This window comes from Amphiura filiformis, chromosome 14 (assembly GCF_039555335.1).
Source record: "Amphiura filiformis chromosome 14, Afil_fr2py, whole genome shotgun sequence".
Lineage (NCBI taxonomy): Eukaryota > Metazoa > Echinodermata > Ophiuroidea > Amphilepidida > Amphiuridae > Amphiura > Amphiura filiformis.
Genome location: NC_092641.1, coordinates 19522675 through 19594763, shown reverse-complemented (window position 1 = coordinate 19594763; position 72089 = coordinate 19522675). Strand labels below are relative to the sequence as shown.

General features: G+C 37.6%; 3 protein-coding genes across 3 annotated transcripts; 1 reads left to right on the top strand and 2 right to left on the bottom strand.

Moving 5' to 3' along the window:
- Window positions 1-27861: 27861 nt before the first annotated feature.
- On the bottom strand, window positions 27862-35222 carry LOC140168963 (uncharacterized). Its single transcript, XM_072192271.1, has 3 exons — window positions 35061-35222; window positions 34748-34854; window positions 27862-28105 (listed from the first exon to the last, which is right to left on the bottom strand). The coding sequence occupies exons 1-3, from the start codon at window positions 35129-35131 to the stop codon at window positions 27876-27878; spliced, it is 408 nt and encodes a 135-aa protein (XP_072048372.1). The 5' UTR covers window positions 35132-35222; the 3' UTR covers window positions 27862-27875.
- Window positions 35223-37966: 2744 nt separating this feature from the next.
- On the top strand, window positions 37967-39112 carry LOC140169258 (uncharacterized). Its single transcript, XM_072192515.1, has one exon. The coding sequence runs from the start codon at window positions 37967-37969 to the stop codon at window positions 39110-39112; it is 1146 nt and encodes a 381-aa protein (XP_072048616.1).
- Window positions 39113-41525: 2413 nt separating this feature from the next.
- Window positions 41526-48897, bottom strand: LOC140168962 (uncharacterized). The gene is made up of 3 exons (XM_072192269.1): window positions 48217-48897; window positions 42974-43172; window positions 41526-42050 (listed from the first exon to the last, which is right to left on the bottom strand). Exons 1-3 carry the CDS (start codon window positions 48795-48797, stop codon window positions 41790-41792), a joined length of 1041 nt encoding a protein of 346 aa, XP_072048370.1. The 5' UTR covers window positions 48798-48897; the 3' UTR covers window positions 41526-41789.
- Window positions 48898-72089: the final 23192 nt, after the last annotated feature.

Here is a 72089-nt window from a genome sequence, read left to right as displayed (position 1 = left end):
TCATGTCATATGTAAAGGCTGGGGTAGTTGAGCTTCTGCGCAAGTTTGGTCATAATCGGTCAAATAATGAAGGAGCTATAGCAAATTATATCAAATGTTGACAGAAAGAAGAAGAAGAAGAAGAAGAAGAAAGAAACTAGACTAAGCTGTGGTCTAACCCACGAACACAGCCGTGTTGTTACCCCTAATGACCTTTGACCACAAAATATATGAAAACGGCCAAAGACATTGGCTAATGTCAATGCATGGGTGCATGTGGCACCACTTTGCTATGTTACTTGTGGCAGAAGGGGCATTTTGAAGGTTTTTCGTCTCAGACCGGAAGTGACCCCTTAATGACATTTGACCCCAAATAAAAAAATACCACATATGAATTGGGTACCCATAATTCATGTGTGAACATACCGTTACTGTCCTATGTTTTTCTTAGCAAAAAAAAAAAATTGAAGGTTTTTCGTTTTATACCGGAAGTGACCCCTTAATGACCTTTGACCCCAAATCTGTGAGGACCCCATAGACACTGGGTAATAACAATGCATGTATGCAAGTCGTGTTACTGTCCTACGTAATTTGTGGGAGAAGAAGCATTTAAAAGGTATTTCGTTTTGTACCGGAAGTGGCCCCTTAATGACCTTTGACACTTAATAAAAAATACACATATACACAGGGTAACTACAATGTATGTGTGAACATACCGTTACTGTCCTATGTTTTTCTTAGCAAATAAAAAATTTTGAAGGTTTTTCGTTTTATACCGGAAGTGACCCTTAATGACCTTTGACCCCAAATCTGTGAGGACCCCATAGACACTGGGTAATAACAATGCATGTGTGCAAGTGCTGTCACTGTCCTACGTAATTTGTCGGAGAAGAAGCATTTTAAAGGTTTTTCGTTTTATACCGGAAGTGGCCCCTTAATGACCTTTGACCCTAAATAAAAAATACCACATATACACAGGGTAACTACAATTTATGTGTGAACATACCGTTACTGTCCTATGTTTTTCTTAGCAAATAAAAAATTTTGAAGATTTTTCGTTTTATACCGGAAGTGACCCTTTAATGACCTTTGACCCCAAATCTGTGAGGACCCCATAGACACGGGATAATAACAATTCATGTGTGCAAGTGGTGTCACCGTCCTATGTAATCTGTGAGAGAAGAAGCATTTTGAGTTGAAATCACGTTTTTGACCCCTATGACCCCTGCGTGACCTTTGACCCCACGAGTTTCATATGACATGTAGGGGCATGGTCAATGATGGTTATGACCAAGTTAGGTCAAAATCGGTGTAAGCATGTAAGTGCTAGAGCAAATGAAGTGGTCGGCAGAAAGAAGAAGAAAGAAGAAAGAAAGAAGAAAGAACCTGTAAGAAAAAAGACACAGCCGTGACTAACGTCACGGCTGTGTAAAGAAGAAGAACGCGGTAAAAAGAATGCACAGCGCCGATGGCGGCTGTGCAACAAGATCTGGCTGCGGTCGCCTGCGACCGCGAGCATGCACAACCGCCAGGTATTTTAGAAGGTATTTTGTTTAACACCGGAAGTGACCCTCATAACCTTTGACCCTAAATAAAATCAATAATGTAAACGAGATCTGATTGCGTTCGCCTGCGACCGCGAGGATGCACAGCCAGCAGTGACAAATGAGTTATGACTCCGAATCTGTGAGAACCGGAAGTGATCCTTAATTACCTTTGACCCCGCAAAAATATTACATAGTGCTTAGGATGTCATAAGGAATATTCCTGGTGAATTTTCAGCTTTATCGGAACTTATACATGGATTATGATTTTTTTAAATTTATGATTGACCTTTTGACCCCTTTAATGACCTTTGACCTCAATGAAAATAAAACCTTATATACAACGACAAAATGAATTGTTCCACTTTTAATTAAAAAATTCTACTATGTTTAGTTGTTGAGATAAAAATTCTTGAAGTTATTTAGCTAAAACAGGAAGTTACCCCTTAATGACCTTTGACCCCCAAAATAAAAAATACCATGCATACACCATGTAACACTAATTCATGTATGATGGGTATATTACTCTGGTTTGTTTACATTTTGAGATAAAAAATGTAAACTTTTTGATAATTTTGGTTTTTGACCGGAAGTAACCCTTAATGACCTTTGACCCCAAAACTGTAGGCATCCTAAAGACCCTAGATAATAGCGATGCATGTGTGCTAATGGCGACTCTCTGCTATGTAATTTGTAAAGACAGTGATTTTTTGAATATTTTTTACAAATTTTTCAGACTTTTACCGGAAGTGACCCTTAATGACCTTTGATTCCAATTTTGTGGTATAACTTTTAGACACTGGCTATAGATGATGCATGTGTGTAAGTGACGTCACGGTGCTATGTAATATGTGGGAGGAGTAGCATTTTTAGTGAAAATCCAAGTTTTGGCCATTGACCGGAAGTGGATGACATTTGACCGGAAGTTGATCATGTGACATCTGTGGCACCACCAAACGGTTATACTGACCAAGTATGGTCAACATGCCTGAAAGCATGTGGCTACGATGGCTGATCATAGTGTTGACAGAAGAAGAACTAGATATGGTTGCGGTCGCCTGCGACCGCGAGCATGCACAACCGCCAGGTATTTTAGGGGGGGGGGGCTGATGCAAAATAAAAAATGACACCTTAATCTGTGAGAACCGGAAGTGATCCTTTAATTACCTTTGACCCCGCAAAAATATAACATAGTGCTTAGGATGTCATAAGGAATATTCCTGGTGAATTTCAGCTTAATCGGAACTTATACGTGGATTTTGATTTAAAAAAAATTTATGATTGACCTTTTGACCCCCTTAATGACTTTTGACTTCAATGAAAAAAAAACCTTATGTACACCGACAAAATGCATTGTTCCAATTTTAATTTAAAAATTCTACTATGTTTAGTTGTTGAGATAAAAATTCTTAAAGTTATTTAGCTAAAAACAGGAAGTGACCCCTTAATGACCTTTGACCCCCAAAATAAAAATACCATGCATACATCAAGTAACACTGATTCATGTATGATGATTATATTACTCTGGTTTGTTTACATTTTGAGATAAAAGTTTTTAAACATTTTTGATAATTTTGGTTTTTGACCGGAAGTAACCCCTTAATGACCTTTGACCCCAAAACTGTAGACATCCTAAAGACCCTGGCTAGTAGCGATGCATGTGTGCTAATGGCGACTCTCTGCTATGTAATTTGTAAAGACAGTGATTTTTTGAATATTTTTTACAAAATTTTCAGACTTTTACCGGAAGTGACCCCTTAATGACCTTTGATTCCAATTTTGTGGTATAACTTTTAGACAGTGGCTATAGATGATGCATGTGTGTAAGTGACGTCACGGTGCTATGTAATATGTGGGAGGAGTAGCATTTTAGTGAAAATCCAAGTTTTGGCCATTGACCGGAAGTGGATGACATTTGACCGGAAGTTGATCATGTGACATCTGTGGCACCACCAAACGGTTATACTGACCAAGTATGGTCAACATGCCTGAAAGCATGTGGCTACGATGGCTGATCATAGTGTTGACAGAAGAAGAAGAAGAAGAAGAAGAAAGAAAGAAGAACGCGGTAAAAAGAATGCACATCGCCGATGGCGGATGTGCAAGAAGAAGAAGAAAGAAGAAGAACGCGGTAAAAAGAATGCACATCGCCGATGGCGGATGTGCAAGAAGAACGCCGTAAAAACAATGCACAGCGCCGATGGCGGCTGTGCAACTAGAGCAACTGTGCCCTTTGCAAGGGCACGAGGTAAGTTAGGCGGTTGATTGTGACGATCTGATCAAGCAGCAATACTGTGCTGGGTGCTGGATAGTATTGATTTTAATAAGACTGTTTCATTAATTGCCGTTTTAATATACCTTGATCGTGGAAAGCTGGCATTTTGAAAACTTGACTTTTGACCTCTGTATGACCCCCTTAATGACTTTAAATGAATTATGAAATATTTAAAACATGTAAAGAATGTCATAAGGATCATTGCATTTAAATTTCAGCTCAATTGAAGCATTTTGAAAACTTGACCTTTGACCCTTTTTTGCCCCTTAATGAACTGAAATGAATTTTACAATATTTTTAACATGTTTAGAATGTCATAAGGATTATTGCATTTAAATTTCAGCTCAATTGGAGCATTTTGAAAAACCTTGACCTTTGACCCCTTTATGGCCCCTTAATGACCTTAAATAAATTTGAAAATATTTTAAACATCTTTAGAATGTCATTAGGATCATTGCATTTCAATTTCAGCTTCATCGGAGCATTTTCGGTTAAAATGACCTTTTTTGACCCCTGTGACCCCTTGGATGACCTCTGATGTTAAACAACCCATACCTTTTGTAGCCAGCTACCCAATACTGCTTGTGACTGAGTTTGGTCGAAATCCGATCAAGGATGTGGAAGTAGTAGCAAATTGTGAGAAGAAAGAAGAAAGAAGAAAGAAGAAACTAGAGCAACTGTGCCCTTTGCAAGGGCACGAGGTAAGTTAGGCGGATGATTGTGACGATCTGATCAAGCAGCAATACTGTGCTGGATAGTATTAATTTTAATAACACTGTTTCATTAATTGCCGTTTTAATATACCTTGATCGTGGAAAGCTGGCATTTTGAAAACTTGACCTTTGACCCCCTTAATGACCTTAAATGAATTTCAAAATATTTAAAACATGTTAAGAATGTCATAATGATCATTGCATTTAAATTTCAGCTCAATTGAAGCATTTTGAAAACTTGACCTTTGACCCCTTTATTGCCCCTTAATGATCTGAAATGAATTTTAAAATATTTTCAACATGTTTAGAATGTCATAAGGCTAATTGCATATAAATTTCAGCTCAATCGGAGCATTTTGGAAAACTTGACCTTTGACCCCTTTATGACCCCTTAATGACCTTAAATAAATCTTTAAATGTTTTTAAAATGTATAGAATGTCATAAGGATCATTGCATATAAATATCAGCTCAATTGAAGCATTTTGAAAAACTTGACCTTTGACCCCTTTATGACCCCTTAATGACCTTAAATGAATTTTAAAATATTTTTTATATCTTGGGAATGTCATAAGGATCATTGTATTTAAATTTCAGCTCAATTGGAGCATTTTGAAAAACTTGACCTTTGACCCCTTTTTGGCCCCTTAATGACCTTAAATAAATTTTAAAATGTTTTAAACATGGTTAGAATGTCATAAGGATCATTGCATTTAAGTTTCAGCTCAATCGGAGCATTTTCGGTTAAAATGACCTTTTTTGACCCCTGTGACCCCTGGATGACCTCGGACGTTAAACAAATCCATAACTGTTGTAGCCAGCCACCCAATACTGCTTGTGACTGAGTTTGGTCGAAATCCGATCAAGGATGTGGGAGTAGTAGTAGCAAATTGTGAGAAAGAAGAAGAAGAAGAAGAAACAAACTAGAGCAACTGTGCCCTTTGCAAGGGCACGATGTAAGTTAGGCGGATGATTGTGATGAAGCAGCAATACTGTGCTGGATAAGATAAGGATCATTGCCTTTAAAAGCTCAATTGAAGCATTTTGAAAACTTGACCTTTGACCCCTTTGATGCCCCCTAATGACCTTACATGAATCTTAAAATGGTTTTAAAATGTTCAGAACATCATAAGGATCATTGCATATAAATTTCAGCTCAATTGAAGCATTTTGAAAAACTTGACCTTTGACCCCTTTATTACCTCTTAATGACCTTAATTGAATTTTAAAATATTTTTTAAATGTTTAGAATGTCATAAGGATCATTGCATTTACATTTCAGCTCATTTGGAGCATTTTGAAAAACTTGACCTTTGACCCCTTAATGACCTTAAATGAACATCAAAATATTTTAAACATGTTTAGAAAGTCATAAGCATCATTGTATTTAAATTTCAGCTCAATTGGAGCATTTTTCGGTTAAATGACCTTTTTGACCTCTGTTACCCCTGGATGACCTTGGACGTTGAAAAACCCCATAACTTTTGTAGCCATCCACCCAATACTGCTTGTGACTGAGTTTGGTCGAAATCCGATCAAGGATGTGGCAGAAGAAGCAAATTGTGAGAAAGAAGAAAGAAAGAAAGAAAGAAAGAAATGCAAAGAAAGAAATAAGTTAGGCTGCACGCCTAACTTAAGAAATGGCAAGAAAGAAATAAGTTAGGCTGCACGCCTAACTTAAGAAATGCAAAGAAAGAAATAAGTTAGGCTACCCGCCTAACTTAAAGAACTTGACAGAAACAGACCTTAGCAATTTTGCAAATTGCTAAGGAACAATTTTGCAAATTGCTAAGGAATAAACGGAATGGACCACGTAGGGGCTCGAACACGTACCAAATTTTCCAGCTCAAAAGTATAGTATTATATAGTAGAACGTGAGTCCGGTGAGCCACTGAAGGGACATATGAAATTGATTGATCTCAAACTGACCATTATGGAATAGTGCATAACAGGCTCTTATGATAAACAAGCTCATTACCGCTGTAAATGTCGGAGGTATCGATAGCGAAAAACCTCGTTTTTTGCAAAAGTAGCTTAAATTTGGAGTGAAATTCAAATGGTAAAGTAAGCGACAGAAATCTGAGAAATAATGTAGGCAGTTAGAAATCAAAATTAACGTTCCACAATCCAAAAATTTCAGGCTATTTCATATTTTTTTGCTTCAGGACTAATGTTGCTAAAGTTTTTACACCCCCTCTACGTGCCCCAAAACCTTTTTACCCCCCCTTTTCTTCCCCCCAAAATGTTTTTACCCCCCCCCCCCCCCTTATTCAGAACTCCTAAAATTTTATGACCCCCTACATATTTTCCAGCCCCCTACCAAAGTATTTATGAACACTCCCTAGGGTATCTGTGGTTATTTCTACAATTTGTACAAATTGCTTACGTACTTGGCTATTTGTACAAATCGTGCACTTTCTTGCAATTGCTATTGTGCAATAACCAATCCTGCGCCTTTAGGCCGTATAAAATTAATGTTTTGGTTCTCGTGCAGAGGATTTTTACGAAATGATTTTTCCAGTGTAAAATTAGCATTGTTAGTAGTTTTCGGTCCTTTCCAACAGTAGGGCCTACTTTCGTAGTCTTGGAAGTGATCCATGTTCTCTAATAAACTTGATTTTTGTAATGGGAAGTTCATTGCCTGTTCGTTAAATTCATCACAATTAATCATAATATATACAAATTAGGCCAACAAAATGCAAGTGATATCATATAGATTATGTATTTCTCCCGGAAATAGATGTCCACAACTCTGCCCCTTTTTGATTAAAACACCTAACAATAGGTACATATTTTCTACCAGAACTTCCATGTTCCATAATAATGGAGCAACAAAGGCTATTGTTACAGTAATCCGATTTGGGATAATTCAAACGGATAAGCCATGTTAATGTATGTTAAGATTACGAATTATGATTATGGTTTATGCAGTAATATTAGATAATAATAATAATATCAGGAATCGGTCTATTCATGAATTTATATAACTTGTTGTGAAGGACGAATATTCACGATTTGGTAAACAAGTTTCCCCTGGCACTAACTGACACGTTAATGTTAAATATGAAAATGTATTGTTATGAATGTACTGAATTTATAAGCTCATCCACGTCATCAAATTTCAGTTTGCCCCCCCCCCCCGCACTATTGAGGCAAAACCCCCAAATCACGTCAATTTCCACTTTTTGCGGCAATTTTGAGCACAAATTGTCCATAACAGCCACCTTCAGTTTTACAATGGCAGAGGTAGGCTAGTTAACAAGGGGAAATCTTGTAGTTTCTGGTGTGCAAAAAAAAATCCAAACCATGCTTTATGGGCGCACACCACTAAATAATTATTTAATTATTTTGATGTGACAATTTTTATGGTATGGGTATGACAGTGAATATGAGTGTATTGAGTGACTTGGTGTGTATGCATAATTATTTAGGGTGACTGTGTTTGGAAGTTCATGTAAGAGGTGCGCTCAAGAGTGAGTGGGGTGTGTTTGTGAGGATAAGTGTGGATATAAGATTAGTTAAGGGGTTTGCTTTCATAATTATGTGCAATATAATTTTTGTGTTTCTTTTATGCTTTTTTGATGCTTATTTGATTTGGTGTGTGGCGAGTATTATGTGTGGTCACTGTGTCTGGGAGTAAGAGGTGTGCTTAGGGGTGGGTGTGTGTGAGTGTGGTGTGATGTGGTGAGTGTGGAGATAAGCTTTTATAATTATGTGCAATATAATTCTGAATATTATATGTTTTTCTTATGTTTATTTCTTGTAATATGTATTTTAATAACTTTTATGTATAATAATAGTAAATAATTTTTGATGTTTTAATATATTGTAAAAAGTGACGCAATTTGGCTATTTGCCACGATGTTATTTTCAATAAATATGAAATGAAATGAAATGAAATGAAATAATCGTCCCATTAAAATACATGTGAAAATACAAAAAAGTAAGTTTGTTTTTCTACCTCATGTAACAATATTTTTAATACTTTGATCGAACCAATGTCTTAAATAAAGATTATTTTTTTATTTAAATTTGATTTTTTCGTGACAAGTCGCGTCGCCATCCCTAATTTAAGCTGGTACATGTGCCTCCTTACCAGTTCCAGCATGATATTGTTCCGAGAGCCTATCACCCATGCACATTCGATTAGGAACATTTTCTGAACAGATTTGTAATGTTGAGCTCCTATCCCGGCTCCTATTCTATCGTTTTTATCAAAACAACCAAGAGTCACTCAAATTCGGTTCCCTCGGGACGCCGATACATTTTTCTAGGCGCTATTTTGTTACCGGGACTATCAAGGGTTACACCAAATGCGGAAAGATTTACCGTCGTTTTATCTTTTCAGTTTCTGTTTCCGTATCCGTAATAGTTTTTGTAAGTCATTGTTATTCTGAAGTGGTAGTCTCCCAGGTATGACCAATCTTTTATTCTAGCCTGTTGTTAGTTACTGAAAATTTGAAGCTCGTGAATTTCAGTTTTTGTTTTGGTAAGTTATATTGATGTTTTACATAAAACCTTGAGAAGTGCGGTTGGGTGCCAATCTAGACAAAAGAAGAGTCTAAATTTTACGGTCCTAAATTCGCGGTAAATTGTACGGCTTCAATTGACTTGTGTTTGGTGTATATGCACTTACGCCTAGACGTAAGTGGCTCGTAAAAAAAGTCTTGCGTTGAAATATATACTAACCATGTTGCCAAGTTGTAAGCAAAAGTCTTTCATATTGGCGATGAAACGAGCGTCTAAAATCTCCCAATGAGGCGCGTACAAGTGGTGATTTGGTAATCATGTTTTATATTGAAATGCAATACAAAAGAATTTGCATTGGAGCAAAGATAATGTATTCTATTCATGGCAAGCTAATCTGATAATTGGTTGGGCCTATATGCAAGACTCGGGTTTATTTTAAATGTTTATTTTTGCAGAGCTTATTTTCAGTCATGGATCATACTGATAAATTTCGCGAGGGGAGGGAGGGAGGAGGAGGGAGATACTTAAGTTGAGACTGAACAAGCGAGAGTGGGAGGGGGTGAGGAAGAAAGAGAGGAGAGGGAGAGACGGAAAGACTAGAAAGAGAAGAACTCGAGAGGAGAGAGTAGGGACCGGGGGACGGGGAGGGAGTGGGGAGACTGATCAGGGGGGGGCAGGAGGAAGCAAAATAGGGAGATAGACATTGATACGAGGGAAGGGCGACACTGTGGCCCTGCACAAGTGCATTGGGGTGCGATATGCTCATAAGCGGGCCTTTTGTGATTTTAGAGCTTATTTTCAACGTTTTTACAGAAAAAAGTGGACTTTGTCATTCGGATTGGCATGCATCAAAGACGAGAGGGCGCTAGGCCATTAAAAACAGCGGTGTTGTCTCTCCCGCTTTTATTGACATAAGCAACTGCCTCTTTTGAAATAAGCTGATTGGTACTTCAAAGTTAACAATGAAGTCATGTTACAGTAAACTTACTAAATCCCTTGCGTTTTCGTATCTGAACAATAGACTTACGGAAACTGAAAAGATAAAACGAGCCTTAGTGTAGTGCACTATTCTCGCCGATCGGAGACACACGTTCAGAACGGTAAACTGCATATCCGTCTTTACACGCTTTTCAATGGGAAATGAACTTTGCTGCTTGGATGATGTCACGAGAGGTTAGCATTTATTCCGTATTGAAAAGCGTGTAAAGACGGATATGCTGTCGACCGGCCTCCGTTCTCTCTCAATGAATGAAAACAGTGAAATACCGCAATTGCCAGCCTGCATCCGGTCCCATCGTCAATCTCTTTATATGAGGGCAGTAGATCATTTTGACGGTGCCATCGCACAAATCCAATTTTGCTGCAGGAGTATAATAGTGCATCACCTTATCTGCAAAATCGTGTTTTCTTCATCAATGAATTTTAGCCATCAAATCAAACATTCGTCTACCTGTCTGTAATCTTGCGTAAAAAGTTTACTATTTTGGGACTGGCAGCGACTGGTGTTTATGCATACAAATTAGTCATGGCCAATTCCTTCTAACTTTATTTTGAATAGTGAGATATAGTTTCTATTCTACACGTTTTTACGATTTGCGCATGCTCAGTACCCCATACATGTATGATGTTGCCATTACAAGAAAATTCGATTTGTTGTCAGGTAAAACCCAGGTTTTGTTTTCAATACACTAACTGGAAATTCAATACACTAATCAGCGGCGATTGCTGATTGCTGTGGATATATTGTACTGCATTTTATACATAACGATTTTTAAATCGTACATTAAAAATGTGATATATTCAACTGTTTGAGAATTGAAATCAGATCCACGTGCTGTATAGAATATTAAATCACAAGTCTATAATACAATGTACATGCAACTTTCTTTATCCACGTCAATAATAGAATATTGATTTAAAGAATTGAACATTTTAAGTTTGTACTTCACCACTGAGCGATCTAGCGATCGCTTTCTAGCCAATCAGATAGGACTCCTTTTCTTGCGTTCGGTGAAATACCAATCGCCCGTCGCTCACCAGGGAAAAATATTTATAATATGGGTGTCGACACTGTGTAGCATCCAAAGAGTATAGCCAAACAGGTAGTACGGGAGTACAAAGACATTCGCATTGTAAAGTTACACTACAATAGAGGTTATCCGTGTTCTATAAGTTGCATATCTTATCAGCGACTGCTATACCTTGTTTAGGACTTTCAAAAGAAGTACCTGCATGTGCAACCATGACTGCTTCAAAATAGCCCGCCAAAGTCATGCAGGTAACTCCGAGGTCGTGTATTGAATTGGTTTGAATGAAGAATACTACGGGAACCAGCGCCTTTTGTTAGAAGTCACGCATGAGTAAAGTGGATAACCTCTATATCCCTATCGACGAGGATTTGGCTGCATAATCAGTATCTGACACGCTACAATTTCCTCGCCGAAGTTGAAGAAGTCCTTGTCAGCTTTACTTTACTGATAGGCAACATCGTTGCAAGTCCTCTGCAAAAGCAAGCAACGGATCTTCAAGTGGCATTGGGTGTCTTACTCAGAGATTCAAAGATGATTATAAACCATATGTTCGACTACCGGGTTACACATGTTGCTATAATGATCGGTACTACACTTAATGAATTTCGGCTGCAGTAGCAGGCGCTGTTTATATTAGTCGTCAAGGAATTGAAGACGCTCAATTCAAAGAAGGATTGGTGCAAGTTGTGCTGATAATTTCGATACAGATATCAGTTCAGATATCACCAAATGGAAAGCTGTTAACTCCGAGGTGTCATTCAATACACTCCCTGCAAAAAGTTGTCCAAAATGTGTTATATTTCTACCTTTCATTTCGGTGGTGGCCATCTTGGAAATTGTATGCGATTGTAAAGAAGTAAAATGTCAATCTGGATCTGCTTAATTCTATGGTGTACATTAATTATTGTAAGAAACAAAATCTGGCAAAAGAACTTTACCTTGAAACTAATGGATTTTGCTTATGACATTTCACAGCGGTCATTTTGAATTTCTAGAATTGTGAGAGTGTCATATTAATGCTGCTGTTGATAAATGTGTTCCTAAGAAATGTGTTAAGAAGGGTAAGTCTGTCCCTTGGATGACAAAGGATATTAGGAAGTTCTGTACAAGAAAGAAGCTTATGTATAAAAGGTTTAAGAAATCTGGTAGTCATGTTGCTGAGCAACAATTTAAAGAGTGTAGTAGGAATTTGAAAAAAGCTATTCGGACTAGCATTTGTAATTATTCTCTTGGTATTTCCAAACTAGCTAGGAGTAATCCTAAGAAATTTTGGAATTATGTAAGATCTAGTTCTAAGGACTCTTCCCAGCTTTCATTTACTACTGATAGTGGTGATTTGACTGACCCCGATGATATTACTTGCGCTTTTAATAAGCATTTCTCAAGTAACTTTGGGACCTCCTCTATTGCTGTGTATTGATCCTAACTCTCCCCTGGCGGTGCTCGTCTCTCCTTTGACATGTTTTTTGTTGATGAAGTTGTTGACATTCTTTTAAGAATCAAGCTCATTAAAATGAGCTTGATACCAACAAGTCTCCCGGTCCTGATAGTATTCATCCTGTTTTCTTAAAATCATGTGCAAGTGAATTAGCTCCTGTTTTGTGTACCTTCTTTAATGAATGTATTTCAAAGGGTGAAATTCCATCTGCTTGGAAGTGTGCAAATGTTACAAAGGTTCTGGTCCCTGGGGTTCTGGTAAGCATAAGAATGCTATTTCGAGTTACAGTTAAAACTGTATAGGCCCTATAGTTTATATTTAATGCATCCAAAAGGAAAACAATTTATTTTGCTAGCACTAGTGAATAACCGAGCTTAATTTTATTATCCATAGCGGCCATCCTGAATATTTCTAATTGCCCAAGGGCTGAGGGTTACCATTTAACACCCCCCCCAAATCTTATTTCGTACCACGCAAAGAGTAATAATCAGCAAAAAACTACTTTAACTGGCAAAACCATCTAACCTTGCTCTGCCGGGTACAGGGCGTTAGTCCGACACGCCGCTAGTCCGACACGTCGCTAGTCCGACACGCCGCTAGTCCGACACGCCGCTAGTCCGACAACACAAATTCCCTATACTTAGAGGTGCGTCAGTCCGAAAATGAAAAGCACGGCGCTAGTCCGAAAAAAAGCATGCGCTAGTCCGAAAATGAAAACCACTGCAACAGTCCGACACGCCGCTAATCCGAAATTTAATTATGAAAACCACGCCGCTAGTCCGACAAAAATTCGGACTAGCGGCGTGGTTTACATAATTTTTAAAAAACACGCCGCTAGTCCGAATCTGAAAAGCACTTTTTCAGTCAGTCCGACACGCCGCTAGTCCGAATCTGAAATACACTGCGCTAGTCCGAATCTGAAAAACACGGCTTCAGTCCGACACTGCGCTAGTCCGAATCTGAAAAGCACACCCCGCTCTGCCACCGGACTAGTTTCCATCTCTCATGAAATAGCTTTAAATTGTAAACAAAGTTAAATAATCAAATTAAATTACTCGGGGCACATCACAACACAGAAAGTACCTCACGTGTTTGTGATCGAACAGACTGCAAGTTCCCTCTGTTTTCACCAGTGAATATCAACCACTAATACAAACAACTTTCCATTATCTGTAATCTAGAGAAACTGGTAGCGACTGGTGTAATTTTCAACCAATTATGTATGCACAGTTGCTTTTAACTTGATTTAAAATGGTAGCGCACCCTTTATTAGCCTAAGGAGTATAGTGCATCATATTATCTGCAAAATCGTGTTTTCTTCACCAACGAATTTTTCCCATTAAATCAAACAAATCGTTTACAGTTAGTTACCTATCTGTAATCTTGCGTAAAGAGTATACTATTTCGGGACTGGTATTCATTCCGACCAATTTGTTATGGCCGATTCCTTCTAACTTGATTTTGAAAAGTAATTAAGTACAAATAAAACAAACACAAGGCGTTAGGGAGTGGCATTATATATCGGACTACTGACAGGGATGATGCAATAAACAGGAAGCCCCGCTTGCCCAGTTCTCCACAGAAGAACTGATAATACACTTGTTACTTTGATGACAGACATAACAGAATTTACATGGATAAATTTTAACCTTGACTAATTCCCCAATGAACTTGAACCAAAAGTGGGGCTTTCACTTTAAGTGAAAAACTCGGATTGACAGTGCTAGTGCAGCTTTGATGATATCTTATGTCATGTTTGTCGTGAATATAAAAACACCGAGGGAAACAAGTCTTTGTAAACTGATGCAGATAGTAATTGTGTACTTGTGTAAGTATTTATTTACTTCTTGACACTAATTAAACATTCATTAATTCAATTATTGATTTGCCAAGATTTATATGTGCTGTACAGTTCAGAGCTTATAAGAAATGTTATTTGCTATCAGTATGTATAACGGCAAAATCCAAATTAATTCACTAACATTTGTGACCAACTCCAACAAAACCCGGAACAAGTCGCCGTTTTGAGTTATAGAACTTTAAGGGGATACTACACCCTGCCCAATTTTGTGCCTATTTTTGCATTTTTCTCAAAAATTATAGCGCATTGGTGACAATTAAGATGGTACCCTAAGCTGTTTGCAACTACACCATTATATAGCCTATCACTAATCATATTATAGCTTTGGATAATCTCCATAAAAATGTTTTTAAAATGAGATAGATGTCGCGCCAGCTAGAGGTACCGATGAATACGACCTTCATGCACATTTTACACTGTAACTTAGAATACAATTTAGGGAATTTAGGGCTCATTCGTGCTGTACAGTCACATATCTAAACAACCAAAATTTTAATTTTGTAGCCTAGATTTAAGAGTATAATCATTATCCTAACAGAGATAACAGAGAAAAAGAGATAAGATAACAGAGGTGTGATGATGGAGGTAGAACTTTTTGAATGACCCTCGTATCAAAAAATATTTGTAAAATGTGAAAAAACTGTTATAAATATAATATCTCGTTCTGATCTTTGCCACTGTCGTGTCTTTGTGCAACTAATCAATGCCAAAAGTGACTGAATGGAACTGAACCGTTTACGTTTACGCATGGATATACCATAATTTATTTTGCATTTATAAAAATTATATTTTGTTAAACATAGAGAAACATTTACACCTTTGTGTTGCTTGCCCCCGAGACAGAATTAGAAATACCATTTTGCGTCTGACGTCAGGCTGTAAATCAAACACAGAAACGATTGGTTAACTAGATGTCCGTGATGATTGAGTTTAGTTAAAAGTTAGGTCTTAGTAATAGGAAATTTTCATTCTTGAAGGCACCATGCACAGCGTCATCATCCCTATATCTTCGTGTCAGAATTTGCCATGATAGTAGGGCGAATCCACTAGTTCTTCAACAGCCACGCATAGTGGTTTTGTTCCCGCCATGTTTAATAGTTTCGAGCTAAAGACCGAGCACTCAGGCTAAGTATAACCCACCACCTGTACCTGTACGAACACCACCTGCACGATACGTTTCTTTCCCACTACGCATAACACTACGCAATACCAATCGCTCACCGCGCGCGGAGTATAAATTTAGCTTATTTTGAGTCTAGCAGCTACTCTCAGCATCTGGCGGGGCATTTATCAGTCCAAGAGAACGCCAAATATGGATCAGGAGTATTACATAATAATACCCTGCTATGACAATAGCTGCACTAGGTTAATCGTATAATCTCCTTATGTGGTTAGCATGGCTGGGCCAGGAAATCCACAAGGTCAGCCAATGTATGTACATGTATTCGGTACATGTGCCATATCTTTTACAATGGGTGATAAATTTCTGGTTTGTTTTATTTCAAAACGCAACATTCGATATTCTAAAGCTTGGTCCAAATCCAAGAGAAGAACCAACTCTAGTAATTTATGTGGTTTCAAATTATATCAGACGTTGCCTTTTTGATAGAAATGGTGTTTGTTGATGTGCACAGTTTCCCATTAGATCATAACATGCTGTTGTACATCCAAGGTCAAAGGTCTTTTAATCCATATTTGGCGTTGTTCTGGGACTGTTTATAGACCGGTTCGTTTATTGCCTATACAAAATAATTATTTACCTGGTGTGGATGATGTGCCATGTCAACCATGCCTAGAAAAGTTGCAATTTGCTTTGTAAAAGCACCAAAAGTACCAATTAAGGGGTACTACACCTTGCCCAATTTTGTGCCTGTGTTTTTTGCATTTTTCTCAAAATTATAGCGCATTGGTGACAAGTAAGATATGTATAATATAGGGGCAAGGACTACAATTACTACACTGAAAATTCAGCAACTCAAGGCAAGTAGTTATTGATTTATTGATCAAATATTGGTTTTCCTCATTTTTGACTGTAACTCCACAACTGTTGTCTGTGCTGAAATAAAATTTCCAGTGCAGTAGTTGTAGTACTTGCCCCTATAATATACAAATCTTACTTGTCACCAATGCGCTATAATTTTTGAAAAAAATGCAAAAATAGGCACAAAATTGGCCAGGGGTGTAGTACCCCCTTAAGGCACCGGATTAATGAATCTTCCTTTTACTCGCTTCTACCCAATCAAGGGTCGTGAGGAGTTAGATTGACAGTGACGTCATACGTCAAATTACTCTGTTTAATAGTTCAGACTCAGATTATATAATCAGTATTCAGTAATGTAATCAGTATTGCAATCACCCTTGAATGCGTGGAACCGGGAACATAGTATGTGTAGTGGGCTGCAAAGTAATGCTTAACGCTCCCAGAATCCCCGGTTATTCGGTCGATGTGCTTTAACATAAATGAGGACACACTTGCAATGAGACACATTACTGGTTGACACACAATAATACGCCCAATAAATTGCTTATCCATAGCAAATCATGTCTAACTCTTTGAGCTGTGTGAAGGATCAAGAATATTTTCTAAGTTATTTGTTGGGCCAACTATCGAGTGACCACCGAGTAATGTGTATCTTTTTGAATATCAAATTCGAGAATCGTTTCTGATATAGTCTTTTCTGTTCTTTTGTTTAGGTTTAGCATCCCTGGTTAGAACTTGGAAACGATTTCCTCAAATTCAAATGTTTGTTCTGCATGGGATAGCACAGTTGATCCACTTTTGCCAGCAACAATAAATATTTTTCTGAAATATTCAGAAATACGTGCAACATTTTTTAGATTTCTAGACCACTTCTTTAAGGGAATGAGCGTTTTGAGCGTTTAGACAGTATTTATTGTGGGACATTAGAGCACATCAGACATATCGAATTGCATTCTGAATACGAAGAATGTCTTTCTGATATCAAATAATTTTCATTTTTTTAAATTCTCGATATAATACAAATTTTATGACAAATTATTAAGATTTGATATTTTTCACATTTTTGATATATAACAGTACTCGAAGTATATTTTATAAATCTAATGATATGTTCTTAAAGTGTATGTAGCTGGGAGGAAAAGCCGATGATCAATTGAAAATTTTGACCTTTCATATTAAAGATATGGATTTTTTCCCCAAAAGACCTAATTTTTTTGGTGTTTTGAAAAAAAATCCATATCTTCAATACGGAAGGTCAAAATTTTCAATTGATCGTCGGCTTTTCATCCCACCTAAATCATCAGATTTATAAAGTTTACTTCGAGTACTGTTAAATATCAAAAATATTTATTTTTAATCATTTGCCATAAAATGTGTATTATATTGCGAATTTCAAAAAAATCAAAATTATTTGATATCAGAAGGACATTCTTCGTATTCAGAATGCAATTCGATATTTCTGTGGTGCTCTAATGTCCCACAATAAATACTGTCCAAACGTTCATATTAAGACGCTTTTGCTGTTGTATGTAACAACAGCAAAAAGCTCATATAAAACTATAGACAGCAAAAAAGAGACTCGATTGATTAAATACAATGCAATTGACAGGAACATGTGAAGAATTTGGTTGACTACAGTTTGAGGATCAACCTATAGCTAACGAAATTCTCTCTACGTTCCTACCAACGTTATCTTGTTTTATTGATCAAATTAAAAAACTAGGAAAGTGTGTATTTTTGTTTTGTGCGGTGTTGATATGTAATGGATTTTAGAGCTTTAAGGGCTGGGGGTATGAACGTTTGGACAGTATTTATTTTGGGACATCAGAGCACATCAGACATATCGAATTGCATTCTGAATACGAAGAATGTCATTCTGATATCAAATAATTTTGATTTTTGAAATTCGCAATTTAATACACATTTTATGGCAAATCATTAAAATTTATATTTTTGATATTTAACAGTACTTGAAGTAAACTTTATAAATCTGATGATTTATACTTAAAGTGTATGTAGGTGGGATGAAAAGCCGACGATCAATTGAAAATTTTGACCTTTCGTATTGAAGATATGGATTTTGTTTCCCAAAACACCCAAAAAAAATAGGTCTTTTTGGGAAAAAAATCATATCTTCAATATGAAAGGTCAAAATTTTCAATTGACCGTCGGCTTTTCCTCCCTGCTACATACACTTTAAGAATATATCATTAGATTTATATAATTTACTTCGAGGACTGTTATATATCAAAATTTGAAAAATATCAAATTTTTTAATTTGTCATAAAATTTGTATTATATTGTGATTTTCAAAAATGAAAATTATTTGATATCAGAAAGACAAGCTTCGTATTCAGAATGCAATTCGATAGGTCTGAGGTGCTCTCATGTCCTACAAAAAATACTGCCGAAACGCAATAAACGCTCATTTTAGATCCCTTAAAGGATTTCATCTTTTTAAAATTTTCTTCTCAGAACTACTTGGGCGTAACTTGAAAGCACTTGACAGAATCATTGAAGCTAACAAGGGTGTATAACTAGACTAATTCCAATCAGCCGTCTACACTTCGCATGTACTGTGTATGCTTCGTAGTGACGACTGATTATCTTACAGCCAATATCAGGGCTGTGACACTCGTATTCAATCCCTGTATAAAAAGTGAAGTCACTTTACGGTAGTTTAATGGACACATCGGCAGTTTGAGTGACGGTTGCTAGGCTTTTTCAGTACACCTAGTAACGTCCTGGTAACGCTCAGGCACCTTAGCCTAAAATTTACGCACGGTTCGCACAACAACGTTGTGCGTACTTCTGCCACGGTGGAACAGACTTACCCTATATTCAATTGACAAGTTCGTATTTGATTGACAGTTGCTGGGCATTTTCAGTACACCAAATTTATCCAAGATGGCGCCCATCGACTGCCAATTTTTCGGACCCTTTCCAGCAAAAATACAGCTTATTTAGCCAGTCTCGTCATGGGGTATTCGGTTATAATATTTTCCTAGCATATTGAGCTAACTCCTCAGCTATTTGGTTTTTCACGATATGATAGTAATAGAAAAATTCGACCAAATGTTCGCCGTTTTTTGCCATTTAATTTTTTTTGGAAACGATGACGTAAACATTGCATCATCTCTTCCACAGGTAATACACTCATACACGTACAGGGGTACTATGCCATCACATGCATTATAGCGCATAGGCTGAATGACTGACTTCATTTGCGCAAACGAGTGGCTTATGGGTTCATACCACTAAATCCGCCAGTGAAGCGGTTTCCGGTAAAAGTTTATCACGACTATAGTCCCAACTTTGCATAAAAATTGTGCAAAATCGGTACAATATTAACAATTTTAATGTTGCAAATCGTGTTTTACTAGAACTTGTGAATGTGATCTCTACTAATTTGAACAGAAAACGCGAAAATTTGAGTGATGTTTACGATGATGAGCGCATGAACACACGAGGTCAAAACGCGGTTAGCAGTCGGACGTAAACACGGGAAAATCGGGCCTTTTTATATAGCGCTATTTTTCTCAAAAAGTAGACCTAAAATATGGTGTCATTTTCAGATATGTTATGCAGAATTTTGTTCTGATTAAGATGATATCAAATATATATTTCAAAGTAAGACGTAACTCGACTTATAGCCTAAAACGTGACCCCTATTTTGCACGTAAAGTCTATGGAAAGCTATTTGGTGGCATGTACCCTTTAAGGAGCAATTCCATGCGTTTTTCGCGCGTCTTTATGTATTTAAAATGCACGCGAAGAAATGAGGAAGGACATCAACAAGCGCGTGCATGGACGCCGCCATGTTTTTCGCTGTACGTGCGTTTTCCGCGAATAGGCTTACTTTTATTTCCAATTTAATAAAAGTTCCGATTTTGGTAGAAGTTTGAAACCTTTTGATATGAATAATGAAGAGTTTCAAAATATTAAAAACATTGTTTATTGGTGTTTAAATTACAAAGAAGTTTTTCAAATTCATTGTTCTTTTTAGCTAAATTTTTGTCATTTAAACTCAAGTTTTGGCCTTCATATTTAATAAAATTGCATAAAAATTCGATTTTAAGATATTTAAGTTTCTAGTTTGCTTTATTTATACCACTGTTCAGTATTGTAAATTGTTATAACACTCAAAGTTAAATTCATATTCATATTTAATTTGAAATAGCCATTCATTACATATGGTTTTTGGACAAAACGGGTTAAAACGGACGCTGGAGGGGGGGGGTAGGCCTATTTGATTGTCATTGTTTGACTTGTTAAATAGTCTGCACGTACTTATAATGTTTTAATTTTGAAGTTATGTACTTGTAGAAGATGTTCAAGTGACTTTTATTCTTAACATCAATTGATATCTTCATGAAAATTACAAATCTGCAACTATAGTGCGTTCATGTGCGTCAAAATGACGAAAAATGGCAATTGTCGGTTATCATGCTTGTGTTTGAAATCGCCAGTGTGTCTAAAGTATAAAAGAAAATAACCTAAAATTTCTTTAAATTAATTCAAAACTTCGTGAAAAAGATAACAAAATCATTTTCAAGGCCTAAAAACGATGTTTTAGCCTCTTCAAGGGTTCATACCACTAAATCCGCCAGTGAAGCGGTTTCCGGTAAAAGTTTATCACGACTATAGTCCCAACTTTGCATAAAAATTGTGCAAAATCGGTACAATATTAACAATTTTAATGTTGCAAATCGTGTTTTACTAGAACTTGTGAATGTGATCTCTACTAATTTGAACAGAAAACGCGAAAATTTGAGTGATGTTTACGATGATGAGCGCATGAACACACGAGGTCAAAACGCGGTTAGCAGTCGGACGTAAACACGGGAAAATCGGGCCTTTTTATATAGCGCTATTTTTCTCAAAAAGTAGACCTAAAATATGGTGTCATTTTCAGATATGTTATGCAGAATTTTGTTCTGATTAAGATGATATCAAATATATATTTCAAAGTAAGACGTAACTCGACTTATAGCCTAAAACGTGACCCCTATTTTGCACGTAAAGTCTATGGAAAGCTATTTGGTGGCATGTACCCTTATCCTATAGTATATTAGTACTCGAGAATCCTTGCCAATATCATGACGGATTTCTGAAAACTATTAAATGCGACTTTGGTTGTGCGCCGTAGCGCGACTGACTAACGGCGCCCGTGTACCGCGTCGCTGTACCGCGCCGCTGTGACAAGATCGCGCTCGGAACTTCTAAAAACAACAAACTCGGTCAAAAGGTCAATTTGGACAAAACTGCGCATGCTCTATGCCACAGGAATCCTGTTGCAAAATCCGTCACTTTTTTCCACGTAGTTTTCTCAGTCGTCAATCCAGACGGTTGACGACTGAGGGCAGCAGTCTAGTGTATAACCAAGAAAGGACATGATCAAACAAGGTAGTATATGCAATAGTTCATGATGTACTTACCAGCAGGTGTGTTAAGGCTGTTTACTTTCTGTTCAGTATGTACCCTTTGTTTCTCTTGTGCACCTGAATGCCCTACATCTGATGTTCTTGATTCAAATGCTGTTTTCGCTATTAACACGATTTTAGGTGACACTCAGTTAAGTAGCCGTTATAGCTGGTTCGATAATGGTACTTACTCATCTCAAAGACAATTTGCTTTGTACTCTTCTTCTATGTGTAAATCGTACAGTGATAAATTCACGACTAACGTAAAGAGAAAATCGCTGTGGGGCTTTAATTATAGGCCTATAGGGTACTACAGCATTTACAATGAGAGTGAATATTTTTTTGATATAAATCCTTCCTATTACTTTTATACACCTGATAAAAGTTCTGCCCTTTACGGAGCTAAAAATTCTTGTGGCAAAGATATGTACGTCTCAAACTCGACGGAACTAGTAACTGCTATAGCTTACAAGGGGTGCAAAGTTACCTTTCGTGGTCAAACTGGTTCGCAGTTTTTAATTGAGATTTTAAAGGTCAAAGGAAAGCAGAGCTATTCTTCTTTCTTTGTTGAGCAAATTCACGATGACAACATTATTTCTACCATTGTTTTCCCGTTCGATAGATGTAAGGGGACGATTAGTGCCGACTCGATAGTTTTCAATCTCATAATGGTTTACCTAGAGGTGCAAGTAAGTGCAATACAAACACAGAATGGCACAGATAATGATTTTAATTGTACGACATTTACTTACATAAATGTTGAGAGTTCTTATTACAAATATGACGCTTCTTTGCCTGGTTATGATGCCAACATATTTATGTATACGTATCACAGTGTTTGCCCATACAAATGTATGTGTACATTGAAACATAAGGAGTGGGTAGTAGTATGTCCGGATGTAACTAGCGGGTCATCCTACTTGGTTAGCAATAGACACATACCCGGTTTAGCTTTAACACAAAAGGGTATCAACGCTCTTTCACCCGATGCATTTTTTTTGCTTTTCAAACTTACAGATTTTAATTTTAAGTAATAACAGACTTGAGTATTTACCACATGATGTGTTCACTCAATTGAATGAGCTCGTAGTTTTGGATTTGGAATCCAATTTTCTAACAATGCTGCCAAACACAACTTTTGACTCTCTTGCTAAGTTACAAAAACTTTACCTGGCTGATAATCAACTTGATGAAATTTCTAGCGATGTTTTTTCTGAAGTTGATCATTTAGTAACATTAGATTTGAGCAGAAACAAGGTGTCTGCAAAAATCATATATGAAAGCATCAATGAACTAGATAGCTTGGAACAACTGTCCATTGGAAGCACTTCTTTAGGTATGCTATCAGATTATTTTGGATATGGGACCCTGGTGAAATTGAGTATGCTATCACTGTCAGACAGTATGTTGTCAGGCATTTTGCCACAGGACACTTTCTTTAATCTAGCTTCATTGCGTAAATTACATTTGGATAATAATGATTTGACCTTTATAAACAATGGAACATTTGCAACGCTCACAAATCTTATTATGTTGAATTTAAGCTATAACAGTTTAACGGTCTGGCCAAAAGAAGCACTTGAACCTCTAACAAAGCTGAAAATATTAGATATCGGTTTCAACCATTTGACGCATGTATTCAATGACTCTTTTAGTACCTTCTCTAATTTACATAAATTGTATCTTCAATGGAATTCTATCGAATCATTACCGGCCAATATATTTGATAATCTGGTGAATTTAACAAAAGTCATACTAAAGGGCAATTATCTTGAATATTTACCATATGATATATTTGAGCTGTTGACAGAAATAACATATTTGGATGTCAGTGTTAATAGCATCACAACATTTATATATCGAGTCTTACCCGTTTACGATACTTATATGCCAACGATAACGAATTCAGAAATATTTCACTTCCTGCTGAAGCTACAGGCTTAAAGAAGCTTGAAATAGAAAACAATCTGATTGAATTTTTGAGAAATGATTTATTATTTACATGTAAGAAGTTACGACTTTTCAAAGCAGCCTTAAATAGTCTTACTATACTTAATGAACACTTATTTAAGAACACGTTAAAGTTAAAAATACTAGTGGTCAGTGACAACCATATATCAGTAATACATGAAAACGCCTTCAAATCACTGAAAAACTTACTCATTCTTGACTTATCAAGAAATAATTTGTCGTCCATATCAGGCAATCTATTCCGTAAAATTAAATTGATTAGAGTAATTTATTTGTCCAACAACAGATTAAGTGTTTTGCCAGGCAATCTACTTCGACGGACCTCTGAATTGGAGGTCTTGCACTTAGACGGTAATTTGTTGTCTAAGCTTACAGACCATACTTTTAAGTCCCTCAGAAAGTTAAGAATGGTTGAAATTGCAGGTAATAATTTGACTATCCTCCACAGTAGCTTATTTGATTCTACGTCAGAATTAGCTACTTTGTTGGTTGGTAATAACAAACTTGTTACCCTACACAATGGAATGTTAGGTTCCATGATCAAACTGGCTCTTTTAGATTTAAGAGAAAACAGACTTGAAAGATTGCCAATGAATGTTTTTGCTCAGTCAGTTGCATTACGATATTTAGATATGGCTTGTAATTTGTTGCATGAGCTACCATCATTTTCAAATTGCTCACATTTGGAAATTCTTCTGCTGAATAACAATAATTTAAGTTTCATAAACACATCCACATTTACAGGGCTCGGATCTTTAAAAATATTAAATGCAGAAAATAACAACATTGGATGGGTAGCTTCAACGTCTTTCGATGAGTTGCTGAATTTATTAGTTCTTAACTTGAATCATAACAACATAAGTCAATTGGTATCAGGGACCTTCAAATTATTATCGAATCTAAATGCATTGAAACTTGCTGCAAATAACCTCTCCATTGTTCCAGTTGGCTCCTTTGAAGGATTGTACCAGACCAGATATGTTGATTTACAATATAATAATCTGGCCCAAGTTACAAGTGCGCTAACGGGACCCTTAAAGGAGATAGAAATTCTGAATATATCCCATAATGATGTTCAAAACATACAGGTGCCTACACATACGTATGCTACCAAATTACATCATGCAATACTTGACTTGCGAGCAAACAGGATGACATCTTTAAGCCAAAGTTCGATTACCGGTTTAGAGACTTTCACGATTGTCGTTGATGAGTTTTCCTCGTGTTGTTTTATGGATGCCCTCAACATCACTTGTATCTCAACGCATCCCCGCCAGGCATACTTGACGTGTAAACGTATGCTAGACAACATTTTTCTACGTATATCAATGTGGGTAGTTGGTATTACAGCTGTTATGCTGAATGCAGCAGTAGGTTATTATAGATTATTTGATATTGCATCAGTTGATAAGGGTCAAAATGACTTGATATCTCATCTTGCTTGGTCTGATTTTCTGATGGGAGTTGACGTGACATGATCATATTGGCATCTTCAGATGTGTATTATTCAGATGACTTTCCATCTTTTTCTGGTGTGTGGAGGCGTTCTACTTTGTGTAAAATTGCTGCAACTCTGTCAATTTTGTCGAGTGAGGCATCTGTGTTTTTTGTAACATTCATTAGTTTCGAACGATATCTTGGAATAAGATATCCTATTAGAGGTACCCCTTTATCGAATCCCAAGTTATATGCCCTAATTTGTTGGGCTGTTTCCTTATTACTTTCGGTGGGTCCAATTGTGTTGGAAGTTTACTTCCCAGATTTATTTGAGTTATCAGAAGTATGTGTTGGTATTCCAATGGTCAGGAAATCAGTGACATCGACCCAAGACTTTTATACAGAACTTACTGAAACAGAATTGACCTTAGAGTACATTTATAACGCGAGCAGTTTTATTAACATACAAGAGCAGGGAGCGCTGTTTGAACTTGGTAACTTTAAGATTGCAGCGTCACATAAGTTACACCAAATTTTTCATCAGATATCAATTGTGTCTGGTCACCGTGTGGCTAGTTACTTATCAATAATACTTTTTATTGGGTTGAATCTTGTTTGTTTTATAGCCATAGCTGTATTTTACTGCCAAATTTTTTTGTTGGCCAAACGATCATCAGCTAGCGCTCACAGTTCTGCAAGAGACAGAGAATTCCGCATGGCTAGAAAGATGTCAGCTATCGTTATGACAGACTTTTGTTGCTGGGTACCATTAGCATTTGTGTGTTTGCTTGTTCAGTGCGGGGTAATCACAGTCAAGCCAGAAATGTATGCGTGGACAGTAGGTCTGATATTACCCATAAATTCTTCAATTAATCCTTTACTGTACACATTAGGGACAGTAATACTAGATACATTTACCAACAAAATAAATTTATTACAGAATAGATAAAATGGGAAGTATCATTCTATCATTCACGTGATCAAAAACCTCTCAACTTTTGTACAAATGTTTCTCTAAGGCTGCGATCACATAGAAGTATACTATTCGGGTATACGGTGCACGTTTTGCAGGTGCACGCGTATAGCTTAAATCGAGTTCGAACCATATTCCAGTATATACAAAGTACAAATACATTATATTAATGTATTCATACTTTTAAGTAATTGTTAATTTATGTTTCATATAAAAATATTTCAACAATATCATGCATTGATGCATTGTGTATATTTCAAGTTCGCAAACAAGTAACGTTTCAAACCCTTTCATATTTTACGGGTTTGCATAATTATAATCAGGAGCATAGCTACAGCCTTTAGGAAAGTGAGGCTACTGCCGCCTCATTGTTTTGCCCTCAAGAAATACAAGAAAAGAGAAACGAAAGGAAAAGGAAAAAAAGAGAGCATTGATAGAAAGGGGAGATAAGACAATAGAAAATGGAGAAATACAGAAAAAGGAGAAAAGGGAACAGAAAAGTTTAATTGCACGTAATTAAGTAGACTCATGCATAAAAAACGGGTCAATCAAGAACCATTTAAGAGCCATGTCAGCTTGGAGTTTTCAGTACATTTTATGAAAAATGGTTCCTTTTTGGCTTCTGTTTTGTATACGTAGGCCTATACTTATTGTTCAAAGCTTCAAAGCAATAGTACGAATAATAGTATAAATTTGGTCCACGAAATGGTCACAATTTGCCTTAGGTGAAAATTCTCTTCCCTCCCCCCCCCCCCCAAAAGTTCCTATATGGTCAGGAATCCTTCAATTCAGTTCAGAAATTTAATTTCAGAATTTAATTGAAGAATTTCTTCTCGCCCCCATACACTGCTTATCACGTGCAGATATAGGTAGTGTATTTGCTTAGTCCGTGATTCGGAAGTCACGTAAAGCCGTTGGTCCCCTGTACAGGAAGAGTCAAACCCTGTGCACGTTAAGTGTCAGAGCTATTCGAAAAGAGAAGGGGGACCATCCCCGGTTCTGATATCTGCAATCAATCCTAGGTTCCAGGATCGTGCATAGGTAAAAAAACTGTGCACGTTAAGCCCGTGCAACAATACTCAATTTGAGGCATGCACGTATAGGAAGGAAGGAATTTGGGATTCATTTTTCATACAATTTTCCAAATTTTAAAAATGGTCCCAAAATGGCTGCATGTGGGCCTTCATTTTGTATTTTTTCCAATTCACTTTTTCGGTAAATCCCATAAGCCTTTGCCTGTGGACCTGATGTCGTCAACTGACGTCACGCCGATGTGCACACATCGTTACGAAAATATCGTTAAGGGTATACGATGTATTGTTGGTCGAAGCAGCAGAAAAAAAGTAGTTAACAGCATCTTGCGAATGGTAGTGAGCTTTAGCAAAAATTGCATTGCTCAATTCATAGCGAGTGTGTAGAAGAATTCAAATATCACAGATATACTTTTGTAGGTCCTGTATGTAGTTCTTGAGTTATGTTGTAAAGAGGGCTGAAACGACAACACTTTTGTAAAACGTATAACTCATTAACAACAATAAATTAAGCAAGTTTTCAAAATATATGATTTGTAGAATGAACTTCAAAGTGTTATTTTTCAATAATATATTGATTCAGATAATGAAAATCGATTTTTTGGCTGCTTCGACCAACAATACCTCGTATACACTTAACTGTGTATTTCAATGCCGTGAGGTGCGCATTAATGATATGCGCAGAGGTATGATGACATCAGGGTTCTAAACGCAAATGCTTATGTAATTTGCCCTCATCAATATATTTTTTTCAATCCTGCTTACGCCTCCTAATATAATGAATCAACCCGCTCACTTGCTTTGTGTTGACAATGTTGCTAGGCGTTTCAAACGATTTTATATAGGCAACATCTTTTGAAATAGTGTCCTTTTTATCTTGCCCAACTTGCATGGATTTTGTTGACGTCGCTGCAGCATGGGTAAGAAATCCAGGAGTGTAGTAACTTGTGGAATGAGGACCGATCTCCTTGGCTTCGTAACCTGAAAACAGACAAGGCAAACAATAAAGTTATATTATACTCAATACACCTGAGATGAGATTCAAAAACGTCATCTAAGTTATATCATAAGGTACATGTATACGGCTGTATCAACTTCCTACCTGTTCTGGTTGTTATGTCCACCGTGGACTTTGAGGGGGTTTGAATGAATTGGTTTGCAAACTCAACCCCTCCCATGAACTCGCAAAGTATATTTTGTAATTAAAAGAATATATATATATATATATAGATTATTGGTAGCCTACTTGGTTTTACATGCTTCAATTACAAAGAGAGAAAGACAGAAAGAAAGACAGAAAGAAAGAGAGAAAGAAAGAAAAAAGAAAGAAAAAAGAAAAAAAAGAAAGAAAGAAAGAAAGAAAGAAAGAAAGAAAGAAAGAAAGAAAGAAAGAAAGAAAGAAAAAAAAAGAAAGAAAGAAAGAAAGAAAGAAAGAAAGAAAAAAAAAAAAACAAGAGCTATATAGAAAGTCATGCGAGACATGACACACAAGCCGACCTGTTAATGGGTCAAGTTTGAGCAATTTAGAAATTTGACCTTTGACCCCTAAACTGTGACCTTTGGGGTCATAAATATTTTTAACATGTTTAGAATGTCGTAAGAATAATTCCTGTTGAATTTGAGCTCGATTGGACCAATTTCGAAATTTGACCTTTGACCCCTATAACTTGACCCCTGGGTCACGGATGGGGTCAACTGCTCTTGCATTGTGCTTAGGATGTCATAAGAAATATTCCTGGTGAATTTCAGCTTAATCGGAACTTATACATGGATTTTGATTTTTTAAATTTCTGATTGACCTTTTGACCCCCTTAATGACCTTTGACCTCAATGAAAAAAAACCCATACGTACACCGACAAAATGCATTGTTCCAATTTTAATTAAAAAATTCTAACATGTTTAGTTCTTGAGATAAAAATTCTTAAAGTTATTCAGCTAAAACAGGAAGTGACCCCTTAATGACCTTTGACCCCCCAAATAATAATACCATGCATATATCAGGTAACACTAATTCATGTATGATGGTTATATTACTCTGGTCTGTTTACATTTTGAGATAAAACATTTTTGAACATTTTGATAATTTTGGTTTTTGACCGGAAGTAACCCCTTAATGACCTTTGACCCCAAAACTGTAGGCATCCTAAAAACCCTGGCTAGTAGCAATGCATGTGTGCTAATGGCGACTCTCTGCTATGTAATTTGTAAAGACAGTGATTTTTTGAATATTTTTAGCTTTCAGACCAAAAATGACCCCCTTAATGACCTTTGACCCCTTATCTGTGAACACCCTATAGACACCGACCAAAGTCAAGTCACATGACCTAAGCATGTCACCATCACATGTTATTTGTGGAAGAAGATACATGTTATAGTAAAAATCGCATTTTAGCCATTGTGAGCAGGTCAAAGGTCAAATGGAGTTCAATGTCATGTAACATGTGGGGACATGGTCAGTGGTGTTTGTGACCAAGTATGATCAAAATCGGTCAAAGCATAGCAGAGCTAGGGCGAAACGTGGCAAATCACGCAAAATATCACGTTTTGCTAAGAAAAAGCAAAAAAATCACGTTTTTGACCATTGTAGCTAGGTCAAAGGTCAGATGCAAGTCAAAGTCATATGACATGTGCGGGCCATGCCAACGGTCCTTCTGACAACGTTTAGTTAAAATACGTCAACCCGTGACTGAGTTATACGTACGAATGTGGTCGACAGAAAGAAGAACTAGACTAAGCTGTGGTCTAACCCACGAACACAGCCGTGTTGTTACCCCTAATGACCTTTGACCCCAAAATATATGAAAACGGCCATAGACATTGGCTAATGTCAATGCATGGGTGCATGTGGCACCACTTTGCTATGTTACTTGTGACAGAAGGGGCATTTTGAAGGTTTTTCGTCTCAGACCGGAAGTGACCCCTTAATGACATTTGACCCCAAAAAAAAATACCACATATGAATTGGGTACCCACAATTCATGTGTGAACATACCGTTACTGTCCTATGTTTTTCTTAGCAAATACAAATTTTTGACGGTTTTTCGTTTTATACCGGAAGTGACCCCTTAATGACCTTTAATCTGTGAGGACCCCATAGACACTGGATAATAACAATGCATGTATGCAAGTGGTGTTACTGTCCGACGTAATTTGTGGGAGAAGAAGCATTTTAAAGGTATTTCGTTTTGTACCGGAAGTGGCCCTTAATGACCTTTGACCCTAAATAAAAAAATACCACATATACACAGGGTAATTACAATTTATGTGTGAACATACCGTTACTGTCCTATGTTTTTCTTAGCAAATAAAATTTTTTGACGGTTTTTCGTTTTATACCGGAAGTGACCCCTTAATGACCTTTGACCCCAAATCTGTGAGGACCCCATAGACACTGGGTAATAGTAATGCATGTGTGCAAGTGGGTTCACCGTCATACGTAATCTGTAGGAGAAGAAGCATTTTAGTTGAAATCACGTTTTTGACCCCTATGACCCCAGCGTGACCTTTGACCCCACGAATTTCATGTGACATGTAGGGGCATGGTCAATGATGATTGTGACCAAGTTAGGTCCAAATCGGTGTAAGCATGTGAGTGCTAGAGCAAATGTAGTGGTCGGCAGAAAGAATCTGTAAGAAAAAAGACACAGCCGTGACTAAACGTCACGGCTGTGTAAGAAGAAGAACGCCAAGAAGACAGTACAAGCCGACGTTCGTCGTCGGCTTGTAAAAAAAAGAAAAAAGAAAAAAGAAAGAAAGAAAGAAAGAAAGAAAGAAAGAAAGAAAGAAAGAAAGAACTAGACATAGCTGTGGTCTAAGACCACAAACACAGCCGAAGGGTGACCCCTTAATGACCTTTGACCCCAAAATTTATTAACCCTCCATAGACATTGGCTAATGTCAATGCGTGTGTGCATGTAGCATCACTCTGCTATGTTATTTGTGGCAGAAGAGGTATTTTGAAGGTTTCTCGTCTCGGACCGGCAGTGACCCCTTAATGACCTTTGACCCCAAATAAAAATACCACTTATATATAAGGGTTCATAGCACTAAATCCGCCTGTGAAGCGGTTTCCGGTAAAAGTTTATCACGACTATAGTCCCAACTTTGCATAAAAAATGTGCAAAATCGGTACAATATTAACAATTTTAGTGCTGCAAATCGTGTTTTGCTAGAACTTGTGAATGTGATCTCTACTAATTTGAACAGAAAACGCGAACATTTGAGTGATGTTTACGATGATGAGCGCATGAACACACGAGGTCAAAACGCGGTTAGCAGTCGGACGTAAACACGGGAAAATCGGGTCTTTTTATATAGCGCTATTTTTCTCAAAAAGTAGACCTAAAAATGGTGTCATTTTCAGATATGTTATGCAGAATTTTGTTCTGATTAAGATGATATCAAATATATATTTCAAAGTAAAACGTAACTCGACTTATAGCCTAAAACGTGACCCCTATTTTGCACGTAAAGTCTATGGAAAGCTATTTTGTGGCATGTACCCTTAAACACAATTCATTTGTGAACATACTATCACTGTGCTGTTTTTCTTGGCTGATAAAATTTGTTGGTATTTCGTTTTAAACCGGTAGTGACCCCTTAATGACCTTTGACCCAAATAAAAATACCACATATACATTGGGTAAACACAACGCATGGTTGTTCCCAATTTTGCTAAAAAGGGGTTATTTGTAAACTATGTTTGCAAACATTTTATGTTCGTGATGTATAGGGTTGTTTTTGACGATGGTGCATGTGCTCGATATCAAAAAACAGGGTATATTTTGGTGAATCCAGAATATAGGCCTACTAATAGTCGTATTTTTGCTTATTTTGACCATGTATCTGATCGTATGCTTTGTATTCTTTGTACTTGGGCAAGCTTCCCATACCGAAAATAGAATTCGTATCGCTCTGCATTTAGTACGTGTTTATTATACAATACTCATCACAACAAAAGTAATTAGAATCTTCAAATAATTGTAATGCACGGTGTAAATTGGACATCGCCTCAAAATGACCTTTTACATTTTGCTTCAGTGGTAAACGTTTGAGTATGGCCCTCTTTAATTAATGGTATGAAGAAGTTTTAGGGTTCATACTACTAAATCGCCTGTGAAGCGGTTTCCGGCAAAAGTTTATCACGCCTATAGTCCCAACTTTGCATAAAAATTATGCAAAATCGGTTCAATATTAACACTTTTAGTGTTGCAAATCGTGTTTTGCTAGAACTTGTGAATGTGATCTCTACTAATTTGAACAGAAAACGCGAACATTTGAGTGATGTTTACGATGATGAGCGCATGAACACACGAGGTCAAAACGCGGTTAGCAGTAAGACGTAAACACGGGAAAATCGGGTCTTTTTATATAGCGCTATTTTTCTCAAAAAGTAGACCTAAAATTTGGTGTCATTTTCAGATATGTTATGCAGAATTTTGTTCTGATTAAGATGATATCAAATATATATTTCAAAGTAAGACGTAACTCGACTTAAAGCCTACAACGTGACCCCTATTTTGCACGTAAAGTCTATGGAAAGCTATTTTGTGGTATGTACCCTTTACGATGAAGAGCCCAGTGAAGAGGCGGCGATAAAGGAGTCCCAGGAAAGTAGTTAATCACCGTAACCTTCCGAGTCCAAAATGTGTAACCCGTAACATAGTTCTTTTTAAAAGAAGACACTGAGCTAAATTGTTACAATTTATACGGATCTGAGTTAATTATTTACTTGATGCAACATAAACGAGCGTTTTAGCATCAAAAGGAAAGGACAATTATCTATTATAGAAAATTGATCAATACTATCGAAAGAACCTTTGAAGAAGTATTTTGAAAGTATTCGGTCAGACATCGAAAGTGACCCCTTAATGACCTTTGACCCCGCCGAAAAAAATACCACGTGTACACTAGGTGACATCAATTCATGTGTGAATATACCGTCAGTGTGCTATGTTTTTCTTGGCAGATAAAAATTTTTGAAGATATTTTGTTTTATACAGGAAGTGACCCCTTAATAACCTTTGACCCCAAATAAAAAAATACCACATATACATTGGGTAAACACAATTCATGTGTGAACATACCATCACTCTCCTATGTTTTTCTTAGCTAATAAAATTTTTTGAAGATATTTCGATTTATACCGGAAGTGACCCCTTAATGACCTTTGACCCCAAATCTGTGTACACCCCATAGACACTGGGTAATAACAATGCATGTGTGCAAGTGGCGTCACTGTACTACGTAATTTGTGGGAGAAGATGCATTTTTAGCTGAAATCACTTTTTGACCCCTATGACCCCTGCGTGACCTTTGACCCCACAATTTTCATGTGACATGTAGGGGCATGGTCAATGATGGTTGTGACCAAGTTAGGTCAAAATCGGTACAAGCATGTCAGTGCTAGAGCAAATGTAAAGGTTGACAGAAGAAAGGTAGACGATCTCGTAAGAAACAAAACACAGCTCTCGGCTGTGTAATAAAAGCCCTCGACCATTGCGAAATACCACGTGTAGGCTTGTCGGCTGCTATGCCGTGCATACATGTCGAATTTGAAGGATATAAGTCTTTTAATTAAAATGACCTCTAAATGACCTTTGATCCCAATTATTTTTACACCACATAGACACTGGCTATAGCCAATGTATATGCACCAGGCACATATCCCTGCGCCGTGTAATTTGAGAAAAGAAGCATTTTGAAAGTATTCGGTCAGACATCGAAAGTGACCCCTTAATGACCTTTGACCCCGCCGAAAAAAATACCACGTGTACACTAGGTGACATCAATTCATGTGTGAATATACCGTCAGTGTGCTGTTTTTCTTGGCCGATACAATTTTTTGAAGATATTTTGTTTTATACAGGAAGTGACCCCTTAATAACCTTTGACCCCAAATAAAAAAAATACCACATATACATTGGGTAAACACAATTCATGTGTGAACATACCATCACTCTCCTATGTTTTTCTTAGCTAATAAATTTTTTTGAAGATATTTCGATTTATACCGGAAGTGACCCCTTAATGACCTTTGACCCCAAATCTGTGTACACCCCATAGACACTGGGTAATAACAATGCATGTGTGCAAGTGGCGTCACTGTACTACGTAATTTGTGGGAGAAGATGCATTTTTAGCCCAAATCACTTTTTTGACCCCTATGACCCCTGCGTGACCTTTGACCCCACAATTTTCATGTGACATGTAGGGGCATGGTCAATGATGGTTGTGACCAAGTTAGGTCAAAATCGGTACAAGCATGTCAGTGCTAGAGCAAATGTAAAGGTTGACAGAAGAAAGGTAGACGATCTCGTAAGAAACAAAACACAGCTCTCGGCTGTGTAAAGAAAGAAAAAAGATAGAAAGAAAGACTGTTTTTTATCTAAAGGATCGTTTATCATTTTTGTGTAATTTTTATTTCGTCTATAAACCGGGCTATTCATTCAGTTAATATACAAGCAATCTCATTGCTTCTCACATAATACAAGTAAACCTCTGTTCTTTCATAAGGTTCATTCGGAATAAAATCCGTTCAGAACAAAAACACTTCAAAATGTGATGTTGGATCGGTCGGATCGAACCCTGAAACTTTTACATTACATAACATACTCACTCACCAGTTTTCTGGCGGATACAGTTTGACACTTCCGGATGGGCTATTGCATACGACACAAGCCTTGCTTCGTTTTCATTTCCGGTCTGCAATAGTGATTTCACGTAATCCCTGTGGATATGAAGTTTAATATTAATATTGTTATGAGTTTGACAGACTGACGAATATTGATTTGCCTTTTTGCAATTCTCTTGAAAATAGCGGGGCTAAGGCGGCGCTGTACTGCATGCGGTACTACCCTGTATGCCACCCTCTTTCGCTCACATAAAGACCCCCCTTGTCTCTCGCACAAATACATTTCTCAGGGTTGATGTTACCTTGCGTATTGGCTATCTTTCCCATTGCCAGTACTAAGTGCAGCCTTATGATGTTCAGTTCTTACAGTCATTGCCAAACTTTGTCCGGCTAATTTCGGATGCAGACATGCTTTAGCAGGGATGTGGTCCTGTTGAGTTTGTGAGTTGTTTCTTTGTTTTGGATCGTTTCTGCGGCTAACAACGAAATTAAAAAGAACAAGAAATTTAACGAAGTGACAATTTTTCTGGACAAAAGCAGGGCGCCATCCCTACAAAATACCAACTGGTTTTTATAAAGTTGAATTTATCTAGTCAGACCGTCAGAAAAAGTATCGGTTTAAAATAAAGTCATAATAAATATGCATGAAGTGGTCCTTAATCTACAGAAATATTTTGTTATTTTGGCAACCATGATATTCATGAAGCAATGAAATACAGTTAATTTTAGTAACTTTTTAGGATCTACGCCTAGGAGGGGCCGCACAAAGCATATGGTACATCTCAACCTCTCTATTGATTTCACTTTTTGGGGGGGGAGGGGGGCATCTAAAGACATGATAAGTTTGGTGTAATTTGGAATTTCTGATACCCCAAAGTCAAAGCTTTAAAGTCTTCCAAATGACTGCTGCTATCTGCTTTATGTAAATTGTTTCTTGCTGAATTGCTTCTTTGTTATTTGCACTAGCCTACCCTTAAAACAAAATAACGGTTTAAACAACCAACAGGCAGATTCACATATCTCTTAGGCAGTATGCTTCGACTATATTTATAAATGCGTTTTTATAAATACGCACGTGACAAACTCCGCGCTGCCATAACAGCTTGTAGTAGGGATAACCATCAAAATTTCACGTTGTCCCTATTGCTACAAAAGATTGTTTGCTGGATAGAACTCATCAACAGAAGTATTTTGGTGGTTAAATGGTCAAAATCGGTCAAAAACTTTTCGAATTATGCATTTTCAAAGTTTCCCATTCTGACCGGTCATTAGAACGAAATAAAATGACAAGGTCCAAAAATAGCAATTGGGAGCAAAATTGGCATAAGCATATATTTACCTTTATATATTTCTTTTTTTTAACATATATGCAAACTTGAAACAAGCATATTGTGAAAGTATCAAAGGGGTTTCTTATGAAATGGCACTTTACTAGTCAATGGCATAAATTATTTTTTCAAACCGAGGCATTGAAATCATGCATTTAGAGATCTTTTGTCAAAAATCATCCAAGATGGCTGATATGGCACAAAATCAATTTTTTTTTTCATAACCAAGAATTTCAATGTTATTGAGTTTAATATGACCAATTAGTAGGTGTATGCAAACACAATCTTAAGTGCCATTGAAGGTCATTGACTCATTCACAACAATAGAGGTTATCCACTTCACTCATGTTTGACTTCTAACAAAAGGCGCTGATTCCCGGTATTCTTCATTCAAACCAATTCAATGCATGACCTCGGAGTTACTGCATGACTTTCGCGGGCTATTTTGAAACAGTTATGGTTGCACATTCAGGTAGGCCTACTTCTTTTGAAAGTCCTAAACAAGGTATAGCCAGCAGCAAGTTGTAGATGGTATAGGCCTAAATATAAGAAAACGTTTAGGGTTGAGATCAGGTGAAAATACATCGAATGAGCACGAAACTTCACATTTATGTTCAGAAAGGTGTCTTTTTAACATGATTCGAAAGGAGTGTGGAAATTCCAAAGGGAAGCTGGTGATTTAATTTGTAACTCGAGATCTACTTGTTCAATTTTTTAACCTTTTTACAGAGGGTATGATAGAGGTATTACTGGCAACTCTGCCAAATTACAGCTCAGTAGGTCACATTTTTCACCTGATCTTACCAATCTGAATATTTTGTGCCATTCTTGAGCAGTGCTGAACTCAGCCACTGGCAATTAAGCGCACTGTGGCGATGGACCAATTTTGAATCGCACTTACAGGAAAACAAAATAAGTTATGTTGCTGTAATTTGCAAGATAGTTACAAAATATAATTGGCATTAGCTTTCCCAATTTTTACAGAAAAATATTGAATAATAAAAGAATGAGATCAATTTAGAAATGTCTGTGCATGCAGTGCACAGTTGAGCTCCCTGCATGTCTATGGGAGTGTTCTAATCAAGTTGATGGTTCATTGGTCATCCCTACTTGTAGACAGTAAGTCTTGAAGTGACCTTCTACATAGCCTTCTATACAACATGAGACTACTGTGCAGCAAAATTGTCTATTTTTCAACTTTGTGATTATATTGTAAACGTTTCCGTCGTTTTTTCCATCATCAAATACTTTCAAAATGTTGTTTTTGATAACATATTACAAATTTGGAATCCCTACGTATAATAATTTTGCTATTCAATTAATGCTTAAATTATGATATTTATCTACAGAGTTCCTGTTCTTTTCTGTACAGTGGTCAATGCATGAAGATTTTGTCACGCTTGCTGGTCTTGGTATGCGTACCCAGTAAACACAAAACGTATTTAAAACGTTTTAAACAGGTTATATTTTGGGTTATTTGTTTTGGTAAAAATGTTTTAATAACATTAAATGTCGGGTTATATAAAGATAATGAAAACGGTTTAAAACGTTTTGTATGAAGACAAACTACAAAAACATTTTTTAAATGTTTTCAAAATGTTGTTGAAAACTATTTTTGGCAAACATTTTTTGCCAAATATTTTGTCAACACTTAGATAACGATATTTTATAATCCGCAAATAGATTCATCAGGATTGTCCAAATACAATTATATAAAATGTTCGTAAACAAATCCAATAAAAGGTGATGTTGACATACCTCAATGACGTTTCGTGCAGTATCACTGCACTTTCTCAAATTGAATGATCAGCTTTGACCTTTCTCGTTGTTTGCTTCTTGGTAGTAGACGTAGGTGGCGCTGTTAGCAGCTGATCATAAATATGCGGAAGGAAGTAGTTGCCACAATCCCTGTTGAGGTATTGCATGACTATATTGTTGCCACCGAGGAAGCTTGCGCTGGTTTGAACGTGAGCGATGCGAATATCACCAAATCCAATTTGTCTAAAGATGAAAAACGGGCCTTGCAAGATCTTAAGAAAGATGAAAATATCATGATCTTACCAGCGGACAAAGGCAAATCCACAGTGGTTTTAGATAAAGATACTTATGAAGAAAAAGTTAACAACATGCTAAATGATGAAAAAACGTATCAAGAACTGAAATCTGATCCAACATCCAAATATAAGGACAAGCTCCTTGGTATGTTAAAGAAATGGAAAAAAAAGGAAAAGATCACGGTTAGTGAGTATTGGAAAGTATATCCCACTGCAGAGAACACGCCTCGTATGTATTGTACACCCAAAATACATAAACCCGGTACCCCGTTGAGACCCATTGTAGATTATTGTGGCTCTATCATGTACGAGACATCAAAAGAACTTGCTCGTATTTTAGGCCCGTTGGTTGGCCAAACCCAACACCACGTGATCAATTCTAAAGACCTTTCGGAGGGTCTAGCGGAGATTCTTATTGAGGAAGGAGAGGAATTCATGTCTCATGATGTGGTATCTCTATTTACCAACACCCCGGTCAGCGACTCATTAAAGAGTATCAGGAACCGACTGGAGGACGATTCAACTTTGAAAGAACGGACCAAGCTAACCATAGATAACATCATGGAAGTATTGGAATTCGCACTCACCACCACATATTTTTCGTTTAGGGGCCAAATATACCAACGTTTTGGCACGGCGAAGGGTTCCCCGGTCAGCCCAATAGTAGCGAACTTGTACATGGAGTGGCTCGAACAAGAAGCGCTAGCCACCGCCCCCCTAGACATAAAACCGAGGCTATGGAAACGCTATGTGGACGATGTGTTGGAAATAGTCAATAAAGGATCCGCTGAACCCCTCACTGAACACCTTAATCAAATAGACAACACTGGAAATATCAAGTTCACCTATGAAACGGAAGAAAATCAGCAAATCCCATTTCTCGATACTCTCATTGTCAAGAAACCAGATGGTTCAATCAAATTGCTCGTTTATAGAAAAAAGACACATACAGATCAATATCTGCATTTCTAATCCCACCATCCTTTACAACACAAACTCAGTGTTATTCGGACTCTCATGGATAGAAAAGACAAAGTGGTCACCGAGGAGAAAGACAGAGAGCTAGAGGAAGTTAAAATAAAAGAAGCTCTCGCGCGGTGTGGCTACCCGGAGTGGGCTTTCAAAACAGTTCAGAAAACTAGCAAACCAAAAGTCAATAGTCAATCTCAATCCAAAAGCCGGGGTTTTGTGTGCCTCCCATATACGCAGGGTCTCTCGGAAAAGACCAGGAGAATTTTCAAGAAACACGGCTATCAAGCGAATTTCAAACCTCACAAAACGTTGAGAAACCATCTTGTCCACCCTAAGGATAAACGTGACACCAAAACAACTTCCGACTGCGTGTATGAAATTCCTTGCTTAGCGTGCCCTAAATCATATATCGGCGAAACTTCAAGACTTTTCGGGATACGCATGAAAGAACATAAAACTGAATCTGATTTGGCGTCGGAGAAACCATACACTAGGGCCCAACGTAAAACATCTGTTGAAAGTGCCCCCAAGAAATCCGCTCTCACAGACCACGTAGCCGAAGACAATCATGTGATAGGCTGGGATGAAGCCAAAATAAGAGACATTGAATCCAACAGGAAATGACGACACATAAAGGAATCAATATGGATAAGAAAGAGGGGGCAGGCTAATACACTCAACAGGGATTGTGGCAACTACTTCCTTCCGCATATTTATGATCAGCTGCTAACAGCGCCACCTACGTCTGCTACCAAGAAGCAACAGACGAGAAAGGTCAAAGCTGATCATTCAATTTGAGAAAGTGCAGTGATACTGCACGAAACGTCATTGAGGTATGTCAACATCACCTTTTATTGGATTTGTTTACGAACATTTTATATAAAAGATATTTTATAATGTTTGCAGTAAGTTACCAAAAAATGTTTTTGAATGTTGTGAAAACGTTTGATACCCTTTATATAACCCAACATTTTTCTGGCAACCTTTTCTAACCTTTTACAAATGATGTCACAAACGTTTTGTGTTTGCTGGGTATTTATAAAAACGCATTTATAAATATAGTTCAAGCAGTGTTAGGGGCCGTGGTATAGGAGTATACCAACCGTCATGTTGCGATCTGGGTCTGCGATGGTACATGCGTTTGTGCAACGGTTGTTTTGTTTGTCCTACGTAAGAATCTTCACAGTCCGAATCTTTGCACTGTACATGTAGTATAAATGATGTTACTCTGTTTCTGTTTCAGGGCACAAACGAATGCACTAACATCGCACAGCGTCATCATCCCTATATCTTCGTGTCAAATATTGCCGTGATAGTAGTACAGCGAATCCTCTCGTTTTTCAATAGCTACGCATGACGATTTTATTCGAGATAGGCCGAGCGACTCAGGCTAAGAATAGTACGACTATCATATGAGATACCATCAAGTTCTATTCTACACATTATTACGATTTGCGCATGCTCTAGTATTCCATATGGTGTTGCTATTACAAGGAAATTCGATTTGTTTTGAAGTAAAACCAAGGTTTCGTTTTAAATACACTAACTTGAAATTAAATACACAAATTAGCGGCCATCACTGTTTGCTCTGGATACATTTTACTGCATTTTTGGCGTAACGATTTTTAAATCGAAAGTTAAAATTGTGATATATTTAATTTTGAGAATTACAATTATATAAAGGAACACATTAATGATCCAGGTGCTTGTATAATAGAAAATTCGATCACACGTGTATATCACAATGCATATGTAAACTTTCTTTATCTGTGTCAACAATAGAATATTGATCACCAACGGAGTATAGAGCTTTATGAAAAAAAAAATTATAATATAGTGTGTTGACACTGTGCATCGCAGACCCACTTCATCAGGGATCAACGACTCAGCAGTAGGCTTATATTCCCACCTCAAGTTTACAAACCATAATTTTGAGGACAAGGAGGTTTTAGTGCTCGACAAAGAACACAAGTGGTTTGATCGAGGGGTCAAGGAGGCCATATATGTCCGCCGTGAGGAGCCTTCACTCAACCGAGGAGGGGGACTATGTCACAACCTGTCAAGGGCCTACGACGCAGCCATCAAACGGGTTCCTCGACGACTGTCCCGTGACGTCACTCCAACCGAGTCACAGGTCAACACTTCAGCGACAGCCCACTAGGCCTGACGATGCGTCTCGGATGAGACGTGATACTGTAGCCAACTCAAAACAGTAAGTCCAGATGAACAGTTTGATATTTAATTTTAGTTTATCTATCTACCTGGATGATTCAGAATATCCACAGATTGTTTATAATACTTGATAGAATAAGATCGTCTGACCAGTATTCTAGTAAGTTTTTTCCTCCGCCATAAGTGTGATCATTCGCTCACTCCACATAGTGAGAGAAAACCAACTGGCGTGCCGCGAAGGCAGAGGAGACTAAAGCTATAGTTGACGAACACGCATGCTTAAGTAATATGTATCTTAGGTCCATGTATTGTTGTAACCGATCGACCTGACATTACCCTCATGAACTCTCGCCCGCCTGTCACAGCCCGTGGATTTAAAACGCGGCAAAGTATCTGCTTAGTATAGGGTGGATGATACAGCCGTTGGTACCTTACAATATGCCCCAATGTTATCTTTATTTGATGAATCTCGCCCAAGACTCTAATGATCACATAAAGTTATTAATCACCTATTGTATTCATCAATCGTGCCAAGCTGCAATCGATGTTCTGCGCTTAGATCCTGCAACTTGCCACCGTGCTCAACGTAAGATTGTTCATAAGCTTGTATGTCAGTTTCTAAATTATCATAGGTTGTGTCTGTCCTATTTTTCTTATGAATACTTTCCCCTCCTCTAGTTGAGAACAAACTCCAGTCACTGTAGGCAAGATTGAATTGATGTTGACACATAGCGGGCTCTTTCCATCTTCCTGGGTCTGAATTTATCTGAGAGAGAGATAGAAATAAAGGTAGGTACATGTAAGTATCGTACGTACGTATTAAAGATGGGTAACCTGATTGACAGCCTCATCCCCCACTTAACCCCATCAAAATGCTGATTTGGTTTTAGGTGAAAGCTCATATCTTTCTCCTTAACATATTGAAATTAGGCGCTACCAAATCGGTACATTTCCGGAGATATTATCAAAAACACGCGAAGTAGTCTCCACTGTTGTATACCACGTTTTAGACTAATTCAACAGTTTTTTGAGTATTGGTCTACCCCACCCACCAACCGCTCAAGTCCACTCACCTACGGCCAGTCTTTACTGTAGTGTCAGAGGGCATATGGCATGGTTTTTCATTTTTTCTTTCAATTGGATGGAAAATAGGTCGGCTTTGGAGCAAAGCTAGGGTCAATGTGGAAAGGTAATCTTCGGAAATACACCGATTTGGAACTCCTAATTTCAATATGTTAATGAGGATCTCTCATTTGATATCAATTTATTACATGATCATGATTATTATCATTAATAAAACACTGTAGACTACCAGTATCACGCTGTATAAATGTCAGTAATTCCATAAGGAATTAGTCGCATTTACCAGGAACATTTACGCGTTATTTTTGCACGAATGTTTGAAAGGCACGACATGTTATGTTATACATAAGTTTTAAAGAATTCGATTTTCCAAATATATTAGGCCGTCGATTGTATGCTACGTTGAATATAAAATAAGGGCTAGGTAAATAGGTTTAAGGTATAATATGGTTAGGGCTAATGAGGAAACTAGTATGTACCCATATCTTCAACTCTAAATTAATGAATGTATAGTGCAAATTAAACGTTAATGTTCCTAGGATGTCAAAATAAACATGCAATTGAAAGTAAAGAAAAAATAAATAGAGCAATGAATCATTTGCTTACCTGTTCACCGACCAGTTGTCGAAGATCAGTCGCATTGGTTTTAGTTCCATACGTAATGGCCTCGTAGAAACAGTTCTGATTGCTACGGTCACCTGTTTGTCCGTACACTTGTACAACATTGCCAGCTTGATCCAGTCGCTCAAAATGACCGCTGTATGAACTGACTTTTCCTGCACATTTCTCTAGGAATGATCTCTCTCTAGAAAGAGATTAAATGATATAAAACTGGATGTTCATTAGATTGAACGATGTTTTAAGGATACGGAAAGAAACATATAAAAACGTATAAAAGACAAAGTTGTTTTCAGCAACCAAGTTTTCTCAGCAATTAAATATCGCAGTGAGAGAAATGTTGGTTCGTTGGATGTAGCTTTACATTATTTGTGTGTTTATACAAATGTTTAGAATCCGTTTGAAAATCCTTCATTTATGTATCCTTTTTACGCACCATGTTAATGAGACCAAAAACGTGTTCATGTTTTTTTTCAAATGTGTGACCCGTATAAAATCACGCCGGGTACTCAAAAGAGTATTCCCACGATTAAGCTACACCCCCTGGTTACTCAAAGTATTCATATTCGCAGCTATGCTATTGCAGGTGTTTTGTGCAATTTCTATTTTCATATTTCTTTCCTAAACACACCTGACCAAGATCATTGTAGGCTCAACAGGGACCAACTAATTGTGGTTGATTGTAGTTTCACCCCTCTCTTTATCTCATATTAGGGATGTCACAGTGGCTGCACAATAATTCTGCCATATTGTGCATGCAAGCATAGCAGTGAATTGAAAAGTGTGCGCTTCAAAGTTGGCCAATTTTAGAAAACATCCATGTCGAAAAATGAATTTCTCATTATGTTCCATTTTTTCCCAATTGTTTGAATTTTTAATATATGGTGTGTTAAGCCTTTCCGGCAATTAAATATTACTTTGTTAAGAGCTACGGCTTGTTTTATGGATATTTGAAGATCGCTCATAAATTAGTAAATATAGGCCTATTGAAAAAAAAACCTACCACCATTTGGCTGAAATATTTATCTTTCTTACCGCCGTGTAAATTATTTCCGTCAATGACGAATGAAACACTTGAGGAAAACTAGTTGAAACATAATATTATCAAAGATATTTGGTAGGGAGTAGTTTTCCAAACCACAATAGCTGTAAGCAATTGAATATATGAATACAAAAGCCACCTAAGTCCATACTTTGGCCAAATTGAGTTAAGCATGGGAAATTGTTGCTATACATAGGCCTGTCATATGCATGAAAGAACAACTCAAATTCATCCTCTGTGTCTATTGGGCATGTGAAAAATAGCATGTATGAAAGAATCACCCAATTCCATGATTTGAGTCTTGTAACACATTCATTGCTAGAGAATGACTTTTGAACAAAAATGGGTTTAATAAAGGAAAGTGTGTGGTTTATATTACATGGCAGAATGCTTATCAACATTATACATACCTGTGTGTTCGCATGGACTTAGGTGGCTTTTGTATTCATGTATTCAATTGTGTGTGTCCAAGGCAACACTATTTTTGTATACACGGTACAGTGTAATGGCGGTTCGTTTTACCATTTGTCCTCCCATGTTAATCCAGATAACAAAATGTTAATTTAAAGTCTCATTGCAAATGAATTTTTATTTTTACTTTTCGGATTTGGCTTTGAGTTATGGTGACACATACTATGTTTACAGAAAAAATGAAAATTCTATTACAGACACTGTCAAAATGTCAAACTTTGTATTTTTTGTATTATATTTAAGTGATTAACTGCAGTTTCTTTATTCAACATCATAACAGGCTCATACTTGACAAATGTATGATGAATGCTAAATTGCATAATTAATTACGTTTTGTTTATTTTTTTGTTATTAATTGAAAGACATTTGTATACATATGTGTGCAAAAAAACCGCAACCTGATATCATGTGTTTTCTATTGGCATCAATTTTGCATATTAATTAGCTTTTTTTCAGCTTTAATTTGTCTGCAGATTGGCCGAAATTGCTAATTTGGTTATTTTATTATAATTATTCAGTGATAGATTTTTTAAATTTTGTTTTCTTTTACGAAGTCAGGAAAGATAGGCATTTAATCTGTGATATTTAAATTAACGCTGCTTTTCAAACAAGCGTCCAAACAAACCTTCAAAATCTCAAAATGTGCCAAATTTGTCATTACAGACATTTGTGGCAGGTTTCATCCCAATGGCGTGTGTACATCGCTGCCCCTCATACCACCCTGACTCACGAGCCAAGCCAAGTTTCAGGATTGTTGAAAAGTTGGGGCACAAAAGATGCAGCGCCGCAGGGGGTGTCTAGCGCGCTGGACTTGAGTATTCTGTATGTAGCTGCGGCGTGGGTTCGAGGTCGACCTCTGCCGAACTGAAATTCCCTTTTTTTAAATTTCATATTATGGAAATGGGACTGGACGAATTAATGTATGACGTAGGGAGGAGTGACCCGGGCTGATTGCATGCAAACAAATCACTAGATGACTGATTATAGGACATAGCGCCACCACACGAGCGTTGATTAAGTAGATGGCCTCACTGCGATGCATAGCTGGTCGATTCCAACCAAAAGTGTCCACGGGACAAAAATAAAAGTCCGAAATAAAAATGTCTCCACAATTTTTTCCTTTTGCCCATTGATTGATGACATATTGGCCTTATAGGAACCAAAAGTGCCATTACTAATCTTGAAAAATAAATCCAGGACGTGTGATAGTAAATGTGATATCAAAACCCAATGTTACCTACGAATACCACTAGGATGCTTTCACTATCGCAATACTAATCAACCTAAAACAAATGGAATATTCCCATTAACGCTTTGTTCGTGTAATGTAGACCACAGGGTGTCAGGAAAATGCTAGCTCAACCAGAAAATATTTGTTTTTATTTTTATAACGCGATCAATATGATCTTAGTCAATTTATGCTAGTTTATTTTTGAAAATGAAGTTTAGGTCAGTTTCTGTATTTTATTTATCAAATGAGTATGAATCAATTTACACATTGTATAAGAACGAGTATGATATATGTTTTCAAGAATATTAGGAATTATACGCATACACCTAACGCTTTATACAATGAAAAGGTGAAGAAACCCGGGTATTCGTAGGTAACATGAGCGATTTAACAATATCTATATTGAGTTTATAGGTTTAAATTTTGCTATTATGGTAATGAATTAATAAAATGGTAGTTTTAGATCTCTTTCAGATGGTACGTTCAAATGAATAAATGCTATTACCTTAGATCAACATTTTTTTATGCTTTTAGTAAGATTTTGACCACTTCATTTTGATATACAAGTAGTTAATCAGCAATTTTACATAATAAATAATTGTTGAATGAATCCGTATATGGGTAATAATAGTGTCCTGGGGTACCGCTTAAAGTTTTGACAATTAATTTCCATTGGTAGGGACACTTCATTACACATGTCATGTATTATGCTGTATTCGTAAGTAACATTTCAGTATTTGTAGGTAAGAATGAGACTTTTGGTGGATATCGCAATCAAAACTTCATTTTATAAAGCACTTTGAATGCATTATTTTCTTTATGTGCGTTTATTGATACTTTAGACCCTATCATGTATTAATAATGTCGGTTGACAGCGGTTGAAAGAGGATTGAAGTAAGAAATAAAGGCACTAAAGTGACTTTAATTTGCTTAATTGCACACAAATCACTTAAAACCGTTATTGCAGACTTGTGAAGTCCATCTTGGAGTCAGTTACGTCTTGTGGCCTTTCGTTTGAGGGCAACTACAATTAGCTTTATACCAGGGTCCATCAATGTGTTGTCTAGATCATGAGACAATGAGAACAGTCGTTTTTCCATGGTATTCGTAGGTAACCTTAGCGAAAACGTCAAAAGTTACCTTCGAATAAATCAATTTGGACACAAATTACTCAGAAACCAGAAGGTCAGTAAACATTTAAAATGAAGCACACATGACAGTTGACAAATCCAAGTATTTATCCCTTCTAATCTTCTTTGAATCTGATTTTTCTTTCAAATGAGCAGACCGTCGTCTATTTCAGTACATATTTTTCACCAATTAAGCCGTATTCAGTTTTGCATGGTGGGCATGTATGTGAATTCGCAACTTTCATTGACATATGATTTGATAGCAAACATACAGGCCTTCGTTATGTACCAATATGGGCATTAGCATGAATGGCGGTGTTTCACAATACTGTCATGATGTAAAAGTGTATTCGTAGGTAACATTCGGTTACCGAAATTTACCTACGAATACTTGCTTTTATTGTTGACATCTCAGAAATATTTAAACGCAGGTTATTGAAACTTGGTAGAAATAAAGAGTGTATTACCCTGCACCTATTGCTTAACTATTGTTTACTATTCTCTCACTTTGTGAAAATGGCACAGCTTTTAACATGTATTCGGAGGTAATGCATATTTTTTACCAAACCTACCTTTGTGCCATTTAGAATTTCTGGCAGCTAAACACAATAATAAAGATGTCCGAATGCAATGCATTTCAGTATTGGACATATCAAAGCTTGTATCAATTGCGCATTTATTAGTGATTTCCATTTTTTAAAGATATATCTAGAGCTATGAAAAATTGTATTCGTAGGTAATGTAAAAAATACCACTCAAAAAAATATCACAAAAAATTCATAATTATGTACAAATATGTGAAAAATTGAACAGGCAATCTTTCAATACACACCTTTCAGGAAATCTATTTAGATTCAATCCAATGACTTCTTTTCATAACTGATTTAGATATTTTTAAAAATACTTTAAGAAACATTTTGAAAAAATGGGTAAAAATATGATGTTTTGGGGTCTCTGTGTCTAAGTTTTACACAGAAGGGGTCTTATTATATATGGCGCGAAGCGTATGATCAAGGCGAATAAACACAATACAAAAACGAATGCCAATTGATTAATACTTTTAAGTTATGGCCCTGAACATGCCGTGTACACTTTTCGTTGGATTCGACCAGCTACGTAAAACCGTACGTATTAACGTACGTAAAAACGTACGGTCTACGTCTACGTTTGGAAAATCGCAATCTCTCTATTGTACGTAGATTGCGCCGGTGCTCGAACTCGCATCGTCGATCACCAATGCACCGGAGTCCAGCGCTTTACTTATTGAGTTAACTTGACTGCTGTAGTAAAAGTTGTGTTTACTACATAAGCTTACATTTCATGGGTGTTGTAAAAGAAGATTATTCAATGTTCTTACCCGCCTTTCGTCTGAACTAAACGCAACCTGATTGGTTCTGTTCCTGGTTTTCCTTCAAACTGGTTTGATGTGATATGTTTCCCTTTCTCGTCAACTATGTCTATAATAATGCCTCTACCGCCTTCGATTAGGCCACTTTGCACGAGTATGTTCAGATGAAGGTCATTAGCCGGCTTCGATGGATCTGTAACTTCTCTAACCAGCTCATTGATTTGATTTAGCTCTTCTTGACTAAAATTTGTATGTGCGGGTTTTGTGTCTTCTGCGTCAACTTTCATTTCCCAACTATGGCTCTGATCTATAAGCTGCTGGTTGACGTCAGCTCTATTCAACGCATTAGCAGCCACTGTACCCAATTTTTCCGATACATATTGACAGGCATGTCTTTTACTAATGGAAACTAACAAGTGGATAATTTTTCCGGTAAACCCATCAGTCACTATCTCAAACACAGATTCATAGAGACGATCATGTAAATCAGAATACTGATCTTTCTGTAAGTCTGCGTTATCATTTGTGTTTGGGAGCTTAAAAACTTCGGTTATTTCTTGTGCTAACGCTGAAGCTACTTCGTCTTTCATATAGTCAGCCGTAGGCCAATCCTGAACAAGCTCAGCAACCAAACGCGTGTACTGATATATCTCGTTCCCAATTAATATTAGCTGAGCTAAGGTACCACTTTTTCTCGAAGCAACAGCTGACATCAACCTCTGCCATCTGTCCATATGAGAGCCAATCTCATTAAACACAGGAAATTTGTTCAATACCTTACCAAGAGCTTTATCACACGTATATTTGACTAGATCGTTGAGTTTGTCCTTATCTAATTCTGAAGGATTGGTAGGCATAATTTGTTCAATCACTGCCCACAAACTTTCATTTAAAGGTCTTGAACGCTTCAAGTTTTCTGTGATGGTGTCACGAAAGCGCTCTTTCAAAATGTATTCCAGAATTGCTATGGAAGCTGTGTCCCAAAGTAGTGACACACCTGTCTTCACACCCTGTTTTCCTATTTCTTGCAATGCAAACGTAGTAGCTGTCTTAAGACCTGCTTTCAAAGTTTGTTTTGTTGCCGTGTTTGTTGTCACGGTAGCTACCCCTTTGATCCCACTAGCTGCTGCCTTTACCCCCTTCCACGCAGCCTTTGCGGCTCTTTTCAACGCACTGAGTCCACTTGCTACTAGAGATATAGCCAAACTTATAGCCTTGGAAATTGCCCACTGTGCCCACGAAAAGGTACCAGTAATCATTCCTTGTATCCCATCAATCAAATCCGAAACACCTTCGCTAATCAGTCCCATACCAAATGTTGCCGCAGCCCCACAAGTGAATCCTACCAACAACACACCTGTTACTACCTGAAGTGCACCTAGTAAGAAGCACCATAATGCATCCCAACAAAACTTGAATTTTTTCTTCTTTTCCACTTTAAAGAAGTAGGTCATTCCCATGTCAGCCATCAGCATCATCTCGTCTTCCATGACGTCATCGGACACGTCTACCGCATAGTTTAAGCCGACAGGCTCAACGCTGAAGGTAAACTCATCATTTGACGCCCCTGGGCTGTTTAGCTCGTCCTTTGCCATATATATAGCATCAATCCATGCCTTTATGAAGCTACCACGAGCATTTTGTTGTCTACTGAAATTCGTCTGTCCTTCACCTGATCCAAGGTGAGATTGTGAGTGACCTGCTGATGATGCTATTTGAATACACGACGTAACATTTGCCATTTCTGCCGTGTATGCCTCTATGGCTATTAATGTCTTGACAAGGAGATCTATCGACTTCTGCCTGTACCCTTCTTTCTTCACTTTGATGGTTACATATGCTTGGTTATAGAAAGCAACAGCATTGTACACTTTCTCTGTGTCGATGAGTGTTTGCCATCGCTGAAGTACTCCAAAATCATGCGTTGATTCTTTACCGCCCCCTAAAAGTGCCATTTTACTCATTGCGTTGCGACCATGGTCATAACAATTGTCGGACTTCCCCTTCTGCGTTTCATCTATTTTCTTTTGGATATCACGTTCCATGTCACGTTGCAAGTCTGAAAGCTCGATTACATCGTCTTCTATTTTGGCGCGGTTCAGAGTTAGCCAAAATGCCCATCTTTCCTTAACAGAGTTGAGTCCTGGGCTGTAGTCAAACTCATTGAAGAAACCCAAACCTTTGCAATTCTGAAGCATTTTACAAAATGCTTCAAAGAGGGTTTCTCTTCGATTTGTGCTGATCAGTTCATTTGCCTCTAACGTTTGAATATTTTCTTGCTCATGATTAGATCGCAAAGCATGCATTGTCTCAATACTATGATCTTGATATGCGCCGGGAAGACTTTCCTTGTCTACAATTAGCTGAAACATCCCAGGTTCACCTTTTCTGGCTGTTCGTCCAATCATTTGCTTCTCAACTCGCATGTTTGGGGGAAAGAAGGTCAAAAGCACAAACAAGCCACCGCTGTTTTGAACATCACTGTGTACTTTGTAATCTGTTCCTCTACCACCGAGAGTTGTTGTGATTATTACTTCGCCAAGCTTATATTCCCGCTTCTCTATGCCATATTTGTGAATATCGCTTCTAGTGTACATGTAAACTTCGACATTGTCGTTCTTGATGCTATTGATCTTAGTTTCCAAACTTTCTGCAGTTTTCAGATCTTCACAAACAACTAGGACAGCTTGTTCTCTTGCAATGGTGTTAACCCTTTCACAAATTGCACTCGTCCAAGAATCTCTTCCTTTGTCGATTTGTATCATCGGATGACACACTAACTTCTTTGTTCGATGTGGCGGTAAAGAAAGGCATTTGGTATAGTAATGCCTTTTGAGGAAATCATGGTCAATGCTGTCACCTAGCGTTCCTGTTACTCCATGTATGGCACCACCGTCCAAATATCTGCGAAAGAAGCGGTAATTTGACATGAAATTGGTTACAGTTGAGACCGGAGATATAGCAAGTGCATGCTTCATTTCCAGAAACTGCTGAAGTCCATCTGCCCACTTTTTGTTTTTCTCCAGGATTCCAGTACCTTCATAATCTATTGGAAGTACTCGGTCAAATAAATGATCCTGCTGATCATTTTGTGGAAGTGAGTCCCGTCCATCTGCAACGACATATTCTCTGCCCAGTGTCATCGAAATAGCCCTCAAAGCATTTTCAACAAATATCGGTAGACACTTTTCAACATATTCTTTAAGGTACATGGGAAGAACCATGTCGGTCTCTTCCAGTTGAGTTATGTCGGTGTTATCTGAATATCTAATCTTCTTGCTCACTACGTCGATTGCAAGACTTTTCAAATCCTGTTCGGTGAAAATCTCGCACGCCAATCCCTTGTCCAACAGCAGCACAGACACTAGGTTCCTCTCACCATCGGAAAAATCATCAAAACTTTCCTGAAATGGTATTGCTCTAATTTTTTCATCAAGTTTGTACAATTTAAATGAAATGTTATCCAGGTCCTGACACTTGATAAGCTGCAATTCCTTTTCTGGGGTAATGTGTGCCATAACGCTTTGGATTTTTTCCTGCAGTTCCTCTGTTTCGTTATCTTTGTACTTCTTCTGAATGTCGTCGCAGTCACTTCTTGTAAACAAGCCGATGGAAATTCCTTCCTGAAGGACCGTACAAGCCTTTTCTACCAAATCATCAGTCTGATCTACCATATTTTCTGCTATGGCTGTATGTATGTATTGTGGCTTGGTAGCCCATACTATGTTCCCAGATGAATCTTGAATTTGGTGATACGAGGAAAGAAGACACCAGATGGTAGCAAGCAGTTGTTCGATATGCCTGAGACTGGTTGTGTTGTGGGATAGATATGTAAGCTGCAGTCCGTTATCAAGTGTCATAGAATCGACTTCATCAACGATGACCACTTGAAATTTACGATTCCCTCGAATGTTTCGTCGTTCAAATTCGTCACGAAGAATATCAGCTGCGAATTCGGAAGTTGTACCATAGACAATGTTCGACTGGTATTTCTCCCGTAAAAGAGAATCGGCTTCTTCCTGGTTCTTGCAACTGAACGTTTCTGGCACTGGAATAGCACACGAGGATAAACCTAGGTTCTTGTAGAAGGGCTGCCATTCTTCTTCGTCACGTCGCGCTAGCACTTCAGAGCTTGTTAAAACATCAACAAAAGTTCCCTGTAAAGCTAGTATTGCAGCAAACATGGCCACAATCGTTGACTTTCCTTCGCCTGTTGCTACTTCAAGTAAACAGCCCGTTCCATTTTTCTGTTCGAGAAGCAAAGTGACAACTGCAAGTATCTGGTTATTTCGAGGAATGAATTTGGTATGTTCCTGGACGTGCTTAACAACCGCAAGAACTGCATGAGCAATCCCGGAGCTAGAGTTAAGATTTTGGTATTGTTCCTGCAGTTGGACTGTGTGCGTATCCGATTTTCTTGCAATTTCTTCTATAACATCAACTATTTCTTGATGCATTTCTGGAGACATTGTAGCAGAGTATTTGATCTCCTCTAGTAGTAGACGGAATGACCTATCTTTTTCACCGTCTATTGCACGATCCACCACCTCCATGATATTCATCATGTCTTGTTCTTGCTTGTTGAATTTGGTACCATTCATTAGATTGTAACAACACTTATATTGTGGAAGCAAATGAGAAAACTGCACAGTGTCGACGTCTCTTTCTTGACTTGACGGACCTGTTGGAAATGAAATATGTGGCTCAATACAGCCTATGATGAGACACGTGAATTTGCTACCCGGTCTGGATATTCTATCAATATCCTTGAACTGAGACGGCGTACCGTACACTATATGTGATGGCACTGAACTAAAGGAAGTGTTCTTAGCACCTGCACCACACGAGGATAGACCAAGACCGGAGTAGAATTCTTGCCACTCTTCAAAATCGGTTGTAACATACGTCTCGTTCGATACAACAATATCTACTGCATGACCAAGTAATGCTTGTATTGCAGCAACCATTGCTACTACCACAGACCTTTCCTCACGATCGATGGTTGTCAAGTTGTCGCTGGACTTACATACCAGAGTTTCAATGAGTAGACGAAGTTGATTTTCATTCATGTCCGCCTTTTCATGGGACGTCATTGCCTCTGACAATGCTACAATAATATCTGCAAATTGGTGAAAGGAAAGCTCATTGCGACATTCATGAAAAATCCTTGGTCCAGCTGTACCTTTCTTTCGTTTGGTTCTCTTCTTCCTTTGAACTAAGTTGATCAGTTTTTCAACATCCTTGGGGGTGCAAGAGGGTGATGATAAACACACCTGATGCACTCCTGGACAAGGGAAATGCGTCTCTTGCAGAAGGGTTGTATCTTTGATACGTTGTATGAGGGCCTTACGTAACATATCAGCACGATCCCCGATATCAGTAAAAGACAGTAATTTTAGAGCTGACATTGGCGACCATATTCGATTACTGATAAGTAATGACAAATGGTCTTGTTCCTCTGCAGTTAGCTCACATGGAGGTCTACGATACCGGGGAGGTAACAGTTTCACGCAGTGCACAAGTATCTTGGTGGCTATTTCCACATCAGTATGAGTAGTAACACTTAGAAGACGGAGAAAGAGATCAACCCTAACGCCTAGGTTGTGAACGCCTATACTATCCTCAAGTTCTTCTACCTCATCAAACATGGACAAATTATGTACTGACTCGCTCAATGCGTTGAGTATTACAAGCTTTTCTGTCAACCTTACTTCATTGTAAGCCGTGATAGATAACACCTCTTCATGAAATGATGGTGATATATTATTTGCATGGCAATAGTCGGCTAAAATAAAGTTGACCAGATACCCGCTACGATCTGATATCGTAATATTTTGCAGGGATTTGGACTCTTCAAAATTTTTATAAGCTGGTTGAGAAGCTACAATCTTATCGTAAATTTTACCGGCGGATGTCTCCTGTAAAGTCAGCAAACAATAAAACTTGAATATTCATGATATATATTCGAATATGTATGACGTCATTAATGATATTCTAGTGGTACAATAAAAGACATAAACGAACATTCTATTTTGACAGCTAGGGTTAGGGTAGCCGGGGGAATTGTTACCCTAAAAGTTACGTACGTGTAGACGGCAATGCGTACGTAGTGCTTTAACAGAGCGACTGATCAAAATTATGGAATGATTGACAGTTGCTAGTCATGTAATTTTGATTTAATATGGAAACATCAGAACCATATTGTACTTATTTTGCTAAGCTTCTTGCTAAATTACGGTTGAAAAATGCAAATTAGGACCGCTATAAAGCTATTATCACGACTCTACTCGTCACGTGATCAAAGTTTAGCATCATTCGCTGATCTGTTCACCGGATCGGCATATATCATCTTCTGCTCAAAAGTTGGCTTATCCCATAATTACTCCAGAATCCTTGCTTACCTCATCATCTGTGATTGAATTTGTTGGACATTTGAATGCTTCCTGCAGCAGAACCTGCTGTTTACGGGCAGGCACATCTACATGGATGTGCCTTTCTAACTTATTTTCTATTTCCAGCAGTCTTCGTTTCTTCTCATCTCTTTCTAATTGGATTTGCCTTTCTAGTTCTTGTTCACGTTTCAGCCGTTCTTTTCTTCTTTCCTCCTTTTCTCTTTCTAATTGGATTTGCCTTTCTAGTTCTTTTATTCTTCTTTCCTCCTTTTCTCTTTCTAATTGGATTTGCCTTTCCAATTCTTTTCTTCTTCTTTCCTCCTCTTCTCTTTGGATTTGCCTTTCTAGTTCTTTTCTTCTTCTTTCCTCCTCTTCGCGAAGATCTCCCTCCTTGTCTGCGTATAAAACAATACATAATGCATTTTAATAATGAATCACTACATTATGTAGAAAATTTTTTGAAAAATTGAAAAATGAAACAATTGGTAATTCGTCGTAGGACTTCAGCAGATGTGAGCATCTGATCCACTTTCCCAGGAAACTGGCTTCCGGTTGTATGTAGTCTTACTTCCAGTCTTCAAAAGTTTGTCATTTACATGACTTAGGAAATAAGTGCCCTCTTCTCTATTTATGGTCTTTTTGACATGCTCCTTGCCAAATATCTTGGAGTCCTCCCAATTGAAGACATGATTTGCCCTTGTGACGTGATCAGATATGGCCGACTTTGTTTGTTCTTGCTCGGATGCCCTGCGTTCTGACCGAATAAACTTTTCTCGTTGGCTATCTGAACTTCCGCTTGGTGTTCCGTAAGCCTAATCCTGAACAAAAGAGAGGTCCTCACCAACAACTGAGGTCGCAGTTTTGACAGCCGATCTCGTAAATACAATTGCCTGTTTTAGCTTGTCTCTCTTGTCTTTGGGGTGGATCAGTATTTTTTGAGGGTTTGATGGGGCTTCATAGTGGTGCCGACTTTGTGCTTTTTGAAAATTCTTTGAACACGTTCAGAAATTCCATTCCATTCACATAAGGGAACACTACCATACCCTTGCTTTTGTGCTCATTCTTTTGATCTGTCTAAGCGCTAGGTTTCACAGAGACTTTAGTTTTTTTGTTGCATTTTTGCTTTCACTTGGTCCACTGCCCATTTGTGATAGCCACAGTTTTTTAGGGCTCCTCGCACATGTTTCTCTTCATTTGATCTATCCGCTTCATCTGTGACCACGCTGTATATGGGTCAAAAATGGTTCGGACTACACCTAGTTTCTGATGGAGGGGGTGTTCTGACTTAAAACTGAGATATTTGGTCAGCGTGAGTGGGTTTTCTGTATACCAGAAGCTTTACCGAACCGTCAGGTTTCCGGACAATAAGCGTGCATCAAATGATCACATCTGATGAAATCCTCCGAAGAGATGGACGAAATAGTACAAACCGGATGAATCTATTCACAGTTGAAAAATAAAATTCAGGGTTGAGTAACACTGTAAGAACATGGCTAGGTCATCGTCTATCTCTTTATTAGGCAGGAAATAATCTGCATTTTTTTAATTGATTCTTTACTTTAAACATCGATATTGAACCCACTGAGGTCTTTATTTATTCTCAAAAAGATGTTGCCTTTTCTGTCCGTAGTTTTAGGTTAAAAACCTCTGAAATTACTGGCCTTTTTGGGCAAGACATTCGTGTTTTACAGTGCTTGCGTGCCTGGCATGATACGAACTAGTTATCGCAGCGCTACATGATTGCACGTAAACGACGTCTACACAACTAAATGCCACATCAGTGTACGTGTTTGCGTACAATGTTTACGAACAGCACTGGCTGTCTTAAAAATAAAATACGTATTTATCAGCGGGTATTTGTAAATTTAGTAACGTATCGAAACGTATGGAAATGGATGGAAAAGGATGGAAAAGGGTGGAAATGGGTGGAAATGGATGGAAATGGACGGGAAAAGGATAGGAACAGATCGAAAAGGATGAAAATGGGTCGGAATGAATGAAAATATGACTCGAACATCTCGAAATGAGTACAATAAGAGCTAAAATTCATCAAAATGTATTTTCTTATCCTGTGCCTTCATTTGTTTTCCTGTCTTCCCTATTTTTGCATTTCTTTCTTTCTTGCATTTTCTTTTCATGCAAATAAAATTCAAATACTAGTAATCATGGTAATGGAAGGAAGAAAGAACAATTAGGCCTCGATTTTCTTTTAATCAATCAATTAACGCAAGAAGGAAAGAAAGAAAGCACAATTCTTCTTTAATTTTAGATTAATACTTAATTAATGAAATAAATAGTACTTTATTTTTCTCAATGACATTAAACAGAGAAGATTTTCATTTTGGACTTTACTAAGTCCGGATTTATTTTAAACTTGAAATTAAATTCACTTTGTGTAACAAGTATGATTTTGAATGTCCAATTTATTATCCATTCCAAAAGGAGCACCCCCCCTTCCAAGGCTATATGATTAGGATTTGGACTAAGGTTAGGAATTGATATAGGATTAGGGTTTGCCTGTTAAGGGTATGTTAGGGTTAAGGTTGGGATTAGGGTTAGGATTAGGGTTAGGATTAGGGTTAGGATTAGAATTACGGTTAGTGTTATGGCCCATGTTTAGGGTTTAGGGTTATAGGGTACCGTATGTAGGAGGGGTCTGCAATTACCTTGGATAAAATACAGTTGTTTGTGTGGGTGTGTGTACGTCTGTACAGGTACATGTATGGCTATGTGAATATAGGCCTGTGATTCATATGAAGAATGTGCATGGTCTTTTTATAGTACAAGGACAAATTGGCCAATGCCAGAGGCTATATGCATACCAATGTGTGTACATCTACAAATGAGAAATTTTGGTGGTTTGCTTTTCATTGCAAATTGCAGTCATTTTAAATTATCGCAGTTTTTTTTTTTACAACATCCTACGCACAAAATGGCGTTTAATTTACTCGCAACATTACGCGTCTGGTAAAGCCGTGAAATTGTGCCTATTTAGAGGATATCTCATCATTTGTATAATGTACATCATCACTATACTTGTCCATGTTATCAAAGATATGGCTATATATATATATGCAGCTGTGAATTTCCAGCCCCCCCTTATGGCCAGGGTACCAGGGGGAGGGGTGGCTGGGACTTATACCAGGGCTAAATTTCAAAAATGTTAAAACTCCCGGCCAAGTCCCGGACCGACGGGAAACAACACATGGCCGGCCCTACAGGGACAAATTTTGTGTCAATGCCCGTCTGTTATAAACTGCCCGGCTATTTTTTCCGGGTACTCTGCACTGCAGGCAGGTGTTGGAGTGGGTCAGGGACTCAGGGTTTCAATTGACAAGTGCATTATCAACAGTCTTCATTTTCACGTGCATGAAATCTATAAGCTTAACTACTGAACATACGGGCCTATGCACCACCCCCTACAATCATAATTACTCACGTCACTAGTATCACAGGGTCAGGGTTTCAATTGACAAGTGCATTATCAACAGCCTTGCATTTTTACGTGCATGAAATCTATAAGCTTAAATACTGAACATACAGGTCTATGTACCCCCCATACACACAATCATAATTACTCACATCACTAGTATCACAGGGTCAGGGTTTCTATTGACAAGTGCATTATCAACAGCATTGCATTTTCACGTGCATGAAATCTATAAGCTTACTGAACATACAGGTCTATGTACCCCCCCATACACACAATCATAATTACTCACATCACTAGTATCACAGCTCACAGGGTCAGGGTTTCTATTGACAAGTGCATTATCAACAGCATTGCATTTTCACGTGCATGAAATCTATAAGCTTACGGAACATACAAGTATATGTACCCCCCCCACACACACCCCCCACACACAATCATAATTACTTACATCACTAGTATCACAGACATTCAAATTCCATCATGAAATCTATTCGGCTTTCATAGTACACTGATTTTCAAGTTCAAACGCTAGTTCTTCAAAGGTGCTGAATTCCACCATCGTGCGTATCGCATGAGCAAATTAACATAAGGGCGCACATCACTGAAAATGATGCCAGTTTTTCTCTATAAAAATGCTGTTTAAAATCATTTAAACAATTTTTGATATCTGCCATCTGTGATACACTTGTAGGATTTAATATTACTAATCATTACCAATCCAAATTTATGCAAATTTCTGCTCATTTTAATGCTTACTTTTATTATCTATGTTTTTTTCTTAGAATAAAAATTAATTAAGATTTGTTCCAAGTCTACCATGTTACAATACTGATAATTCAATAAAAAAAAACTTTTTAGACTGCAACAAGTCTGTCCTAAAACATTGTATTTATTTGGATAATGAATTGAAATTCAAAATCATATTTGCTACACAGAGTAAAATTATTTGAAGTTTGAAATATAAACTGGATAAAGTAAAGTCCAATATGAAAGAATTCTATGTTCTAAGGTGTATGGCTCAAGGCTTGGATAGCAGTTATCCACGTTTGACCAATGCATGCATGGATAGCCCTAGTGAAATGGACATTGGATAGCTCTTATCCATAGTGCTGAGTGACCAGCATGGATAATTGCTATCCATTTTGCTTGCCAGATTACATATTAGTCAACAGAGAAGATTTTCATTTTGGACTTTACTAAGTCCGGATTTATTTTAAACTTGAAATTAAATTCACTTTGTGTAACAAGTATGATTTTGAATGTCCAATTTATTATCCATTCCAAAAGGAGCACCCCCTTCCAAGGCTATATGATTAGGATTTGGACTAAGGTTAGGAATTGATATAGGATTAGGGTTTGCCTGTTAAGGGTATGTTAGGGTTAAGGTTGGGATTAGGGTTAGGATTAGGGTTAGGATTAGAATTACGGTTAGTGTTATGGCCCATGTTTAGGGTTTAGGGTTATAGGGTACCGTATGTAGGAGGGGTCTGCAATTACCTTGGATAAAATACAGTTGTTTGTGTGGGTGTGTGTACGTCTGTACAGGTACATGTATGGCTATGTGAATATAGGCCTGTGATTCATATGAAGAATGTGCATGGTCTTTTTATAGTACAAGGACAAATTGGCCAATGCCAGAGGCTATATGCATACCAATGTGTGTACATCTACAAATGAGAAATTTTTGGTGGTTTGCTTTTCATTGCAAATTGCAGTCATTTTAAATTATCGCAGTTTTTTTAATTGCAACATCCTACGCACAAAATGGCGTTTAATTTACTCGCAACATTACGCGTCTGGTAAAGCCGTGAAATTGTGCCTATTTAGAGGATATCTCATCATTTGTATAATGTACATCATCACTATACTTGTCCATGTTATCAAAGATATGGCTATATGCAGCTGTGAATTTCCAGCCCCCCCCCCCCCCTTATGGCCAGGGTACCAGGGGGGGGGGTGGCTGGGACTTATACCAGGGCTAAATTTCAAAAATGTTAAAACTCCCGGCCAAGTCCCGGACCGACGGGAAACAACACATGGCCGGCCCTACAGGGACAAATTTGGTGTCAATGCCCGTCTGTTATAAACTGCCCGGCTATTTTTTCCGGGTACTCTGCACTGCAGGCAGGGGTTGGAGTGGGTCAGGGACTCAGGGTTTCAATTGACAAGTGCATTATCAACAGTCTTCATTTTCACGTGCATGAAATCTATAAGCTTAACTACTGAACATACGGGCCTATGCACCCCCCTACAATCATAATTACTCACGTCACTAGTATCACAGGGTCAGGGTTTCAATTGACAAGTGCATTATCAACAGCCTTGCATTTTACGTGCATGAAATATATAAGCTTAAATACTGAACATACAGGTCTATGTACCCCCCATACACACAATCATAATTACTCACATCACTAGTATCACAGGGTCAGGGTTTCTATTGACAAGTGCATTATCACCAGCATTGCATTTTCACGCTTACTGAACATACAGGTCTGTACCCCCCCATACACACAATCATAATTACTCACATCACTAGTATCACAGCTCACAGGGTCAGGGTTTCTATTGACAAGTGCATTATCAACAGCATTGCATTTTCACGTGCATGAAATCTATAAGCTTACGGAACATACAAGTCTATGTACCCCCCCCCCACACACACACCCCCACACACACAATCATAATTACTCACATCATTAGTATCACAGACATTCAAATTCCATCATGAAATCTATTCGGCTTTCATAGTACACTGATTTTCAAGTTCAAACGCTAGTTCTTCAAAGGTGCTGAATTCCACCATCGTGCGTATCGCGTGAGCAAATTAACATAAGGGCGCACATCACTGAAAATGATGCCAGTTTTCTCTATAAAAATGCTGTTTAAAATCATTTAAACAATTTTTGATATCTGCCATCTGTGATACACTTGTAGGATTTAATATTACTAATCATTACCAATCCAAATTTATGCAAATTTCTGCTCATTTTAATGCTTACTTTTATTATCTATGTTTTTTTCTCAGAATAAAAATTAATTAAGATTTGTTCCAAGTCTACCATGTTACAATACTGATAATTCAATAAAAAAAACTTTTTAGACTGCAACAAGTCTGTCCTAAAACATTGTATTTATTTGGATAATGATTGGAAATTCAAAATCATATTTGCTACACAAAGTAAAATTATTTGAAGTTTGAAATATAAACTGGATAAAGTAAAGTCCAATATGAAAGAATTCTATGTTCTAAGGTGTATGGCTCAAGGCTTGGATAGCAGTTATCCACGTTTGACCAATGCATGCATGGATAGCCCTAGTGAAATGGACATTGGATAGCTCTTATCCATAGTGCTGAGTGACCAGCATGGATAATTGCTATCCATTTTGCTTGCCAGATTACATATTAGTCAACAGAGAAGATTTTCATTTTGGACTTTACTAAGTCCGGATTTATTTTAAACTTGAAATTAAATTCACTTTGTGTAACAAGTATGATTTTGAATGTCCAATTTATTATCCATTCCAAAAGGAGCACCCCCTTCCAAGGCTATATGATTAGGATTTGGACTAAGGTTAGGAATTGATATAGGATTAGGGTTTGCCTGTTAAGGGTATGTTAGGGTTAAGGTTGGGATTAGGGTTAGGATTAGGGTTAGGATTAGAATTACGGTTAGTGTTATGGCCCATGTTTAGGGTTTAGGGTTATAGGGTACCGTATGTAGGAGGGGTCTGCAATTACCTTGGATAAAATACAGTTGTTTGTGTGGGTGTGTGTACGTCTGTACAGGTACATGTATGGCTATGTGAATATAGGCCTGTGATTCATATGAAGAATGTGCATGGTCTTTTTATAGTACAAGGACAAATTGGCCAATGCCAGAGGCTATATGCATACCAATGTGTGTACATCTACAAATGAGAAATTTTTGGTGGTTTGCTTTTCATTGCAAATTGCAGTCATTTTAAATTATCGCAGTTTTATTAATTGCAACATCCTACGCACAAAATGGCGTTTAATTTACTCGCAACATTACGCGTCTGGTAAAGCCGTGAAATTGTGCCTATTTAGAGGATATCTCATCATTTGTATAATGTACATCATCACTATACTTGTCCATGTTATCAAAGATATGGCTATATGCAGCTGTGAATTTCCAGCCCCCCCCCCCCCCCTTATGGCCAGGGTACCAGGGGGAGGGGTGGCTGGGACTTATACCAGGGCTAAATGTCAAAAATGTTAAAACTCCCGGCCAAGTCCCGGACCGACGGGAAACAACACATGGCCGGCCCTACAGGGACAAATTTGGTGTCAATGCCCGTCTGTTATAAACTGCCCGGCTATTTTTTCCGGGTACTCTGCACTGCAGGCAGGGGTTGGAGTGGGTCAGGGACTCAGGGTTTCAATTGACAAGTGCATTATCAACAGTCTTCATTTTCACGTGCATGAAATCTATAAGCTTAACTACTGAACATACGGGCCTATGCACCCCCCTACAATCATAATTACTCACGTCACTAGTATCACAGGGTCAGGGTTTCAATTGACAAGTGCATTATCAACAGCCTTGCATTTTTACGTGCATGAAATATATAAGCTTAAATACTGAACATACAGGTCTATGTACCCCCCCCATACACACAATCATAATTACTCACATCACTAGTATCACAGGGTCAGGGTTTCTATTGACAAGTGCATTATCACCAGCATTGCATTTTCACGTGCATGAAATCTATAAGCTTACTGAACATACAGGTCTATGTACCCCCCCATACACACAATCATAATTACTCACGTCACTAGTATCACAGGGTCAGGGTTTCAATTGACAAGTGCATTATCAACAGCCTTGCATTTTTACGTGCATGAAATATATAAGCTTAAATACTGAACATACAGGTCTATGTACCCCCCCATACACACAATCATAATTACTCACATCACTAGTATCACAGGGTCAGGGTTTCTATTGACAAGTGCATTATCAACAGCATTGCATTTTCACGTGCATGAAATCTATAAGCTTACGGAACATACAAGTCTATGTACCCCCCCCCCCCCACACACACTAGGGCGGGTCATAAATAGGGAAGGTTTTTATTTTAAATCGGCCATGGCCAAAAAGTGTTCCACTTGACCCCACTTGAACAAATATGCACTTTAAAAAATAATTGAAGTGGGTCTTCAGACCCCACCACCACCCTTATTCCCCTATACACTGAAATATGCACGTTTTGTCAGATATTCAAAGAACAGAAACATAATGAGAGGACATGTTGCTTCAAAACGTACATTTTATCCACCCAGAAGCACTTTTTAAACACAAATTAATCATCTACTATAGAAAATAGTCTATATACAATACTTTTCTCTGAATTTCATAACACTTTGTTTGCTAAGATGTCTAATATTCCCCAATATCGCATAAATATCACTGCACATATAATAACATATAGCCATGACAAAATTAGGTTGATGTATTATTACCGGACTTGCTTAAAAAGGAATTAAATGAATCTATAGCTGTTTATATGTGACCCATCATGAAAAAACCCGTCATACGTCGCCACTTTTGCAGAAACATCCTAATAAACATTACATTAAAAAAAGGAATTTTGACGGGAAAATTTTATATTTTCATGGACAAAAAATTGAGCAAATATGACAAATGATATTCCACTCATATTAGCGGTTTACTGTTTACCTTCAGGAAATCAAAAGTCTTTTAAACCATTTTTATATGTATATAATACTGGACCTTATAAATCATCCTTGTATATTTACCTTTCAACACGTTTAATGTCACTGGTGATGCAAATTATTGTCACCTGACACTACACTTGAAAGTCTTTCTTTGATTCAAATACTAGCATTAAGGCGTGTGATCGGCCGATTTGACGAATGTAACCATCACCTGCCTTCTGCCCATATACTTTCTCACTGCTTTAGACACCAACTTTATCGCTCTTTCCACTGATTGTGTGTGGCATGGATATTTGGGTACATTTAGTGGGACATCCTAATACTAAATTATAGTCTTCATCAGGTAACGTGTATCCTTCTGCTTCATCATCACTATATCCCTCTACTTCTACATTGGCAAGCTCGTCTTGTACATCTTCACCTGTGCCGTCAAAATGCTCTGCAACATTGACCCTGTGTTTCCGTGCAGATAGTATCCATATTACACCCTCTTCACGAATGATTTGAGTGCTGTCAGCTGCCATTGCAAGGAGGAGGTTTTCTGGGTGAGCAGAAAAGGCATTTATTTGCATTGACCTCTTGGCTATGTTCTTCTCAGTGGTTGTCAAGTGTCGCAAAAGTTTTATCATCTGGAAGAAGTTTCTAGGTGCATCTATGATAGAAGGATTGCTTTTGATTGTGAACCACATAGGGGCGTAGAATTTGACAACAATATTTGCCAATCTTGTCAGTCTAACAGAAGGCTCAGGTGTTCTGATATACAAGCATATAATTCGTTATGCAGTTGTTAGCTAATGTGAATGATTGAGACCACCTTGTTCATAGAGTAGATCTTCTGGCCAGTTACCTGAGATCACAGCCATATAAAACTTGTACAAGAGTTTTTGATCCCAACAAAAATGGGGAAGTCTGGATAATTTGCGGATTGGTTTGAAATCAACAATGTCCCTTGAAGATAGGTGCTCTTTGAGTTGACTACCGATTTTTCCACCAAATGAGGTTAGGCCTGTGGTAGGGCCATCATAGTGAGTAAACAGAGCTCTGAATGGTAACTCATTGCCATGCAAAAGACAAATTTGCCATTGGAGTGGTCTACCAAGGAACATCTCTGGGTAGCGGATTGCACCTCTTCACCAACCAACATTGACGTTTGTCCCATCAGCTCCAACAACCTTGTCAGGGCATGGGATAAATGTTGCCAAAGCCATCTACAAGTTCATAAAAGAACAAGACTTAAGTGAGCAAATCAAGGTTGTTGAAGCTGATGGGACAAACGTCACATAAATGCCTTTTCTGCTCACCCAGAAAACCTCCTCCTTGCAATGGCAGCTGACAGTACTCAAATCATTCGTGAAGAGGCTGTTAGATGGATACTTTCTGCACGGAAACACAGGGTCAATGTTGCAGAGCATTTTGACGGAACATGTGACGATGTACAAGACGAGCTTGCCAAAGTAGAGGGATATAGTGATGATGAAGCAGAAGGATACACGTTTCCTGATGAAGACTACCCAACAGATGAGACTGTACGCTTTTTCAAAGTCCCTCAGATCAAGTTTGGAGCATCGGCTTACAGCAAAATGATAGATTGGCGCAAAGAGCCTGTCACTGAGCCACCTCTGAAAAGCACCTAACTGATGAGCAGGTTAAAGATATAGTAAATGTCCAACTATATGTGTACCCAAATATCCATGCCACACACGATCAGTGGAAAGAGCGATAAAGTTGGTGTTTGAAGCCAGTGAGAAAGTATATGAGCAGAAGGCAAGGGATGGTTACATTCGTAAAATCTGCCGATCATGTGCCTTAATGCCAGTATTTGAATCAAATAAAGACTTTCAAGTATAGTGTCAGGTGACAATAATTTGCATCACCAGTGACATTAAACGTGTTGAAAGGTAAATATACAAGGATGATTTATAAGATTTATAAAATTTTCCTGTCAAAATTCTTTTTTTTTTTAATGTAATGTTTATTGGGATGTATCTTCAAAAGTGGCGACGTTTGACGGGTTTTGTCATGATGGGTCACATATAAACAGCTACAGATTCATTTTAATTCCTTTTTAAGCAAGTTAGGTAATAATACATCAACCTAATTTTGTCATGGCTATGTTATTAGAAGTTACCCAGTTTTGTATGTGTAATATTTTTGCGATATTGGTGATGAATATTGGACATCTTAGCATACAAAGTGTTATGAAATTCAGAGAAAAGTATTGTATATAGACTATTTTCTATAGCAGATGATTAATTTGTGTTTGAAAAGAGCTTCTGTGTGGATAAAATGTACGTTTTGAAACAACATGTCCTCTCATTATGTATATGTTCTTTGAATATCTGACAAAATGTGCATATTTCAGTATATAGGGGAATAGGGGTGGTGGTGGGGTCTGAAGATCCACTTCAATTATTTTTTAAATTGCATATTTGTTCAAGTGGGGTCAAGTGGAACACCTTTTGGCCATGGCCGATTTGAAATAAAAACCTTCCCTATTTATGACCCGCCCTAACACACACCCCCACACACACAATCATAATTACTCACATCACTAGTATCACAGACATTCAAATTCCATCATGAAATCTATTCGGCTTTCATAGTACACTGATTTTCAAGTTCAAACGCTAGTTCTTCAAAGGTGCTGAATTCCACCATCGTGCGTATCGCGTGAGCAAATTAACATAAGGGCGCACATCACTGAAAATGATGCCAGTTTTTCTCTATAAAAATGCTGTTTAAAATCATTTAAACAATTTTTGATATCTGCCATCTGTGATACACTTGTAGGATTTAATATTACTAATCATTACCAATCCAAATTTATGCAAATTTCTGCTCATTTTAATGCTTACTTTTATTATCTATGTTTTTTTCTTAGAATAAAAATTAATTAAGATTTGTTCCAAGTCTACCATGTTACAATACTGATAATTCAATAAAAAAAAAACTTTTTAGACTGCAACAAGTCTGTCCTAAAACATTGTATTTATTTGGATAATGAATTGGAAATTCAAAATCATATTTGCTACACAGAGTAAAATTATTTGAAGTTTGAAATATAAACTGGATAAAGTAAAGTCCAATATGAAAGAATTCTATGTTCTAAGGTGTATGGCTCAAGGCTTGGATAGCAGTTATCCATGTTTGACCAATGCATGCATGGATAGCCCTAGTGAAATGGACATTGGATAGCTCTTATCCATAGTGCTGAGTGACCAGCATGGATAATTGCTATCCATTTTGCTTGCCAGATTAAATATTAGTCAACAGAGAAGATTTTCATTTTGGACTTTACTAAGTCCGGATTTATTTTAAACTTGAAATTAAATTCACTTTGTGTAACAAGTATGATTTTGAATGTCCAATTTATTATCCATTCCAAAAGGAGCACCCCTTCCAAGGCTATATGATTAGGATTTGGACTAAGGTTAGGAATTGATATAGGATTAGGGTTTGCCTGTTAAGGGTATGTTAGGGTTAAGGTTGGGATTAGGGTTAGGATTAGGGTTAGGATTAGGGTTAGGATTAGGGTTAGGATTAGGGTTAGGATTAGAATTACGGTTAGTGTTATGGCCCATGTTTAGGGTTTAGGGTTATAGGGTACCGTATGTAGGAGGGGTCTGCAATTACCTTGGATAAAATACAGTTGTTTGTGTGGGTGTGTGTACGTCTGTACAGGTATATGTATGGCTATGTAAATATAAGCCTGTGATTCATATGAAGAATGTGCATGGTCTTTTTATAGTACAAGGACAAATTGGCCAATGCCAGAGGCTATATGCATACCAATGTGTGTACATCTACAAATGAGAAATTTTTGGTGGTTTGCTTTTCATTGCAAATTGCAGTCATTTTAAATTATCGCAGTTTTTTTAATTGCAACATCCTACGCACAAAATGGCGTTTAATTTACTCGCAACATTACGCGTCGGGTAAAGCCGTGAAATTGTGCCTATTTAGAGGATATCTCATCATTTGTATAATGTACATCATCACTATACTTGTCCATGTTATCAAAGATATGGCTATATGCAGCTGTGAATTTCAGCCCCCCCTTATGGCCAGGGTACCAGGGGAGGGGTGGCTGGGACTTATACCAGGGCTAAATTTCAAAAATGTTAAAACTCCCGGCCAAGTCCAGGACCGACGGGAAACAACACATGGCCGGCCCTACAGGGACAAATTTGGTGTCAATGCCCGTCTGTTATAAACTGCCCGGCTATTTTTTCCGGGTACTCTGCACTGCAGGCAGGGGTTGGAGTGGGTCAGGGACTCAGGGTTTCAATTGACAAGTGCATTATCAACAGTCTTCATTTTCACGTGCATGAAATCTATAAGCTTAACTACTGAACATACGGGCCTATGCACCCCCCTACAATCATAATTACTCACGTCACTAGTATCACAGGGTCAGGGTTTCAATTGACAAGTGCATTATCAACAGCCTTGCATTTTACGTGCATGAAATCTATAAGCTTAAATACTGAACATACAGGTCTATGTATCCTCCCCCCCATACACACAATCATAATTACTCACATCACTAGTATCACAGGGTCAGGGTTTCTATTGACAAGTGCATTATCACCAGCATTGGATTTTCACGTGCATGAAATCTATAAGCTTACTGAACATACAGGTCTATGTACCCCCCCCTACACACAATCATAATTACTCACATCACTAGTATCACAGCTCACAGGGTCAGGGTTTCTATTGACAAGTGCATTATCAACAGCATTGCATTTTCACGTGCATGAAATCTATAAGCTTTCGGAACATACAAGTCTATGCCCCCCCCACCCCCACACACACAATCATAATTACTCACATCACTAGTATCACAGACATTCAAATTCCATCATGAAATCTATTCGGCTTTCATAGTACACTGATTTTCAAGTTCAAACGCTAGTTCTTCAAAGGTGCTGAATTCCACCATCGTGCGTATCGCGTGAGCAAATTAACATAAGGGCGCACATCACTGAAAATGATGCCAGTTTTTCTCTATAAAAATGCTGTTTAAAATCATTTAAACAATTTTTGATATCTGCCATCTGTGATACACTTGTAGGATTTAATATTACTAATCATTACCAATCCAAATTTATGCACATTTCTGCTCATTTTAATGCTTACTTTTATTATCTATGTTTTTTTCTTAGAATAACAATTAATTAAAATTTGTTCCAAGTCTACCATGTTACAATACTGATAATTCAATAAAAAAAGAACTTTTTAGACTGCAACAAGTCTGTCCTAAAACATTGTATTTATTTGGATAATGAATTGGAAATTCAAAATCATATTTGCTACACAGAGTAAAATTATTTGAAGTTTGAAATATAAACTGGATAAAGTAAAGTCCAATATGAAAGAATGCTATGTTATTATTTATTAGCATTAAATAAAAACTTCATGATCCCAATTTATAGGTGTAATGCACATATCAAATGCAACCCCGGCCCCTGGGGACCCGGGGATGGTCCGGGACTTGACATCATGTGACCCGGGATTTGATTCAAAAAGTGTCCCGGGGGGAGCCGGGTGTTGGCCGGGACTGGTATAAGAATTGACGTCGTCTAAAACCCCGGGAAATTGGGCCGGGACTTACCCAGGGGAGGGCCGGGATTATGTCGTAACTTACCCGGGGTTTTCCAACCAGTAAAATGGGCCGTGAACATGGTCATGGTTTGATAGTAAGGATGCCCGTATTTATGGACCGGGGAATCCTTTCACTTGGCCGTACTTGAGCCGTGGATATATACTATAAATAATCCACTGAGTCGCCAAATTAATGTTACTGTTCATAATCCATTCCAAAAACAAAATCTTTTTGCAGTAGGCCATGTATCTGTTATTTAGCGGGACTCTAAAGTTAGCATGGTTAACCAGACCACACTGGCTTTTAGATATGCATGTGCAAACGAGAGCCTGCTGTACGCTTATTTATGCCAAATGTATTGGGTTTTTTAAAAAGTTTTTAAGCACCTGCCGAGAGTAAAGTTTTAAATTATTAGGCCTACACTCAAAAACAAAACTGACCGTGATAATAAAAGAATCTATGACATCTGCGATCGACTGCTACATGGCTACATACATGATATAAAAATTGAATTCAATATCTTGTGTTAATATACAGAATTTTAAAACTATATTACATTTTCATGTTGGAGTGTTTAACAATAATTACTAGAGACATTGCGATTTCCAAACGTAGACATCAGATGTACTTTGATCTATTCCAAACCAAAAGGGGTAGGTCTATATCAAATTTTTAGATTCCATGCCTATCTCGGGGCCTATCCATAGGTAAACTGTGCACGTTGAAGCCCGTGCGTTGATACTCAAGTATATAGGCCTAAACCTAATATAGGAAGGAGAGGAAATAATTATGCTGCTCTGCGCTATTGACGAGAATCTAGGTAACATAATTTTGTTTATCGGTTTTAGATGTTCCGCAACATGGTGAGTAACTGACGTATTTGCAATGGGACACACATATTTTGAAGCCTTTGAATCCACCCAGCATGTCCAGAGCTCGGCAGTCGAAATTTGAGCCCGCATGACAAGATTGCCGCAATAATATTAAAACCATATTAAAACCATATTAAGATCCAAGCCTATGATGCTCAAGGCCGGGAACTTGGGCCGGGGAATACCCGGGGTTTGCATCCGTTTGCATCAGATATTCACCCCGGGGGGCCGGGGAGTGGCTGAGAGTTTTGTCCGGGTGGGTCCGGGACTGGCCAGGTGTTTACCCGGGACTTGAACTTTTAAACCCAAAATCCACGGCCCACGACCCGGCCATCCCCGGGTCCCCAGGGGCCGGGGTTGCATTTGATAAGTGCATAAGTTGGGACATATGACTTGACAAGCATTACCAAAATTAATATGCCAAAAAATCAGGTTTGAAAAAAATTGACCAAACTCAATTTAAAAGATCGTACAAAATATGGCTTTAACTTTTGATTTATATACATTTTTATAGGCCTATTCCTGCATGTAGGAGGATATCGCTGGTATGAGTTTCCAATTCCCCTATTAAATAGACCTTAAAATGTGTTTAAAGTTAATCTGAGCATAAAATTCTAAAATTTGATTTAATATTATTTAGATATCATGTCTATAGACCAATTTGGTGAATGAATTGTGGAAAAATACACAATTTTTATAAAGACAATTTTCACCAAACTTTTTTATGATGCAGGATTGTTACTTTCTATTTATCAGTCAACATTAATAGGTAAATTTTCACGGGAAAATTTTCTGGACACGTGACCAATGCGTATCAATGTGAGTGTAACCTCGAGCCTGATCTCTGACCCCCGGCGGTGACCTCGCTATTCAAGTCTTAGTAATTTTGAATTGGAATAGTATTTTTGACCGCAATTTTGATAGAAATTTGTACATTGCAAATTTATTGAATATTATGTTATCTTAATTTTTTCACAACATCATCAAAACGTAATTTCAAAAATATCTATCTACGGAAAAAAATATTTATCTACGGAAACTCTTACCATAACATTATTAACTTCCGACAAGTAACTTATTTTGCCTCAAAGGAAGAATTCTTCCTATTCAAATACATTGGAAGAACACCCGCTGTGCTCGGGGTCACATTCCATAATGCTAATATGTCTGCGCCCATGGGTGTCACGTGTCCAGAAAATTTTCCCGTGAAAATTTACCTATTAATTCTAGTACTTTATAATAGCTGATGAACTACCTCAAAAAAGGATTTTCAAAGATTTATATTTCAATAATTTTCTTGAAAAGTTTACAACTGGTGTATGTATGATGCATAAACATTTAATTACACAAATTATGTTGAAAATTTGTATTATGTAGTAATATTACATTATGGCCTTGACCTATTGAGATCTGCCAATGTTTCATCACAGATATTGGAATATAATACTATAGTATCTGTGGTTTCATGCTGCTGTGGCGGCTTGTCCTGTGATTTGAGCATTTGACCGACGGGTGAAACACATTTTGACGAATTTTAGCTCTTATTGTACTCATTTCGAGATATTTGAGTCATATTTTGATTCATTCCGACCCATTTTCATCCTTTTGATCCGTTCCTATCCTTTTCCCATCCATTTCCATCCATTTCCATCCATTTCCATACGTTTCGATACGTTACTAAATTTACAACTACCCATTTATCAGCATATTAAGGGGTGGGGTATGAACGTTTGGACAGTATTTATTGTGGGACATTAGAGCACATCAGACATATCGAATTGCATTCTGAATACGAAGAATGTCCTTCTGATATCAAATAATTTTGATTTTTGAAATTCGCAATGTAATACACATTTTATGGCAAATCATT

Bases quoted from the DNA above. Each gene is read 5' to 3' on its own strand.
- LOC140168963 (XM_072192271.1), bottom strand. From the start codon at position 35,131: ATGACTGTAAGAACTGAACATCATAAGGCTGCACTTAGTACTGGCAAT. The intron at 34,855-35,060 runs GTAACATCAACC...TCATATCCACAG, and splicing joins AAAGATAGCCAATACGCAAG to GGATTACGTGAAATCACTAT. The intron at 28,106-34,747 runs GTGAGTGAGTAT...GTCTGTTTTCAG, and splicing joins CTGTATCCGCCAGAAAACTG to GTTACGAAGCCAAGGAGATC.
- LOC140169258 (XM_072192515.1), top strand. From the start codon at position 37,967: ATGCGGAAGGAAGTAGTTGCCACAATCCCTGTTGAGGTATTGCATGAC.
- LOC140168962 (XM_072192269.1), bottom strand. From the start codon at position 48,797: ATGAAAGACGAAGTAGCTTCAGCGTTAGCACAAGAAATAACCGAAGTT. The intron at 43,173-48,216 runs GTAAGAACATTG...ATCTCTTTCTAG, and splicing joins TTAGTTCAGACGAAAGGCGG to AGAGAGATCATTCCTAGAGA. The intron at 42,051-42,973 runs GTAAGCAAATGA...TCTCTCTCTCAG, and splicing joins GACAACTGGTCGGTGAACAG to ATAAATTCAGACCCAGGAAG.